At 44.3% G+C, this 71389-nt stretch overlaps 3 protein-coding genes and 1 long non-coding RNA gene across 5 annotated transcripts; 2 read left to right on the top strand and 2 right to left on the bottom strand.

The window, feature by feature from the left end:
• The first annotated feature begins 672 nt into the window (after nucleotides 1-672).
• Nucleotides 673-2109, top strand: LOC104599454 (uncharacterized). The gene is made up of 2 exons (XR_735516.3): nucleotides 673-1294; nucleotides 1741-2109. It is a non-coding gene; the product is annotated as an uncharacterized LOC104599454 (long non-coding RNA).
• A 1917-nt stretch (nucleotides 2110-4026) lies between these two features.
• On the bottom strand, nucleotides 4027-6248 carry LOC104599453 (Tetratricopeptide repeat (TPR)-like superfamily protein). The gene has a single exon (XM_010262000.3). It carries the CDS (start codon nucleotides 5934-5936, stop codon nucleotides 4293-4295), a length of 1644 nt encoding a protein of 547 aa, XP_010260302.1. The 5' UTR covers nucleotides 5937-6248; the 3' UTR covers nucleotides 4027-4292.
• A 4581-nt stretch (nucleotides 6249-10829) lies between these two features.
• On the bottom strand, nucleotides 10830-49459 carry NSL1 (MAC/Perforin domain-containing protein). 2 transcript variants are annotated; one of them, XM_088886925.1, is made up of 7 exons: nucleotides 48812-49459; nucleotides 28331-28569; nucleotides 22682-22886; nucleotides 14786-14869; nucleotides 14477-14660; nucleotides 13181-13347; nucleotides 10830-11785 (listed from the first exon to the last, which is right to left on the bottom strand). In XM_088886925.1, exons 1-7 carry the CDS (start codon nucleotides 48866-48868, stop codon nucleotides 11102-11104), a joined length of 1620 nt encoding a protein of 539 aa, XP_088743051.1. In that variant the 5' UTR covers nucleotides 48869-49459; the 3' UTR covers nucleotides 10830-11101. The 2 variants fall into 2 exon arrangements, with proteins under 2 accessions (XP_088743051.1, XP_010260300.1); XM_010261998.3 differs by lacking the exon at nucleotides 48812-49459 and adding an exon at nucleotides 29863-30845.
• Nucleotides 40720-42399, top strand: LOC104599451 (ethylene-responsive transcription factor 4-like). The gene has a single exon (XM_010261997.3). The coding sequence runs from the start codon at nucleotides 41259-41261 to the stop codon at nucleotides 41970-41972; it is 714 nt and encodes a 237-aa protein (XP_010260299.1). The 5' UTR covers nucleotides 40720-41258; the 3' UTR covers nucleotides 41973-42399.
• Nucleotides 49460-71389: the final 21930 nt, after the last annotated feature.

The raw sequence follows: 71389 nt of genomic DNA, 5'->3' as shown, positions 1-71389 counted from the left end.
TCAGTGGAGAAGAAAGAAAAAAGTGTTGTCACAGGGATGAAAATTTTGACGGTTGGTTCTGATTTTAGTGGATGGTTAATAAAGAAAATTAGATGACACTTGAAGGGCATTTGTTTCTTTTCACATGACACTTAGCAATTAGTTAACGACAGGTACTAGATTATTGCATTTTGAAAGTTTGGGTACTGGATTGTTACATTTTAAAGTTTGGAAACCAAATTGTAAATCAAGCCAAAATATAAGATAATGATCGAGAATTTTCCCTTTTTGTCAAAATAAAATAGGGGGCAATTATTAATTTACCTACTTTCATGATAATGTGGTATTCCCAAAAGCAATCAACAGCATAGGCTGTTGGCCCCTAATAGCTGAGTAAGTGTTTGACATTGATGCATTGCTTCAGAGTCCATTTTCTGAAAAAACGATGTTGTATTTGTTGCACCATTTTCTGAGAAAATAGCTTCTTTTTTTTTTTTTTTTGACATTGATGCTGCCACATAGGATATTTTTTGGGAAAGACATGTTTTATTTGGTATCAATGTTCTATAATTGTTTACAACATTTGACCATATATCTAATGATTTACCAGTCCTCATGATACTATTGGCAGCAATGGTTATAAAAATGAGAAAACGCCACATTCAACGTTTTCTCAAACTACACTTTCCCAAATTCTAAGGCGTGTCTCTTTTCTGGAACAAGAGTTCCAGACAAGATTGTGTTTGTTGGTACATCGTTTTTTTTTATGTGGCGCAGACGTAAAATCGTGCAACGGCATCAATGCCAAACACCGTCTAAAGTTTTTTCGGCTGAATTAACATAAAGAGAGCCCTGTTGACAGCCCCAATCATACGAGCATGGACATCCAACTGCACATTAATAACATCTCCTGTGAATTTAATTTGAAAAATAAACACACTGTATAATTGCTTTGTAACACCGTTCGTTCGCTTCAACGCAAAGCAGCTGGCTGCATAATGGAAAATTAATAAAGCATTACGCAACAAAAGCTTGGGAGCAAAGTTTATGGATGACGACGTCAGTACAACATCCCCCCGCACTCTCTACAAAGAGGGGCCACGGGGATGCTGTTTTACCAAGTTATCCAAACCCTTCTCTCTCTCTCTCTCTCTCTGCCTCGCAGTGTCGGTCTGCTTTTGTTGGGTTCTGTTTGAAAGAAGAAAAAGATGTTGGAGTTGTTTCTATTGGGTTGTACGGGAGTCGTCGTATTCCTTCACGGAGCCAATTTCTTCTTCCACGCTCTCTCTCAACACATGGCTGTTCGATCTCTCAGGTACTTCTCTCTTTTCTTTTTCTTTTCCTTTTTGTGTTTCTTTGCTAATTCTAACCAAATCTGCCATTACTCTCCTAAAGCTTTGATCCTTCTTTTTATCCGGGTATGGGGACAGGATTTTGTAAAGATGCGCTCTTGATAATACATATTCTTTACTAAAAACTTCTCTGTTTTTGTGCGGGCAGTGTAAAATTGAGGGACTGGATTAAAATCAAAACTGGGGGCTTTAGGTTTTGTGAATACCGAATAAAATTACAAGCTTTGATCTTCCCCGAATCCGTGATTCAAGCAAAATTTCAGAAAAAAGTCGTTTCTCTTGTGTTTTGGATGCCCCAGCTTTTTGCACTATTTGTGAAACCAAATTGGAACGATGGATTGTTGAATCATCAACAGAAGCACGGGTAATGTTTATAATTCATGTGGGTTTTTGTTTCGTTTTGTTGCAGCTTCTTGGGATTTGTTGGATGGTGAAGATGATGGGCTGCGTGGACGCGGACGGAACGCCTGTTTCCGGGCGCCGGAGATAGCTTGCTTGCACCAACGTTCACGCTTGTAAATATTCTTTTTTTATTTTTTTTTTATTTTGTTGTGTCACAACTACGTGAAAGGATTATCTATCAGAAAACAATTACGTGAAAAGGAGAGGAGACGGAATTGTACAAGATTGAAATTCTTGTTTCTCCTTAACATTAAGCTTATTTTCTGAGTGAGGATTGAATGTGATTTTGTTTTGTCTCTGAGACAATGGAGAGGTGTCGGTGGTTTAATCAATTCAAAACAACGGTCGGTCACTGATTGTTGTTTCTCTTGCGGAATTGGTGGTGCCTTTTTAATATTTCCGTTGATTAACATGTTTAGCCGGCGGTTTCTAGGGTAGAAAAGATGAGGCGTACAGGATTTGGCTGAAACCTGGAAGTGGCCACGGCAGCATTTTGGACTTTCTTGTTTGGATCCAGAAGAAAGAGGGAAGAAAAGGTTAAGCTGAAAATCATATAATACTAATAAAACCCTAATCGCCAATTCACTTACCAGGAATGGATATGTTAGTTTAATGGACCATTGTTTTAATAAACTCAATCTGGGGATTCTTCTCAGGTTTGATTATTATTATTAGATGCATCTATAGAGGATAAGATTAGAAGAAGAAATGGTGCTTTTAATTAACAAACAGACATCTGATTATGCCGTTGCATCATCATCTTTAATAAACAACTTTACAGGTAGATAGATACCCAAGGCTTTCAAAACAATCTAAATCAATACAACTCAACGGGATGCTCTCTAGTCTCTACCAGACATGCAGTGAACGATTAGCATCTTTGACAAAGTGAGAGTGCTATTATTTTTGGGAGGAATAATTTGAAGGGGAAATTCTGATCGACTCGCTTGTAAGTTGTTACAACCCACTGCCCTCTAATCTCTACCTTTCATGGAGAGGAAGAAGACTCGTATAATAACTGTAACAAAACCATACACATTGGTGGGCGGCCCATAAAGAGTGATGACATGAAGAAAAGGCAATTTCTATGGTGCAGTTGGCTACACACAGCCAAGATTGGCAGCAAACAGAAGTCTCCTCCACACCCACCGACCCAATCAATTTTTATTTTCTAGCCCTGTTTTAACCCATGTTTAAAATGTTGAGATTTTAGTTGGAAAGCTGATTTAGGAATCTTGATTGGATGATAATTCTGGATTTGTAGGATTTCAAGAGATTCCTGTTACAAATCAGTAAATATGTATTATATTGACTTGAGATTGGTAACAAGGTCCTAGGAATTAGCAAATCAGCTTGCGTAAAAATTGTACCTTGTAGTGAATCAAGTTCCAGCCCTTGCTTTTTGTAAACAGATTTTAAGACTTGAACAAAATGTTCATCTTTGAGAAAGACCAATGCAAGATTGGACAATCTAGTACTCGATTGCATCATAAGATCAACCCTGCTTCAAGAAGAAGATTCCAGAGGCTCCTTGCATCTTTGGGGGGATGAACGAACAGGGTTGCCTTCCTGATACAGTACACAACGTCCCCCCCACAAAAAAAAAAAATAAAAAAAAAATAATAATAGAATCAGGTCCATCCCAGCAGAGTATTAATTGAGAAAAGCAACTCGTTCCAATAGAAAGAGACGGAGGGATCAGACTGATCTAGTCTAGAAATAAAAGAAAGAGAAGCAATCATCCATCAGTAAGTGATTTTGCAACAACCGAGTATCTAGCTGAAAAGTTAACATAAAACCTCACGTAATTACATCCAATCAAAGTTTCTGTGTGTGTGGCGGTGGGAGTGGGGGGGGGGGGAAGCTCGTTTTACAGTGAAAAGAGGCAAAACAATCATTTGGAAAAGGAGAAGAATTTCTCTGTTTTACAGCAGATTTGGAAAAAATGAAGAAAAATAAGATAATAACATATGTTGCTTCTCTTTTTCTTTTATAAAGATGACAATTTTATTATTGATAAAAAAAAAACACTTTTGAATTTATAGAAAGTAGTTATCAGATTGTAATGTAAAAGATAAAAAAAGAAACAATATTAGTAACAAGGTTATCAGAAGCCTCATTTGACAAAGGGATTGGCTTCTTCTAGATGAAGGCACTGAGCTCCAAACACGTATTAAGGTACTGAGGAGTGATAACTTCACAATATCTTTGTACACCCACAGCTTAAAGCCTCCAAAGTAATTTCCGTTTACATTTCATAGATACTGATTCCATTGAGCTTGTAAGATACCACTTCACTGAACGCCTCACCTACCCTTGTTTCAACTCCATACCTGGACACGGAACTTCAAGATTGCAATGGTTCTTCTCAATCACTTGGTTAGGATACATAGAATGGGGATTTCAACAACAAAACCACATGCACATTCTAGTTAAGAGTTATTAATTAGAAGCCTTACTGGTCCTCAATGGCTGTCATGAAGTCTTCACCAAGTTCCCATGTCCACCTTGATTTCTCGTAAGGAGAGAAGTCATGTTGTTCAAGAAAAACTTAAGGAATCATTGCCTCGCTTTTCTATTCCTTTTAGATTTAACCGGATGAGTTAATGAACTGTCATCATTTGTCACCTTTATCCCTTGCTCACCAATCCCCTCCTTCAACTTGATGTTCATAGCCTTCACCAGTAATTTGGTCCTTGGCTCTGGTATCATTCCTTTTGATGTCATCTCGTTGAAATAGTCCAAAGCCTCTTCTATCCTTTTGTTACTATAAAGTCCATGGATCATAATGGTGTAAGATCTCTGATCAGGTCCTAAACCATTTCTCTCCATCTCAATCCAAGTTGATTGTGCTTCCTCCCATTGGTTCCAGTTTATATATAAATTCAATAGCAAATTGTAGGCATCACTTGTCATCTTGCAGCCATTTCTCTCCATCCTCTTCAAAATCTCAGGAACTTCCTCAGGTTTCTTCATGGATTTGAGCAAGTAACCGTAAGTCCTAGCATTTGGCGTGCAGCTTCCTTTCTTCTGTTCCATTTCATCCAAGAGCTCATAAATCTTTTCCATCCTCCGAATCTTGCACAGGTGCTTTATGAGCGAGTTGTAAGTTGCAACATCCGGAAGGCAACCCCGTTCGTTCATCTCCCCAAAGATGCCAAGAGCCTCTGGAATCTTCTTCTTGAAGCACAGCTGATCTATGATGCAGTTGCAGATGGCGACATCTGGATTGCAACCCTTCTCCCACATGGACTGGAACAACTGAACTGCTCTGGTCAGCTTTCCTGCTTTGGTCAGGGAGTTTATAAAGGTCCCATACGTGAAAACATCGGGCTTGCAACCAGAAGAAATAATATCATTCCAGAACCTCTTTGTGTCACGTAAACTCCCCAAAACGCACCACCCATTAAGAATTATATTCCAGGACTTTATATTGGGAGGGAACTCATTCCGCTTTGAGTGGAATAGGAACTCAGCAGCTTCTACATGTTTGTATCTACAGAGGGACATGAGCAGCGTCTGGAATGCCATCAAGTCAACTTTCAGGCCAAACTGCTTCCTTTTGTAGAAAATTTCAATCGCTTCGTCAATCTTATGGCCCCCTGCATATCTGTTCACTAGGATCGCATATGTTCTCTCGTTAACAAGACCTCCTCTCTTTGACATTTCATCGAGCACTTGCTCCAACTGTTGAAAGCGCTTCATTCTCCCGAGAATGTCAAGCATCTCATTGTAAGCACCGGACCCCGGAGTGTAACCATCAACTCCTTTGGAGGCCCAATTAAAGAAGCCCAAAGCAGGTTTCCAGTCAGAGCGATGGCGCCGGAGCACGTGTAGAACTAAGTCCTCTGTAAGCGCGGAGCTGCAGCGGTCTAGAGCTCGTTCAAGCTCCTGGACAGAGCTGCCAGCATGTTTCTTGAGGAGGTTTTGAAACGTCAGAGCATTCTTTGCCAAAGTGGACTTGTCAAGATCATCAGCATTGGCAACTGGAGGAGGAGGAGCAGAGACAGCACCGTTGACTGTAAATTTCTCGGTGAAAGTTTTACTGTTAGGGTTTATTTCAACGGACAAATCCCGGTGGTTTGCGACGTAATAAAAGATCTCGGTACTGGGTTTTAGCATAGAATGTTGCTGGAGGTAAGGGCATAAGATTTCCCGGCAAAAAATAGCTTTCAACGGTTGTAAGCTGCGAATGCGATACATCTCGGCCTTTCTATATGGTAGTTAAGCTGCAGAATGCTCCCTTCGCCTTAGCTAATTCAAAATTTCGTTAAGGCGATCTATAACGATAAAAATTACGCTTTTCAGAGCTTCAATTCAACCACGTTGTTAGACTTCAGAGTTGAGGCTAACGGCAGACAACGGCACACTACACAAAAGCGTAGGCGACAAGGCCGAGAAATAATAGGGCCCACCTAATTGAGTTCGGAAATCAAATTGATGGGATAGTAGCCGTGTGATTAGTCATCCTAGAAGTGAATCAAGTGATAGAAACGCCGGAAGGTGACTTATTAGATAGTTAATGGGAGATAGGATCTGTTCCTCACACAGGCGCCTCACACGCACATCATCCTACTATGCATTGGGAACATCTCCCATACTTGTATTTACGGGAGATGTTCTCAATGCACGGTGGATGTGCCTGTGAGGCGCAGATCCCGTAGCCCATCGTAGCATCTTTTTAGTTCTCACTTAGAAATAGAATCGGAATCGGATATATAAGTCCTAACCGAGTTCAATCAAGTGAGCAACTAGGCGGCCACGTGTTTTAGATCTTTTTCTGTTATAACCGCCTTGTTGTTGTGTGCCTTTGGCTAACACCCGCATCAAGTTGGACGTGAGAAGCAACGCCTAACTTGAATAGTAGCTGCTAAAAACGGTCTGCACCTAGAGATGTGTACAGTTTGGATCACTTGTTTTTGGGTGTATTTATATACAAAAATGACAATCAATGTCTATGTGTTCTGTACGTTCATGATAAACAAGATTGGCCACAATGTGAATGGCAACCTTACTGTCACTGTCACAATGAAGCTCCAATGGGTCTCCAAATGGTGATCGTAAGGTCAACAAGAATCCTCCTTTAAGCCATAAAAATTTGGAGGTGGCAACTGCCATATAGTGCGATACTCAGCCTCTGCAAAAGAATGTAAAACAGTATGTTGCTTCTTGGTTTTCCATAAAAGAGGTGAGTCACCTAGGAAGGTGTTGTAGCCTGTGGTTGATCTTGGGGTTGTAAATCACTCTTGGTTGGTAAACATAACCCTTGTGTGGTTGTAGCTTGAAGGTAACGTAGCACCCGAAGTGCAGCATCAAAATGTTCTTCATGGGGATCTTGCATGAATTGACTAAGGGAGTGGACTGCAAAGCTAACTTGGGCCTAGTAGTAGTGAGGTAGACCAATCGGCTTACCAAGCGCCTATAACAGGCGAGATCAGAAATAGGTGGGCTGAAAGCATTAGTGAAATGTTTTTGCTGCTCAATAGGGGTGGGACATGGTTTGCATTCAAGCATGCCCGATTCAGTGAGGATATCAAGAATGTATTTGTGTTGATGTAGAAAAATGCCATCATCAGTTCGACATACCTTGATCCCCAAGAAGTACCGTAAGGGCCCAAGATCTTTTGTCTTGAAGCAATCATAGATGTAGTCCTTAAGAAAAGCAATACGGGTAGGATCATCTCCCGTAATGATTAAATCATCGACATACACAAGGATAGCAACATATGAGTTGGGATGTTGAGAAGTGAACAGAGAATAGTCAGCTAAGAATTGTGTGAAACCAATAGTAATAAGAGCTTGTGTGAATTTGACAAACCACTATCAAGAAGCTTGCTTGAGACCATAGAGGGATTTGTTTACCTTGCAAACACGAAAATCATCATTGGCAAGAAGGCCAGGGAGAGATTTCATGTAAACTTTTTCATGAAGATCCCCATGTAAAAAGGCATTGTTAACATCTATTTGATGTAACTCCCAATGCTTCACAACACCTATTACAAGTAGGCAACACATGGTAACTAATTTTTCTATAAAAGCAAAAGTGTCATGGTAATCTAGCCATTCAACTTGATTATAACCCTTTGCTATAAGTCGGGCTTTATAACGATATATGGAGCCATCAACCTTCAACTTAAGCTTATAAACCCATTTGCAACGTATAGCCCTTTTGCTAGGGGGAAGATCCATGAGTGTCTATGTATTGTTACGATCTAGAGCTTCAAGTTCATTAACCATGGCAGCTTGCTAATGAGGAAATTGGGTAGTTTGAGAGCAAGTTGTGGGCTCAGGGGGATGGTGTGGAGTAGTAACAAGTAAAGCATGGTGGTGAACGAGTGGGACGTGAAATAATAGTTTCAGGTTGGTGTGAAGTATCATGAATAAGGTTAGGCTCATTTGATGGTTCAAGGTTGGGTCCACTATATTTAGTAGGATTGATCATGGGGCTTGTAGCCGCATGATTATAATTGTCATCAGAAGCAACACCATTATGACCATGAGACTCATTGAGAGGCTCATTACTGCATGGAACAAAATCACACCCATCATCTGGTTGGGCCAATAGGAATGACAGTTTCAGTGAGACTAGTAGTTGATACAATTGCAAACGGGAACTCAGTTTCATAAAAGGACACGTCTTGAGAAGTGAATATTTATTTGGTGTCCAAGTTGAACACCTTATACCCTTTCTAACATTTGCTCAAAAAAAAAAAGAAAAATATATACCCTTTCTAACCATATGGATAACCAATGAACATGCATCATGTAGAGTAGGATACAAATTTGTCATGAGGAGCTGGCCGTATTTGTGCATAGCAGAGACACCCAAATACTTAGAGATGGCTATAATTGGGTGGGCAAAGATGAAGCTTTTTATACGGAGACTTGCCACCCAACATTGGCATGGGCATAATGTTGATAAGATAGGTTGCTATAAGAAGACATTTACCCAAAAAAGAAACTAGGAGATTTTCTTGAAGATGAAGAACACATGCAACCTCCAATAAGTGCTGGTGCTTGTGCTCGACAATGCCATTTTGTTGTGTCATATCTACACACGACCGCTGTGGATAATACCCTTTTGTTGAAAGAAACTTTGTAAGGGCCCATATAAAATTTCAAGGTTCTTGTCAGATCAAACCTGTTGAATTGAGCACTTGTATTGTGTCTCAACCATTACACAAAAATTAGTGAGGAAATGGAAAATCTCATATTTATGTTTCATAAGAAATGCCTATGTACACCTAGTAAAATCATCTACTACAATGAGAAAAAAATGTGAATTGGTATGAGAAGGGGTTTTGTAACCTCTCCATATATCACAATGCAACAACTAGAATGGAGTACTACTACTAATATGGCGCATTGATAGGCATCACAACATACATTAAGTGGTGAGAGAGCAATCTCGGGGAGTAAGGATAAGTGAGATTTGGAGGCATGACCAAGGCGCCTATGCCACAATTCATAAGATGATGTGGAACTGGTGAGATGAACAGATATGTGAGGAGAAAAACGGATGCAGTAAAGGTCGTCTTGAATTTCACCTATTCCAACCATGGTCCTTAAGACATGGTCCTATGTGACATAGTGAGTGGCAAATAAAGACACAATACACCGAGATTGTTGAGTTAGTTTACTGGCTGAGAGAAGATTACAAGTGAAAGCATGGACATATAGTACATCACTAATAGAGAAACTAGAAGCCGGTGAGACTGTGCCATGGTGTGAGACAAAAGCAATAGCACCATTGGGTAGATGTACCAGTTTTAAATTAAACATTGGGGAGTAGTAAAAAAATAGGGATATATCTGATATAATGTGGTTGAATGCACCACTATCAAGAACCTATTCAACAGGGATGGTCTTACTGGAGAGATTAGTTGAAGTCTCTATTGAGTCTTTGTTGAGAAGAGAAATTAGTTGGTTATACTACTACGGTGAGAGTCCAATAACAAGGGAATCTTGATTGGGTTTATCAGATCCAGCAGTCACAATGTAAGATGTTGTCTTATCAGATCCAGTTGGAGGACGTGTATTTTTGTCAGAACCAGTAGTTCAATGGGTCCAATTAGGGGGATACCCAATGAGCTCATAGCACTTATCTCTTGTGTGGCCTGGATGCTTACAATGATTATAGTAGGGTCTGTTCTGACCCAATGGATGACCAGGTGGTTTGGAGGTAATGTGGAGAGCCGTGGCATCAAGATTGGATGGACTCCGCAAGGAAACAATTAATTGATGACGCTCCTCTTGTATAATAAATGCATAGACTTGATTCAGTGGTGGCATAGGATCAGATCCAAGAATATGTGAACAGATCATGTTGAAAGGATATCGGAATCCCATGAGAAATTGATGGATCCTTCTCCGTTCTCGATCAGCAAGGAAGAATTTCATCGCACTACAGGTACATTTAGGTAGATTCGTGAGAGTGTCAAGCTCATCCCATAGGATTTTCAGATGAGTAAAATAGGCAGCAATAGAGAGATCTCCTTGTCGAAGTAAGGTGAGATCTTGTTCAAGTTGATAGATATGTGGGATACCGCTTTGACCAAATCGTTCTTCAAGTTCACGCCATATTTTTTCCACAGATGCAATGAAAGTGACACTGTAATGAATCTCTTTTGTCAGTGAATTGAGAATCCAAGAGGCGACCATGGAGTTACATTTACTCCAAATCTCCTCTTCCGATCCAATGAAGACAATGGCGGTTGCATTAAAGAACCGCCAACAAACTTATTCTTTGCACGAAGTGCAATCTTCATTGCACGCTTCCAAGTGTGGAAGTTATCACTGGTGAGTGGATTTAACATGAATTAGTCATGGATTGTTATATATATATATATATATACCTTATTCCCGCAAACCAAGCAGGCTCTTAGATTCTTAGCCGTTGATTGTAGTTAGAACAGATCATAGTGATTTAATCAGAGATTTGAGTTAATTGCGGCTTCTTGAAAGCTTGAATCACACCATAGATGAATTTGCTGAAATCACAGTTCTATGGTCCGCAAAGTTGAAATCATAGTTTGCCCAAGCTCACCCTGAACCGGTTCTTGAGTCACTGAAATCACAAATAGAACCGAACAATGATTTTAGCGCCAACCGTGGTTGAAACAATACGATTATATTGTATTAACCAATGTGCAGTGTTTCTACATGTATGAAAGACACAACAGAAACTAAGTCGTTTGCTTGGCAGTTGACATCAACCAATGATCCAGAGTAATTTCTCTGGCAAATGGCATCCCCTTGAATTTGCCAAATAAATTTCTATACATCTAGCCAGATTTACAACAAATTTTATGAAGCCCTTTAAACCCCCCTCAGCCCATTCAAAATTACAAAAAAGAAAAAAAGGTTAGTTAATCTTCATCATCGGAAATTATGGTCAACAATGAGTACTTGACTTTCAGTCTGATCTTCCCACCTTCCACACATAGCTTTGCTCCAGTGACCACCCAATATCCAGGCAGGTCCTCCGGGCCTCTTACCATTTCCTTCGTGTCCACAAAGCTTGACAGCTTTGGCATCCTCTTTTGGACAGGAGGTCCCCTCGGGTACAATGCTGAATTTATCTCCACTTTGTTTGGCTTCTCAGCTGGAACCTGCGTTGCACTAAATCTTGTGCTGATCATCGCTGAGATGATGCCTGATTTCCGAGATTGATTGCTGGGGCCATCCCACTCCGACCTACGGATCCTTGCAGATGCTACCATTGAGAAGCCAAGTCTCAAGAATAGAACCTTTCTCATCCCAACTACCCTCACCTCAAACCAGGCCTTGGTTACTATGGAGGGAGATTCATCAATACAGGCCCCATTGTACTGAACTGGTGCTGTGCAGACATGTGAAAAAATGCTCCATTTGACAGGCTCAAAGTAGGCTCGATCAACAGGCTCATCATCAGGCTTATGGCTGTAATCATCAGAAATTTGGAGGATCTCCGGAAGTGTTGCAAGATGTTGGAGATGGATTGCCAGGTACTCACTCCTCCGACCTTCCAAGTATAATCGGATTCCAGTTACTGGCCGATTTCCAGAGTCAACCTGCATGTGGTGGGTTTAGGAAGCTGGATACAACTAGGGTTATGCTTTACTGGATGGTATCTACCCAAAATTTTAGAGAAACCATTACATTTAGATAATTAACTACATATGCAGTTTCTGTGAGCAGATGCTACACATATGAGATCCTAAGCATGAAAACAAAAGTTTATCAACTGTCAATATCTGATGCAACCCACTATAATAAAATCACAAAAAACGTTTTTTTGTCACATTAAGCAATGCTGTCAAAGAAAGGCATGGTTTAAAATGTCCCTAAGTTTCCTAATATTTCTACGACATATTTCCATTTCCATGAGTAGCAACATAAAATTTTAGTGTAATCAACACATTCCCCAATGAACACTACCAACACTATACGAAGTACAAGAGATAGTATTATAACATAAGTTGGTGACAATATTGTAGATATGTAGAGTACCAATGTTATTACCTGACTAACTTGCGTGATTACTACTTTGAGTCAACTTGATATTCATTTCAAACATTAAGTTAAATATTTGCTTTTTTTGTGTAATAGATTATTCGGTTGATCTATTAGAACCATTTGTTTAATGATTTGGAGCAAGATAATAATTTAAAAAGGTTTGCTATACTTCTTTCATCATTTCATAAAATATTATTCTATATTTTTGCATATTTTACAATGTTTTCATACTATATTTCCAGCATGTTTCCTTTTTTTTGGACAACTGACATTTCCACCGCCACCGACATTTTAAACCTTGAAGAGAGGTGTTCTCAAATTACATCACAAGTATTCTACTATGTCACTATACAAAGTGAATACTGCACTTCTGACGCATGTGGTAAATATTCTTTACCAAAACAAAAGCCCGACTTCTTATAATCTCTTGCAAGCTTTTAAGCTTCTTGTGTTAGTGGGGTTTCCACTTTAATAAGCCATGCAAAGCATGTGCCTCCCTGCTAGTTACCATATCAAAAATCAACTTCATCAAATGGAACCACGTTGAAGTTTCTAGACCAATAAATTGGCACAAAACTTAGTTGGACACATCAGATTCTAATTGGCCTCACAAGATTAGTGAGTAATGTGAACTTAAGCAACATTAATTAGTTAATAAGGTGCTTGCTGTATTATTGAAAACAAGGAAGCATCCATGAAGAGCCTAGTAGTTAATTGTGATTTTTTTCTGCCCTGAAGACCAAATATAAAGATCATTGTTTTACTGACCCATATATACAATTATACACTAATATATCTGTAGGCCATGTCATCAAAACAGAAGACATGAGATATTCTGTATGCTCCCCAAAACCAACGAACTTCCAGCATGTAATCTGCCAAAGCATATTTTTCAATATTCTTAATTAATGAATACACCCATCTCATGCATAGGAGAACAAAAGACTTGCCTGGTCTGTGTTGACATAAAGCTTAGGGCCCATGAAGGTGAATTGCAATGATGGAGATCCATGTTTCCTGCGTTGAGGTCCAAGTGGGAGATCACCATACACAGGAGCCCATTGCCTAGGTAACTGGAATTCTAGAAATTGACGAAGTTCTTCTATTGGTGGCTTATCTGCATTAAATATCAATCCCCAGAGCAGAAAACAGCCAGTTCTTGGTCAAAGGAACACCAATGTAGATAATCGAGAAAAATGTAAGATATTGATACAATACATAAAACAGACAGATAATATTAACCTTCAAATACACATCAAACAATTGACTGATTCTAAATAAGGCCTAATTTCTTAGTAAAAATAGCAAAATAAAAAGATTGGGAAAATCCAAAACTACAATAAAAAAACATTTCATCATATCACTTTGAAAAGTTAGTTCTTTGACTTTTTTTTTTGTTATTTATTTTCAAAAGATAGGGGCCACTACTTGGTGTAGTGGTAAAGTGGGTTGACAAGCATGAGAAGACAGGTTTGAGTCTGAGGGCAGCCTTGGGACTATATCCAGTGTACCCCTCCCAAGACCCAAGATAGCTGGGACCAACATTGGATAATGTAAGACCCCAGATGAGAGGATGTCAGTTATGTAAAATATGTAAGACCAAATAGCTGAACTCCTGCCAAGGACAGAAAAACTAGTTAAGACTTGAGCTGTCATTATACAAAAAAGGCCCCTTCATGCATCTCCCTATGTGGTCTGTCTTCTGGAGAGTTTCTCTCTGTTGGGATCTACTTAATTTGAGAAGGGATAGACACCAAGCATCCTCTAACTCTATTAAGGTAGTGAGTAAATTGCAATGGAACATCCCCAAATTATTTTACTCCATCTAATCACATTGGCCAAGTATCCTATTACTGAGAAAAGACACTTGATTAGCTATCTTAGCTACCATTAACAGAGCAAGAACCTCAGCCTTGGTTGAGTTGTGTAATGTTGGAGATGTTGCATGGACTCTTCTAAATGAACAACATGTCCATGTTGGAGTCCCATACAACACTCCATGGATTCTTGTGGGAACTTCTACATAAATGTTCCTTTTTATCTCCTATCTTATTTGATATGATAAACAACGTACAAGATGAAGGCCATTTTTCTTATAAAACACTATTGGGTAAAAAAGGAAATGTTTTATACCCCACTTGCAGGTATATAATGTTCTATTTCAGAAAAAAAAATGAAATATAACCTTATCCACAAGCATCAATGTTTCAAGGAGATTAATTTAAAGGCTCAAGATATTCACTCACAGCGGAGGTAAAGATTCATTGCATGGCATAAGAATCCACTTCCTTGAATTCCACTTAAGAGAGAAACTATAGGCACAAATGTCATTGATATGACATTAGGTGACTGTGATATAGTTGAAAGCCATTGGTTATGACCTTGACCCCCATCTATTCCTCCCTTTCGAACAGGAACAATGACTATATCCTGCATGAAGGAAAGGAAAAATACCAGCTTTGCTCAAATTGAACTTCCCAATGGATGCATTTCTACAAAGAAAGTCTGGGAAAGAGAAAAATGAAGATGATAATGTTACAAATGGAGAAGCTCACATCCTTCTTTGAGTGAGAAATAATGGGGGATCTCATTGAGTTTGCAATAGCAGCATGACATTCCCAAGGCATAAATTGTGTGTCCTGAAAAAATGTCAGTTTTGAGTGATTAGACTAACAATTTCTCCTAATCATGTTTATGTTTTTTTAACCTTTTTCATTCCTTTTGTCATTGCTAACCTTAGAATCATCAAATGCTCACCAAAGATCAAGTATATTAGAATAGATTAACAGTATTTTAACTTTTACTTTTTTATTTACATTCTTCTTTTAATATATTGCTACTATAGAAACCTCAAAATTTCATAGACATCTATTTTATCTGCAGATATCGACACAAACACATAATTTCAGTATTTCCATTTCAGCTAATCTTTCAATAAATTATGCAATTTAGAGATACAGTTATATTATAATGGTTTTAGATTTTGTCTATATTTTTTTTTTCATTTTTATTTTCATTCTATAAAAGAAGATTAATCCGTCTTGTGATTCATCAAATCAATGTGCATCTGATATTGTCTAGAGAAAATAGTATATTTTCTTGTATAAGCAATTTCGCCCTGTTTTCCTTTTAACCACAAGAAGCTATGGAAAGTAAAACATAACTTTACATGAGAATCTTGGAATATTACCAAATTCTAAGTGTTCCACTTTCCTTTGTTTCCCCATTTTTGTAACTTTTTCCCTCACTTCCTTCTGTTATTATATTAAGAAACCACACCTTCATCCAAGGCTTTTACCCATGGAGGTGCAGAATAGCATTTTTTCTTCTTTTTCTTTTTTGTTAAAAACATAAAAAACATTAATAGCAAAAGAAAATCTACAAGATCAGACAACACATAATAACATTTTTATTTGCAATATAGTATGTGTGTGCATTCCAATTAATAATTTACAATTTACAGATATAGTTATATTTTAATGGTTTTAGATTTTTTCTATATATATTTTTTATTTTTTATTTTCATTCTATATAAGAAGATTAATCAGACTTGTGATTCATCAAATCAATGTGCATCTGATATAGCTTAAAGAAAGTAGTATACTTTCTTGTATAAGCAATTTCACCCTGTTTTCCTTTTAACCACAAGTAGCTAGTAAAAGTAAAACATATCTTTACATGCATGTCTTGGAACATTATCAAATTATAAGTGCTCCATTTTCCTTTTTTCCCCCTTTTTGAAACTTTTTCCCTCACTTCCTTCTGCTATTAAATTAAGGAACCACACCTTTACCCAGAAGGCTTTTATCCAAGACATGCATGTAAAGATAACAAGGGAAAAGCATAAGTTTGACTTTTTACAAGATCAGATATGTTTGATAATGTTCAAGATAACAGAAAGTTAATAGAAAAAGTTTAAAAAGCATATCTTTACATGCATTTCTTTTCTTTCTTGTTAAAAAGCATAAGAAAGTTAATAGAAAAAGAAAATTTACAAGATCAGATAACACATAATAACATTTTTATTTGCATATAGTATGTGTGTACACTCCAATCAAAGTTTAAATGTTAAGATCACATCCTAGTGCAGTTGATATTCTATACATCACTTGACACCAAAATATACTAGAAGAAAAAGCAGCACAAGTTTGACTTTTTATGTCCTCATCTAAAGGAGGAACACCCAAACATGGTAATATTACCATCAATTGCCCCACTGCAAAGTCCATGACCCACACAATCTCAAACTCTACACATCACCAAGAATATTATGATATAGGAAGCAAACAGTTGACACTTAACTTTTGTGGTGAATTGTTTATTTATGCCTCTTGACAGTGTAGCCGGCCAGAGATAAGTGGAAGAGGAGAGAAGAGAAGAGAAGAAGAAGAGAAGAGAAGAGAGGAGAGAAGAGAGAGGGTTTGCAATGTAACAGTACTGGTGGCGCCAGTGTTTATTTTACTATATATAGGGCGACAGAAATAACAAGGGAAAAGACCCTTGTGCCCCTAAGTACAATAACAGACATAACAGAAATAAAAAAACGAAATAAAAAAACACTTTATTAGCCAAACAGGCCCTAACATCTGCAACTAAGTTATTTTAACATTATTCCAACACTCCCCCTCAAGTTGGAGCATAGATGTCAATCATGCCCAACTTGTCACACAAATCTTTGTGCCGCACATGATGAAGACCTTTGGTGAAGATATCTGCAAGTTGCTCTTCCGAGCTGACATATGGTGTGCACACTTCTCCACTTTCAAGTTTCTCTCTGATAAAATGCTTGTCCACTTCAATGTGTTTCGTCCTATCATGCAGAACTGGATTAGCAGCAATATTGATGGCAGCTTTATTGTCACAGTAGAGTGACGTAGGATTGCTTACTGCGAAACCCAATTCACCTAACAGATTTCTTATCCACATAATTTCCGCAACCTCATGAGCCATCACTCTATACTCTGCTTCAGCACTGGATCTAGTCACCACACTTTGTTTTTTGCTTCTCCATGTGACAAGGTTTCCTCCTACAAAGGCACAATAACCACTGGTAGACTTTCGGTCATTGACTGCTCCTGCCCAATCTGCATCAGTATATACTTCCACTTTTAAGTGACTGTGTTTCTAGAACAACAAACCAGCTCCAGGAAACTTCTTGAGATATCTCAAGATCCTCTCTGTAGCCTCAAAGTGAGTTGTCCTCGGGCTGTGCATGAATTGACTAAGGACACCCACTGCATAGGCAATATCAGGCCTGGTCATAAACAAATACAGAAGTCTCCCCACGAGTCTCTGGAACATCTTTACATCTTTCAAAAGCTCTCCCTGACTGTCTCCCAGATGGTGATTAGGTTCAATAGGTGAATCAGATGGTTTTACCCCCAACTTGCCTGTATCTTCTAGTAGATCTAGTACATACTTCCGTTGGGAAATAAAGATGCCCTTGTGAGAGCGGGCAACTTCAATTCCAAGAAAGTATCGTAAGGGGCCTAGATCCTTCACCTCAAATTTAGTGGCTAAGAATTTTTTTAGTCTTTGGATTTCAGCCTCCCAATCTCCTGTGATCACTATGTCATCCACATACACAATAAGAGCTGCAATTTTACCTTCACCTCTTTTTACAAACAGGGTATGATCTGACTGGCATTGTTTGAATCCCATCTGTTGGACTGCTAAATGGAACTTACTAAACCAAGCCCGAGGTGATTGTTTCAACCCACATAGGGACTTTTTTAACCTGCACACCTTTTGTTCACTGCCTTTGGCACAGAACCCTGGGGGTTGGGTCATGTACACCTCCTCTTCCAAGTCACCATTCAAGAAGGCATTCTTGATGTCCAATTGGTGAAGATCCCAATCAAGATTTTCTGCTAAGGAAAGGAGAATCCGGATGGAGTTCATCTTCGCTACTGGAGCAAAAGTCTCTGCATAGTCTACTCCATATACCTGTGTGAAGCCTCTTGCTACCAGTCTAGCCTTGTACCTTTCAACAGTTCCATCAACTTTGTGTTTCACTGTGAACACCCACTTGCACCCCACTAGTTCCTTCCCCTCAGGAAGATCTACCAACTCCCACGTACCATTTTTGTGTAAGGCATCAATTTCTTCCTGCATTGCATCCGTCCATTCAGGTTTTGACAAAGCTTCTACCACGGTCTTAGGGATGGGGACACTATCCACAGAAGAGAGAAAGGCACAGTACGAAGGTGAAACATGCTCATAGGACACAAAGTTAGAGATAGGATGATTAGTGGTACAAGATCTAACACCCTTTCTCTTAGCAATAGGAATATTAAGATCATTGGGGACAGGTGAATCAACATTTAAAGGAGCAATGGGAGCAAATGTACCTGGCTGATGAGACGGATCTGCCTCGGGTGAATCCGATGATGTTGGTTGCATAGTGTCCGGCTCCATGGCTCTTGAACTCTGCTGGCTCTTATGGCGATGATGAAAAACCCGGAACGGAGGAGGATCGGGTAAAGGAGGTAGTAGTTGAATCTGAGTCGTCGCCTGTTTCTCCTCAACCCTACTCTCCCCCTGAGGAGAAACCGAGAAGAACGGTTGACTCTCAAAGAATGAGACATCAATGGAAATATAGTATTTGCGGGCAATGGGATCATAGCAACGATACCCCTTTTGAGATGAAGGGTAACCAAGAAAAACACAAGGAATAGCCCGAGGGTCAAGTTTACCACAAGTAGGTGATAGGTTGTGGACAAAACAACGACACCCAAAAACATGCATCGGAATGGTGGACAGCGGGGCTGTAGGGAACAAGAGCTGATGTGGGGCCTTATACTCTAGTAGCCGAGAGGGTATGCGATTGATGATATATGTCGCACACAATACTACATCCATCCAGAACTGTTTTGGCACATTCATATGAATCAGCAAGCCACGAGCAACTTCGAGAAGGTGACGGTTTTTTCGTTCAGCCACACCATTTTGTTGGGGTGTCCTGGCACAAGAGCTTCGCTGAAGTGACCCACTCGAAACAAAGAACTTCGTGAGATCACTATGGAAATATTCCTTTGCATTGTCCGACTGGAAAATATGAATTTCCGTTTGGAACTGAGTGAACACCATGCGTTGAAAATCTTTCACAATTTGTGGCACTTCATCTCAAGATCGCATAGGGTAAACCCAAGTGTATCGAGAATAATCATCAATCAAAGTAACAAAATACTTATAACCAGCCGCAATAGGTAGAGTAACAGGGCCCCAAACATCAGAATAAACAATATGAAATGGAAATTCAGATCTTTTATTTCTTAAAGGTAAAGAACTTCTACAATGCTTACTCAACTGACAAGTTTGATACTATAACTGACTCACTGACAAGGACTCAAACAACTTTGGGAACATAACTTTTAACGACTCAAAAGAAAGATGACCTAAACGACTATGCCATAAATAGGCTTGACTCTCACTCGACGAACTTGTGGACTCAGTCGCCACTAGACCAGCATTATTCTCCAACACGTAGAGACCATCCACCATGCTTCCTCTACCAATCGTCTTCCCCGAGGTCAAATCCTAAAACACACATGAAGACGGAAAAAAGGTGACTGAGCAGTTCAAAGAGTGAGTAATACTACTAATGGACAGCAAATTAATAGGTAATTTCGAAACATGCAGGACATTAGGAAGAGTAAGGCCAAGTGGGAGAGATATGGTGCCTCGGCCAGCTATGGTAGATAAAGAACCATCAGCCAGTCTTACCTTATCTCTCCCAGAGAGAAGGTTATATGTCTGGAACAAATTTGACTTACCGGTCATGTGGTTTGAGGCTCCGGAGTCAATAATCCAAGGTGAATCAGTAGTATGAGATGACACATGGAAGGCTGTGGCATTACCTGATGTAGACGTAAATGAGGTAGGAGTAGGCCCAGAATCCACCTGGCGGAGAGTCCTACCATACAATTCCAAATGTTCACGGAAGGATTTGATAATATCTTCCTTAGGGTCAGAACCGGGATGTCTCTCCTGAGTTATGGAAGGACTAGTCTCTGTCGATGCCATATTAGCTGAGTTATACCTTTTTTGATTCTGCTGGCCTGGTTTCTTGCCCTGATCCGGTGCTGACTTCTTACCCAAATCCTGTGCCCATTTAGGTTTTCCATGGAGGTCCCAGCATGTATCTTTAGTGTGTCGTGTCTTCTGGCAGTGAGTGCATCAAAGCTTGCTTTTATCTTCTGATTTTTTTTGAGTGTCACCCTTTTTAAAGCCACCTCCGACATTTGTATCTGAATTTCCCCGGACCGCTAGGGCAACTGACTCCCCTTCTACACCATTCATCACACTTCTTCTGCTTTCTTCTGACTGTACCAAGGCATACACCTCCTGGACTGATGGCAAGTCCTTACTACCCAAGATCTGTACCCTGATGGACTCATATGACGAATTCAGCCCTAGGAGGAAGGCAAACACGCGTTGCTGTGATACAAGTGACTTATAGGCCTTTGCATCTTCATCACACTTCCAATTCACATTCTGATAGTGATCAAGTTCTTTCCATATTGATGTCAAATCAGAATAGTACATCGAGAGACTCCTCTCCCCCTGCTTGCAAGTAGAAGATTCAACTTGTAGTTGATATATCTTGGCATAGTGTCTCTGTTCTGAATAAGTGGACTTCGCTTGTTCCCATATCTCACAAGCAGTTTCAGCTCACATAAAAGTCTTCCTTACACGTGGCAGCATTGAAACCAAGAGCCAAGACATCACCATACTGTTCTCTTGGTTCCACCTATCATGCTCAGCACTTCCATACTTCGGTTCCTTTACTCTCCCATTGATGTATCCTATTCGCCCCCTAGCAGTGATGTAGAGTTTTATCCCCCTAGACCACTCAAGGTAATTCAGACCATCAAAGGGAATGACAGCCATGGGAAAGCTCATATCCATTCCCCCACTCACTCCATTGTGGCTCCCTGAGATCTCTGAAGTAGCAGAATTCTCAGTCGACATGGTCAAGCAGTTAATCAGTCCCAAACACCAGACTTAGGACCCCTCCTTACTCCACAAAACAATGCTCCACTCAGTTCACACACACACTCGGGTTTACCAACCAGATTGAGCACAAACAGTACCAAATTCCGGACAAAAACTGAGGTAATATTCGGCAGATTTCAGACCTGTATAGTTTTATCAGTCCCCACCTACCAGAATTCCAGAATGTCTAACAGCCACTAATCAGCAGGAGAGATCCTTCTTACTTATAGTCAACTCAAACCATTGAGAAGACAGGTCACCATTGACCTACAGTTGTCTTAACACATGAACAGGATCACACGATCCAAGAAAACTAGGGTTACACAGGTTCGACAGCATTCAGCCGCCCCAGATTCATAGGGTTTTCACTCGGCACATGACCAAGGAGAGTAAAGAAGAGAATAAATAGGGAGAACTGTACCAGTTGTAGCTATTCTGTAGTCCAGAATCAGATTTCTTTTCTGCTAGTCTGTTCGATCTGTTCTTTGGGTTGATCGATCTTCTCTTGACGGTAGGGTTGATCGATCTGCTCTCTTTTAATCAGCATTCCCGCTCTGATACCATCTTGACAGTGTAGCCGGCCAGAGATAAGTGGAAGAGGAGAGAAGAGAAGAGAAGAAGAAGAGAAGAGAAGAGAGGAGAGAAGAGAGAGGGTTTGCAATGTAACAGTACTGGTGGCGCCAGTGTTTATTTTACTATATATAGGGCGACAGAAATAACAAGGGAAAAGACCCTTGTGCCCCTGAGTACAATAACAGAAATAAAAAAACGAAATAAAAAAAATACTTTAATTAGCCAAACAGGCCCTAACATTTGCAACTAAGTTATTTTAACATTATTCCACCAATGCCTAAATCTGAAGCTAGAAGAGTAACTGTCTCAGCTCCATCACTCTACATGTGGTCCAAGCTTTGAGGGGGCAAAATTTTGCCCATTTGGCTTGATTTTAATACCATTAGATACATAGTTAAACCATACATAGGACATGCCCAATATTATGCAACTGGAATATTAATTAAGTGGACTTATGAACAACTAATAATAAATAAGATTCTTAATTATTACGTTAAAGTTTATTTTAGGATTATTTGGACACATATTGGTTTTAGAAGTTCTTTTATTTTGAAAAAATTTATGTCAACTTTGTAATGGGTCAAAAGAATCAATCTTTAGAAGTATTTAGGAGTTTCTTTGGAATTTCAAAGTAAGACAAACTTAAAGTTAGTTTTAATTTTTTTCCCAGAGATTAAGAATCTTCAGTTTATTAAGTATGGCAATGACCTATTTTTATTGATGAGATTGATACTCAAGAATTTGTAATAGTATTTACTAGGATAATACTCAAGAATTTTTGTTCTTTGTGCCAACTCAATTAAAGGCCTCATATGACACATCTTTGATTCCCTAAGGAAAACCATTATTATTAACACAAAAAAAATTGGAATTCCAAGTACCTTCAATTTTCTTGATAGTTCATCAGCATTGAGGATCAAGCCTCCATTGACATCTTCATGAAATCTCTCATCAGCTAACTGCTTTAAAAGCTTCTGCACTTCATTTGGCTGGAGATTTGAGTTCTGTAGCTGCTTAATATGAATTACATCCTTACCTCCCATCTTCACTCCAACAATAATATGAGTACCATATTTTTCAATAAACCTGAAGAATCATGTTACGGAAAGGAAAATTCAGAAGCAGGCACTATGTAGAACAAACATGCATACTTTGAAATTGAAATACAATGATTTAACTGAAATTTATTTGCAATTAAACATGAAAAAGTAACTTATTGACAAGTTGTGCTGCACCTAGTCAATAAAATTTCATTTTCCTTTAAAATAAATGGTCTATTCTCCAATCAATTCAAAGCAAGAACCCATTCCATGTTCAAGAGTTCCGCCATTCACATTTGTTAGTCACAAAAAGAAGGCCATTACCCAATGTTGGTCCCAGCCATCTGGGGTCTTGAGAGGGACAGACTGGATACAGACCTAATCTTTGGCATTTTTGCACAGTGGCTGCCCTTAGACCCAAAAATGCATTCTCATGCTTGTCAACCCAAGATTTTACCATTACACCAACCAATGGTCCTTATTTGCTAGAATCCCACATCTAAAAAATAATAATAATATAAAGAAATAAAAGGAAAAGAAGAAAAACTGCATACAACCATATTTTCCCTTGAGAAGCTCCAATGTGATATTTTGTGGGAAGGGGGTGGTGAGAGAAAGAAACATCTAGTTGGTTGGGATCAGGTTTGCAAACCCAAGGAAATTGGGGGTCTTGGCCTAGGACATATCAAGGAAAGGAACCAAGCTCTTTTAGGGAAGTGGCTATGGAGATTCCCAATTGAGATAGATGCTATGTGGGCTTCTATCATCAGCATTAAGTATGGAAGGCATGCCAACGGTTGGGATCACAAAGTGCAGTTGAATCGAGTAAAAGCTTCTAACCCTAGGAAAGGTATTTCTTTGACTTTCGCCTCTTTCATTTCTTTCACCAGATATAAAGTGGGTAATAGGCTGAAAATCAAGTTTTGGACTGATCTTTGGTGTGGGGGGGGGGGGGGGGGGGGAGGGGGCAAATACCTTGGCAAACGCTTTTCCACTGTTAATTCCTGTATTCAACCCTCACCCTCTGGTTTTAACTGGAACCTTTAAGAAACTTAGAGATTGATGAGATAGCAAACCTTTTAAGTTCTCCAAGTGAGGTTTACATTTCCTCAACAAACCCAGACCAACGCATTTGGAAACTTCAACCTGATGGCAGATTCTCAACTAAGTCCTTCTTTAGAGCCTTGGTTATGGAATCCTCCAACTCTAATTTTCACCACAAGAGGGTTTGGTGCTCCAATATTCCCCCTGTTTGGGAGGCCTGCCTTCACAAAATCAACACTTACGACTTGGTTTAGAAGAAGAATAAAGGCAATTGTTTATCTCCCCCATGCTTGTCCTTTACATCTGAAAGAAGGTGAATCCACTGATCACCTTTTTCTTCACTGCCCAGAAACAAGGAAATTCTAGTTTTACTTCCTTAATCTGGTAGGGTAAATCTGGGTCTTTCCTAGAAGTTTAATTGATTTCATATGGCAATGGAGGCATAGTGGTCCTGGAAGCAGGGGGAAAATTTATTGGTGCACAATTGCCCAAGCAGTGTTATGGTGTGTTTGGGAAGAAAGAAGCAATCGCCTCTTTGAAAAGAAAACCAGATCCTTATCTTTGAATGGCTTATCTTTGAAAAGAAAACCAGAAAGAAGCAATCGCCTTTACTCTCCCACATTACTTTCTTGGGCAATCAATGGGCCTCTATATCTACAGAGTTCAATGGCTTATCTTTGAATGATTTGCAAAGAAATTTGGGGAAAATCCTGTTCTCCTCACTAGGACCTTCTAGGTCTAGCAGGTCAATTGCTATTCCTGCAAGGTTGGTATCAAGCTAACTTTAAATTTTGATGGCAGTGCTTTGGGAAACCCTAGAGCTGCTGGGATTGGTGGAGTTTTTAGAGGAAGGGAGGAAAGCATTATGTGGGCATTTAGTGGTTGTGAACGTTGGAAAAACCCGTCTATTCACTTCATGGCTGAGTAGATGGAGTCGCCACCCATCAGAATAGATAACTGGGAGTGATGGGCCTCCCGGAATTGCATTTTTCAAAATTAATCAAATGCTAGTGACTCCGCACTTCTCGGCCTAAACAAGGATAGTCTAGGCAAGTTGAAAGAAAGAGAGAAGGAAGGGGTTAGGCACCCCTCTTTCCGGTCAGTGTAAATGAAGATGGGTGGTGACTGTGAAATCCTCTCTGATTTTTAAAACAATGAAAACTCTTGGAGATTGAGAGCCTGCATTCCCCAACGACTTGAAGATGGGTGGTGACTGTGAAATCCTCTCTCTCTCTTCCTCTAGGCCAGATCCCTTTTGGATGTAGGGACCTGAGCAAAAGGGTTAGATAATACCTCCCACCCCTTTTCTATCAGAACCCCCACCTTCGGACTCAGCTATCTAGCCAGAGGAATTAAGAGAGCGAAATCGTCACCCCTAAAAGCAGAAGAGAACGCAGGTGCCCCGAAACTCACAAGAACACAGCAAAAGAATATAAAAAGAAGAAAGACAAATATGATAAAAACTTTCTAAAACTAAAGATTAAAATGCCTACAGAAATCGGCCTATGAACCTAATACAATTGCGAGGTAAGAAGTTACCTCTATGTACCTTCCCGTTGATGGGGTGATGTTGCTGCAAAATCTTTCAGAGAGTATTTGGCTATGGAATAAGGTTTTGGAGTGAGAATATTTGGTTGAACCCACTGATGAAATTCACAATAGCAAGGAAGACTATCGATTAGTGTTGTAGGCACATAGTTTTCAAGGCACCAAGGCGAGGCTAGGCAACAGGGGGGTGCCTTGTCGCCTAGGCGATGGATTTTTTTATGTTAAAAACATAGATCCTAGGGTAGTTCCCTAGGTACCATAACCATATTTCCTTAATAATTATTCATAATTTTCAAAAGAAAGTATAAAGTTCATATCAAAGTATAGAAAATCAACATATTTATGAGAAGAAAAAGAAGGAAAATAAAACTCAAAAAATACAGGGGCTGAACCCTTATTTTTGTTATAGGAAAAGAAGAAAAGAAAAAGTATTGGTAGTAGTAGTAGTAGTAGAAGAAGAAGAATATATGGAAGAAGAAAATGTGCTGATTACATAAAATTTTAAGTTCTTCCTTACTTATTGGTTCAGATTTTGAAGTCTTTGAGGGTTCAATACAGCATTTAGCAATGTTTGTGTTGATTAAACCCTAATAAATAAGAAAATAATAAAAAGAAATTAGAATATAAACTAACAAAATGATTATTTTAGTTTAATAATGTCTATTTTATAATTATGATCTCAAAAAAGAATGAACAATAAAGTATTGTAGAGAACACTAATGTGGACCCCACTAAGGTGGTCCCCATTGTTCGTATGTCAGCAATAAGTTATGATTAGGATTAGTTCTTTATGATAAGATTAGGACTAGTCTTTTATAAGATTAGGATTAGTCTTTTTTCAGCTTTATCTTATCTTGCCATGTAAGCAATTTAGGGCGGCTGTTTAAACACATCAACCCAACTCTCTTTTATCAAAATCTCTCTCTCTCTCTCTCTCTCTCTCTCTTTTCTTATTTTTTCCTTCTCCTTTTTAAGTGTTTGTTCAATCTTGAGCAACTACTAGTATTTTATAGTAGAGAGTAAATAAGTGCTTGGCGATTAGGCGAGGCGAGCCTCAAAGGGTGCCTTGTTGCCTAGGCATCGCCTAGGCGTTGCCTTGACAACTATGTGTAGGCATTCTTTGTACATCGATGACTAGGAGTGATGGCTCTTCTTGTCAGTCTCTGCTCAATTCCCCTCTGAAATCGCTTTTTCCCTCTTCTTTTGGCTCGAAAAACCCCTCTACAGACTACCCTTCTCCCTCAGTCTCTCTTCCTCTTCTTCACTTAGCCCGAAATATCCTCTATCTTCTCTTCATTCTCTCTCTCTTTCTTTCCTCCCTTGGTCTCTCCCTCAAGAACTCTCTCTGCCACTCTCTCTTTGTTCGCTCTCCACAGAAACCTTTCCCCTACCCGAGAGAACCCCTCTCTCTCCTCTTCAAATCAAAACTCCCCTCTCTGTACTCTCTTTGGGCCTTTCAAGACCCCTCTCACCGATTCAATACAGGGGGCTCCTCACATATTCCACTCCACTTTGACATCCCTCTTTTCTTGGGAATGGAGACTCTATTTATAATGAAGGAGAGGTTCTGTCATTCTCAAAGTGGAAGGGGGGTTTTGGTAAGTCATGATTTAAAGGGATTAGAGGGTTTGATAAAGGGTAATTTCATAATTTGGAATGAGAAGGGCAGTTCAATGATTTGGGTCCAAAGGACAATTTGGTAATTTGGGGCTTGAAGGGGTAGTTTTAGAGGGATAATTAGGTAATTTGAGGAATGAAGGGCATTTTGGTAAATTTAGCTTTGAAGGATATTTTGGTAAATTTAGCTTTGAAAGGTATTTTGGTAATTTTGTAAATGGATATTTTAGGGAATTTGGGGGATAAAGGGTGTTGTGAAAATTGGAATGAGGGGGGTGCTAAGGGTAACTTGGAAGAAGGGTATTTTGGTAATTTGGTCAAGGAGTATCTTGGGAATTTAGAATGGAGGGAATTTTGATAATTTGACAAGAGGAGTATTTTGAGGCTTTAGGGGTATCAGGTGAGATTAACGGTGGATTTTAAGTTTTTAGGGCCTAGGGTTTGGGTTCTTTGGGTCTCGAAGAGATCGGAACAGCCTGGTTGGGTGTTCGGGCATGAGTTGGGGGTTCGGACGGAGGATTGAGCAAAAATCAGGTGCTGACAGTGGCCCAATCGGGGTGGCTGATTCTTCAAAAGCAGAAATCCTGGCTGCATTCACAAGTCCTTGAATTGCTAAAGAAAAGGGCCTGGGAGAAGGAGGGAGGCCCTTGGAAACTAGCTCATTACTTGGCCAAGGCCAAAGACATTTTGAACATCATGACTGTAAACATAATCTGGATTCTCAGAGAATTAAATAGTACAGCTGATGGTTTAGCTAAATTGGGTACCTTTAGGGAAATTCTGTACAGTGAAAGAAATCTGCCTCTGTAATTTCTTTTTGCTGGTTTAGCTGTAGTATGTACATCTCCTCATGTACCTTTCTTCTTATTAATACAATCAGTTATCTCCTTTTCAAAAAAAAAAAAAAAACTCCCTTTATTTTTCCATAACCTATGCAAAGTACATGGAAAAGAACATTCCTTTTGTTTTTAATTTATAAGGTGCAAATAGAAAAAAGTTATGTTGATCAGGTAATATGAAGTACAAGTAATCTGTATAAAACCATACAAACAACTATCCATACTGACCATACAACAAGAGCCTTCTGTCAAAGAAATGTCAATTTGGGCATAGATGTGTATATTTACTTCTGGAGAATTCCTGGATTTATATTCTTATTTCAGCTACATGATGTAAACAATGAATCTATTTCCTTTTAATGTATGAGTACATAAAAAAGACTTGGATGGAAAACAGATAGAGGGAAGCATATAATACAATCTTATTGTTGGGAAATATTACCCAGCAAGAGCAGTAGGATCCCATGAAGAAGGAACTTCTTGTTTCACATGTTCGCAAAGTACTATCTGAGATCTTACTAACTCAATATTGTATAGTGTAATGAACCATCCATCAAAAGCAAGATTCTTTGTTGAAGCTGCATCCTTGTGCCAACAGCCTTGGAATTTAAACATTGCATTGAACAGGCCAGAGGGTATTTTACCAGATAAAGAGAGTTCCTGGTTTAACTGTTCTGACATCTGGAACAAATAAAACAGAAATGAGAATGAGAAGAAAATTCTCTGAGAAACAGTTCCCTACACGTTAGTGAGCACATCATTTCCAACCACATTGTTCACAAATATAAACCTCCATGTCAAATGTAAAAAAGAATTAAAAAAACAGGAATAAGCAAGCACATAAAAAAAGTAGTACAAAGATGAAAATAGAATATAGTTCAAAAAACATTATCATTCCAAAGACAATAAATTCCTTTTGACTAACAAATCCTCGGTATCTGACAAAGCAAGAAAAAAGATAAATGCTAGTATTATGACAATGAGTTTTAAGCTGAGAGAGTCATGTAATGGAGAGCATTTGTACCACGAGGAGAAAAACAAGACACTGGAAACAGATAAAAATGGGCAGAGAAAAAAAAAAAGGAAGGAGCAAAAGGAATATCAAAAGAAGCTGCTGGTAGTGAGGACAGCTATAAGCATATGATGAAGTATATGGTTAGGTTGACTGCCGCATATAGAGAACTGGGGAAGCTAATGGAAAATACAAGTATACCAAGGCATATATCTGGGAGGACAAATTGTATTACCTATGGATTATGGAATGATAGAGAAAATTTGTTTACAAGCTGTAGAAAAATATGAAAATGTAAGGTGCAAAAGTCTACAAGTTTATCTTTGGCATAGTTGCATTGGTTATTAGCATGAAGAGGTAAGCTGTTAATTTTAAGGGTAATTTGATTTTGGACTAAATCCAATAAGAAAGCCTAAATTCGAAGCTTGAATGGACTGGAACTGGATTACCCATTTACTCTTCTCTTTTTGTTTGCCTCACAGCTTGAATTGGCATGTACACAATACCTTCAATTGCTTCTTTTTCAGTATGTTTTCAATACATTACAGGCGTATAAAAGAATTATTAGAACCTCATTCAATATTTGTCTGAAACACTCTAGTTGATGCCTAGTAATTTGTACTGTGAGAATAACATTTGAAAAACTCTCTGTTTTCTTGAATTCCAACCATCTTCCATGTCAATAAGTTGAGATTCTACGAACCCACAAACATACTGCATATACACTGACCGCGTGCTCTTCGATCATAGACAATTTCTTAGCATTATTAATAAAAAATCATGATGTATGCACATCACTGTCAAAGTCACATTTACACGGTTAGTACGGGAACCGCTAGTCTTCTCCCTTTCATAAAGGGCTATAAGAAACTTGGATAGGTGAATCAGGAAGACAGAAGATTCAAATGTTTCACAGCGATATCTGAATCTGATCAAGTCAATATTATAAGAAAAAAAATCACCTGATGAAAGGAAAGAACATCGGACCGGAACCGCGTTCGCTCTCCCTTGTCGCATCTGATTGATTTGGGAACATTGGGCACAACGATGCCACCTGGCAATATAAGGTCGCGTGCTAGAGATTGGTCGAGTTCGATTAGACGCGAACCAGAGGGGCCAGGCTTGCAGCTGGAGAGGCGTAGGTCGCAACACAGATCATAACCATAACCGATGACAGAAACCGCCTTCTCTGCGGCAGATTGTGGGTTCATCCGATTCGCGTCAAATGCCATCGCTTCTCGTTTCTGGTTCTCCAACGCAGCCGCTCTACAATTTCTTTCGGGTCTCAGGGATAGCGAAGAAGTAGAAGAGAAAGGATAAGAAGATGATGATTGGTCCAGAGAAGAGGAATTTGTTCATTCTTTTCATATCGGAAGAATTGAAGTCTGAAGTTGAAAGGAAGTGGGGATGGGCTGGATTTCGTGTGGAAGACCAGACCAACAAGATACGACCAAAAGCAGGCAAGCAGTTGAGGAGCAGCAGCCGGCTTTGGTAGAAGAGTTTAAGATCCAGCCAATCAGCTGCTGCCACGTTTCCAGTAAGACTTGAGAATTCAAAGTCAAAGTAAGGCGTGAAGTACAGAAAGGTCAATTAGTCAATGGGAATATACGAAAGATTGCAGCATGTGAAGAAGGCTACAATCCGTCTGATTAGGATCTTTCATTTGGTCAGAATCCTAGATATCCAATGTTCAGCCGTATAGATGATGGATTCCATGCAATCAAAGCAGAAGTCACTAGTTGAGGCTCAAGTGCTCTAACTGTAAACAAATTCAGAAAAGTATAGACAGGTCCAATGCAAATTTTTTATTTCAATTGCAGATAACTATAAATATTCAAAATGGCAATAATCCACACTATGCCATTTTGAAAAAGTACTTCTTGTAGCTCACTGCAGAATTTTTACTTCTTGGAGAATCACGAGGCTGCTATCAATGCTAATGCGATGGCTGATTATTATTTGAATCTATTTGGTACTGATTCTCAATGCCCAATTATTTTTTGAAAAAGTAATTCTTGTAGCTCACTGCAGAATTCTGACTTCTGCTGTAGATCTATAAAAGTTTAAAATGTTAAATACCCCTTTTCTTATACATCAACACCGGACTTTGAATTGGCATCAATTCTGAGCTAACACCTATCTTAATTGTACTTTAGACATAAGAATTCTAACGCTGAACTGAACCGATATTATATTTAATGTCATGTTAGATTCTAGATCATCCTAAAAATTCAAAATAAGATAAAAATTAAGAAATCATCAAAAAAGATGATCCCTGAAAAAGGTTAATTTCAAGAATTAATTTTTGGTTGATTTCTTGAAAGTCACTAAAATCGATCAACCAAACAGAAAGTGCAACGCTGATCCCCATAACACTAACGTGACTCCAGCATGACAGTAATTTTCAAAAAATCGGCATCGATCCCAAACATCACCTTACCCCCTCTTTCAACAATAACGTTTAGACATCCTTCACATCCCCTTTGGGAAAAATATCAGAGTTCTCCATCAAAATGCAAACTCTCAATGGCGTAACTCTCACATATGGATATGATGTGACTCATCACCCCAGGTGTTTGAAATATGGCGTAAACCAATCAAAGTCCGACGGCCTGAGTAAGTGAGTATGCCTAAGTCTTCACTGACTGTTTCTTATCAAGATTAATTTTATTCACATCGATTATTGAATGCAGGTAGGCCCATGTTTGTCAATGATCTTTTCTTATCGGGTTGAGATTGGGTCTACCCTGCTCTGGCCCTGTCTGATTATAAAGTATGGGCCTCACCCATCTCATAGCTCCAACTCATTAGATAGAGACCTATGTAGATATGGTAAACAAAAATTACACCGACTTCGCTACCTTGATCTTCAATCAATAATGAAGTTTTTTCTTACCCGCTTTCTTGTGATTTAAACCCATCTGATATATTTATTAGATAGAAGCTTCCTATATATGTTGTAATAATAAAGCAAAATTAACAAGGTAGAATTTCCATGTTAACTATTATATATCATTATCATCATGTAAACTGATGTTGCATGATCTGGGCATTCCTAGCTGGTTGTGACTTGGCTTCTGGTTGTGATGGACGACACCTGAGAGGAACAGGAAGGTGAAGGGTTCCCGAGGAGCTCTCCTAGTGGGAACACTCCGATGGCTAAGTTAGAATTCTGGAAAAATCTCAGAGGAAAAACAGAGAGTAAGAGTGCTGAAAGTGCTAGGTTCAATACCTTTGCTTCGTGAGGGTCGGGGTCCTTTTATACCGGAGCTCGGTCACATCAGGCATAACCGCCACTGCCCTAGCCGTTACTGCCAGGGCAGGGGTGGTAGGTGCAGGCTGCTGCTGCAAGGTACGGACCCGACAGGCATGCCATGCTCTTCAGAGACGGCGGGCAGAACGCCGCCTGGTAAGGGATCCGAGCACTGCCGCCGGATCCGATAGGTACGGATGTCAGGCAGGCACGGATGTCAGGCAGATCTCCCTGTAGTCTGCCGAGCTATCGTACACCGAACCACCTGGGGCAGGTTTGCCTTGCACCGAGGTGCCGAGGTACACCGAGGTGCCCGCACTGGGGGCGAGCCTTAAGCAAGTTCGAACAGGAGTCTCAACGGTCCTGCCCTGAGGTGTTTCTCCCTCGGGACACTTAGCCAAAAGCCGGGGTGTTCCCTTCTTAGGAAGGGAGAGCTCGGGGCCCCTTAGGAGGAGTTCGGGTCGCAAGGGGAGCTCAGGTCCCCTTGCACGGGGGAGCTCCGCCTTCAGGCTTGGGGCGAACTGGGCCTTGCTTCTCGGCGGGTCGTCACACCCGCCTTCACGAGGTGGAGTTCCTCAAGGCGGACATCGAAGAGAAGACCGAGATCTTCACTCAAGCGATAGAGGAGACAAAGGCCAAGGCAATCGTAGAGTACATCCAATCTGATAAATTTGATGCCGTTCTGGGGGAGGCCTACTGCAAGGGGTTCAAGCTCAGTAGGTGGCTGATAAGGCACATGTACCCCGAGCTTGACACAAGCGCCATCACCACCTCGCGGATCACGGATGAGATAGCTCGGCAAGCCACAGATGATAGGGACTCAGAAGAGTATGGTGACGAGGAAGCAGACGCCCCTGACCAGTCTGAAGCTCCTAAAGAGGTCTCGCGCAGAGATGAAGATCCCCCGAAGTGATTGCCTTCATATTCCGAGACTACGAGCTCGGTCTTTGTAGTTCTTTTTTTTTGTGAAGCTCGTTGTACAAAACTTACTTGTTAATGAAATTGATCTTTTTTCCAAGTGTTGTTTTATCTGAGCTATCATGGTTGAGTGTGCGAAGTGATTGACACAGTAGGGCATAGTAAGGCATGTGCCCGAACTATTTTCTGGCGTGCACCGAGGTGACTGACAGTAAGGCATAGTAAAGCATGTGCCCGAACTGTCTTCTGGCGTACACCGAGGTGACTGACAGTAAGGCATGTGCCCGAACTGTCTGCTTGTACCCTCGACACATTGTGTATTGTGGTGTCGAGCTCTTTGGTGAGCTCGGTGTTTTAACCCCTTAGAATTCATCCACATCATAGAGGTGGCTAGGTTACTATGCCGGAGTCTGTTAGCTCGGCATTTTGGCCCTTGAGCCCTGAGAGACTCGAGGTCCGCTCTTGGAGTTCGCCCATGGCACAGAAGCGACTGGATTTTATTGCGTCGAGGCCTTTGTTAGCTCGGCATTTTGGCCCTTAAGCCCTGAGAATGACTCATAGTCTACTCGGTTATTTATAGGTAATATTGCCTTAGGTTGACAATATTCCATGCCCGAGGTACTTGTTTCCCTTCCAGAGTTTCGAGCTCGTATGTTCCTTCCCCGAGTACTCGCTTTACTTGGTAGGGTCCTTCCCAGTTTGGACCGAGCTTGCCAACGCCGGGCTTAGGCACCATAACCTTACGGAGAACCAGGTCGCCCACGTGGAGAGTCCACTTTTTGACCCTGGTGTTATAGTACCGAGCTACCCTTTGCTGGTAGGTCGCGGTCCTGATGTATGCGAGGTCCCGTACTTCGTCAAGCAGGTCGAAGTTGGTATGTAGCTCATCTTCATTTTCCCTATCATCATATGCTTCTAATCTCAGCGAAGGAACTTCAATCTCAGTTGGAATGACTGCTTCGGTGCCGTATGTGAGGTTAAAGGGGGTTTCTCCTGTGGCAGTCTTTTCCGTGGTACGGTAGGCCCATAACACACTGGACAGCTCGTCCGTCCACAGTCCCTTAGCTCGGTTCAGGCGCACTTTTAGTCCTCGAAGGATTGCCCTGTTCGTGACTTCTGTTTGACCATTTGCCTGAGGGTGCGTCATTGAGGTGAAGTTCTGCTAAATTCCCATGTCTCGGCACCGGTTTTGGAATTTGATGTCTTCGAACTACTTACCATTGTCGAAGATCAGTACCCGAGGTAATCCGAAATGACACACTATGTTCTTCCAAAAGAAGTTCTGCACATTCTGGGTCATGATTGTTGCGAGAGGTTCAACTTCGACCCACTTTGTGAAATAGTCAATTGCCACCACTAGGAACCTCCTTTGTCCTATTGCTGGTGGGAATGGCCCGAGTAGGTCAATCCCCCATTGTGCAAATGGCCATGGGCTAGTGAGGTATTTTAGGTCGGCAGCAGGCTGGTGGTGGATGTTGGCGTGCTTCTAACACTTGTCGCATTTTTTGACGAGCTCGGTCGCATCTACCTTCATCGTTGGCCAGTAATACCCCTGTCGTAGTGCTTTCTCAGCGAGGGCCCTGCCCCCCAAGTGTCCACCGCACAGGCCCTCATGAGTATCGTGGAGGATGAGCTCGGCTTCAGAGGGTCGCAAGCAGCGCAGGTAGGGGAGCGTGTAGGATATTCGGTATAACCGTCCGTCTATCATGACGTATTTGGCTGCCTGACGCTCTACCCTCCTGGCGGCATTACGATCTGCGGGGAGGGTCCCGTGTAGCAGGAAGCTCATGAGCGGATCAATCCAGCTCGGCTCTACTTGAACGACGGGAGCGACCTTCTCTGCCCCCCTGAGAATGCTAGGCCGAGGCAAGTTCTCTATATACACGATTCTCATGGTGTTATCGCCAGTGCTGGACAAACGGGATAGGGCATCGGCCTCGGCATTCTCTGATCTCGGGATTTGCTGGATGAAGTATGACCGGAAGTTGAGCAGAGCCCCTCTTACTTTGGCTAAGTATGCTACCATGGTTGGCTCGCGGGCTTTGTATTCACCCATAACCTGATTTACCACGAGCTGGGAATCGCTGCAGACGACGACGTGCTTGGCTTTCACTTCCTTTGCCAGATCCAGCCCGAATAGCAACGCCTCGTACTCTGCTTCGTTCTTGGATGCTGCAAACTCAAAATCTTTATGACGAGCACGTTATCGTGGGGATAATGGACCCCTTGCGCATTGTCTTCAGTGAAGAAGATCGGTTCCTCCATCCTTGGCCGCTTTGGGGGGTTTAGTTCTTCTCTAGCGGCCTCGCGAGCTGATGACCGAGCTACTGCCGAAGTGCAGCCCGCGACAATCGATCCTCCGACGATTACATGGATGGTCCCCAAGACTGGTCTCTCGTCGGGAGGCTGCCTCTGCGGCTGCTTTGCCTGTCTGCTGGACTCAGGAGCCTCTTTATTCTGCTCTCCGTGTCGACCTACTTTATTATTATTATTATGCTGTACAAAATTTCTCAGATACCCATGACGGATGAGTTCTTCTATCTCATCGCGGAGGTTCTTACAATTTTTGGTACTATGACCGTGATCTCTATGAAAACTACAATACAAGTTTTTATTCCTAACATTATGATCGGCCTTGAGCCGAGGTGACCACTTTACATATGGGGCGTTCTTGATCGCCATGAAGATTCGACCCGTTTTGTGTTGAGGGGCGTAAACTCCCTTTCTACTGCCGGAGCTCGGAAAGGTTGGACTGGCTTTTCCCCCCGAGCTTGGTCCTTCTTCTTCTTCTTGTCACTTGGAGCCGGGGGTTCCGGTTCCCTTTTTCTTTTTTCGAGGGTGTGCTCGCCTTTCTGGTTGATCTCCTCCTCTGTTCCTATGAATCGATCTGCGAGCTTGAGGAACTCGGTCACGGTCTTGGGTTGGTTGACAACCACGTGCCATTTAAACTTCTTGTGGGTGATGCCCCGTTTGACCACAGTGAGCCGAATTGCAGGGTCCAAGCCGGGTATGCTGAGGAGTGGTGGAGAAGGCCACGCACATGCAAGACTCGCTCACCCTAGCCAGATGCATTTGGGACTGAAAGGCGTCCACATGGTCGTTGGGATCAAAGGACCCATCATACTTGTTCAACGGGGGGAGCTTGAAGTCCCTTGGCATGGGGACAACAAGGAGCTTTGGTGACAGGGGGGAGGGAACTGAAAGGAGCGGTGTAGCTTTTACCTCGCCCGAACTCACCTCTACCTTGCCTCTGAGCTCGGGCAGGTCGCGGGTGACAGCTCGGTGAGCCCGGCGATGCCTTCGCTGCTTCTTAGCCGGCTCAGCATTGGTGTTGTTGGCCTCAGTATTACTGAGCTCGATGGGCCCAGCGAAATGCTTGGATGACTTTCGGTAGCTGCGAACAGAGGGACCTGGTTCCAGGTCGTCGGCCAGCACTTCGAACCAATTTTTGGCAAGCGAGGATTCGAACTGTGAGCGCTGAGGTGATACTGGCCTTACCGGCCGGGAGGCCCCCGACCTAACTACAGGCCGCGAGGTGGGGGTAGGGGGTCTTTCCTTCCTTCCATGGGATGACACCGAGGTCTCTCCTCGGTGGGAATGAAGTTCACTTAGGCGGTGAGGCTTGGTTGGCTGCACAGCTGGATGCCGAGGAGGGAGTGAAGGAAACTGTTGTTGATACTGGTATTGGGACATTTGGTGCAACACTTGCTGCTAGTGGGACTGGAGTTGCTGGAATTGTTGCATCTGAGCCTGCATGGCTCGCATGCACTGCATCAGATCCTCAAGCTGACCTTGGTTGGCCATTGGAGGGAGGATGGTGGGTTCAGCGAAGGTTGTTCCGACTATAGAGGGCAGTGGAACAGTCACGGGTGCCACCATCTGGGGCACAGTCAGACTAGGAACCCCGTCCACAGAGAGAGGGACGGTGAACTGGCCGATGCAGACAGTGGGTAACTGGAGTTGTTCCTCAGAGGTGTTCCGGCGTCCGGTGTTGCTGGAGGAAGCCATAGGTGTTGATGATACTGATGAGTTCTTTGAAGATAGTTGAACAGAAGTTACAGGAAGACCTTTTGAAGCGTTTCCCACAGACGGCGCCAAATGATGCTGCACGATCTGAGCACTCCTAACTGGCTGTGACTTGGCTTCTGGCTGTGATGGGCGATACCTGAGAGGAAGAAGAAGGTGAAGGGTTCCCAGGGAGCTCTCCTGGTGGGAACACTCCGATGGCTAAGTTAGAACTCTAGAGAAATCTTGGAGGAAAACAGAGAGTAAGAGTGCTGAAAGTGCTAGCTTCAATACCTTTGCTTCGTGAGGGTTGGGGTCCTTTTATACCGGAGCTCGGCCACATCAGGCATAACCGCCACTGCCCTAGCTATTACTGCCAGGGTAGGGGTGGCAGGTGCAGGCTACTGCTGCAAGGTACGAACCCGACAGGCATGCCATGCTCTTCAGAGACGGCGGGCAGAACGCCGCCTGGTAAGGGATCCGAGCACTGCCACCGGATTCGGTCGGTACGGATGTTAGGCAGGCATGGATGTCAGGCAGATCTCCCTGTAGTCTGCTGAGCTACCGTACACCGAACCACCTGGGGTAGGTTTGCCTTGCACCGAGGTGCCCGCATTGGGGGCGAGCCTTAAGCAAGTTCGAACAGGAGTCTCGGCGGTGCTGCCCCGAGGTGTTTCTCCCTCGGGACACTTAGCCAAAAGCAGGGGTGTTCCCTTCTTAGGAAGGGAGAGCTCGGGGCCCCTTAGGAGGAGCTCGGGTCCCCTTGCACGGGGGAGCTCTGCCTTCAGGCTTGGGGCGAACTGGGCCTTGCTTCTCGGTGGGTCGTCACACCCATCGAGTCGCTTGGTTGGGCCTTGATGAGCTTGTTACGCCGAGTTGCGGCCAGGCTGCCACGCTGACTTGTCGCTTATGCCAGGTCATATACACGTGTCCCCGTGCTACGAGGTCGGGCCAAATCACCCTACATAATAAACTTTGATAGTGTTTGGAATCAATGCCATTTCTTGAGAGGTGTCTTTCTCAAAAAGCGGTGTTGCATCATGCTGTTTTCTTAGAAAACATTTTATTTTCTTTTTTATTTTCGGGTTTTCTATTTGGTACCATTGTTGTTGCCCCCGCATAGGCATTTCCCAATGCCATGTCAGCATATTGTTGTTAGAAACAGTAAAAAAACGGAAAAATACCCAAAAAGATGTTTTCTCGTATCACACGTTTCCGGATTTTCAAGACATGATCTGAGAAAATATTTTTTGGAAAAAATGACTGTTATACATGCTTTCTAAAACTGAGAATATATCAATGACTAAACACGGACATTTAAGAGGTATTTAGTATGCAGCGATCTATTTGATAGCAGCTAAAACGACTGAAGTGATTTGCTTATTGATTTGTCTTTTACTACATAAAATAATTATATAATCAAATATTTAAAGCTATAGTAAACAACTCAACTTTAGCTTCGGCCATTTACCAGTTTGCAACCTCCTGGATAATTTGGTTTTCCTGCCTTTCCCTTATGTTTTCCTTTAAACCTAGAATAGCAATGTCATTCAGTTCAATCCATGACCCTAGGCTTTTGTCTGGTTGATAGGGCAAGGTATTGGTTGTATTTTCTTTTCTTTTTTTTGTGAGAGGGAAACGCCTATGTAAGGCTTTTGTTTGGTTAATGGGCATCACCATGTTGTAGGGTTGGGTTATGACTCATGACTGTCATGGTAGCAGAGATGTCCCTCAAATCAACCCATGAGCCTAAGCCCAATCAAGTATCAAATCAACCCATGTTGTAAGTAGACATGTTCATGGGCTAAGTTGGGTTTCGTCTTTTTATTAACAAAATACATTTAGGATCGAGACCTAGCCTGGTTTGACCATCAGCCTTAAATCTTGAGCTTGAGCCCAGCCCTACTATAAAGTCCGAAGTCTAACTTATAAATTGGGAAAAAGATATTTTCTTTTTTTTTATGTTTTTTTGCATAATAAAAAACTGATTTATTTATATTAAATGACCTTAAAACCCAAAAATATTGAAAGATCTCACTATGATTGAGAAGAAAAAGAAGAGGAACAAAAAATATATATTATTATATAAAATATACCATTGAATTTAGACTTGGGCTTGGACCAGACATTTTAGAAAAAGCCCAAGCCCAGCTAAAAAAAGTCTGGTTTAGTGTTTTGGACCTGAGCCCAAACCCATGGGCCATGGGCCTAAAATAATATTCACGCCTGACAAGAAACAGTATACTGGGCCGACCCGTCGGACTACCCAACCCATATAAACAGGTCTAGTTGTAAGGCTGTTCGGAGTTGGGGTTTTGAAAACAAAAATTTTCCAAACCCACTTCCGGGGCCCAGCCCAATTTCAAGAACCCCGTCCCTGAATTAATGGGATGGGATCCAACTTGGAGACATTCTTCACCGAACAACTCGGCCTGGGTAATAAAGATAATCTGTGTCCCGGTTTGGCGTTTGGGAACCCGATTTTTCATAGCACCGCCCAAATGAAATGGGCCAGAACCAGAATAAATGACTAATGGCTGTAAACAGCGAACGTATTCACAGATCACAGCCTCGCGGTCTACGTCTCCCGATGTTGGACTCATTAAATGATTTGGTCCCCACATCTCAATCTCCACCCACGTGTCCTTACATCGTGCCTAATATAAACTCTTCTGAACCTTCTTAATAATATCCATTTTCTTTTCTCCTTACTGGACCCTCTCTCTATGTCCTTTTTGCTTGTTTTCTACTCTTAACCACTGCAGTTTGGACTCCAGTGGGTGGGTGGGTGGTGCCGCTGCCGCTGCCGCTGCATTTATCAAACCTCAAACGGCCATTCACTGAAAGCCATGGAAAACCAAAAAAAAAATATATATATATATATATATATATATATATATATATATGAATACAATAATTGTACCTGATGTCCAGACCAAACGGTTCCTAAAGGTACAATTCAAGGACTCCGGATCTACATCTACTACAAACAAGGCGTGAACAATGGGCTAGTAACGGTCCACCTCCACCTCATTTCCGCTGCTCTACGTGGGCCCAGGGGGAGGGAGGGGCTTCCTGCCTTTTCCTCTTTGAAACCGTGGGTCCCGCATAAAAGCTCTCTCATTTTTATCAACGTAGGTCCCACAGGCCACAGCTTTCTGTCCGGTTTCTACTTGGCACCTTCCTCCATTGCAACTCCAATTATTTCCCGCTTACTGTGCTGCTTTTTCTGCGCGAAATCTGGATGCATCAGACAGAGTCATAGGCCTCCCGCCTCCCCTCCTCCTCTGGCCTCTTACATCGTCCATGGACCACACACCCCCACCCACACACAGACCCAGAGTCCAGCGTCCAGACTATTTTATTCGATAATTAATTATCATAGTAACGTGTAAAGATGCAGACAAAATCCTCCGAATACACAAACGAATCTCATCTCGCGTAAGGACAATATCGTAATTTCAGGGAGGACACTAAAATAATTAAAACACGGCTGTCAGAAAGGACGCCTGTTGATTTACACAAAGAGAGAGAGAGAGTCTTGAGGTTCGTCGTGTTTCCTATTTGCCTCCGTCACGCGGAAGGCACTGTGACGCGTGTCATCATCACAGTGGTTAAATTCACTAACTGTCGGTCCAAGGGAGCGGTTCAATGGGGGTGGGGGGGGGGTGCTGAGGGTGAAGTAGTAAGGCAAGGATCGTAGTGATCCAAGTCACACGGCGGGAAAGCGGAGAGATGCCGACAAACTGTTTAGAACCGGCCGTCATTGATTCCGTCCAAATCTCTCCCCCTCTCAGCTCTCTACAACCCCCCGAACACACCATTAACCGTCATAACGGCTGTTAAGCAACGCCGCCCGGTCTTCCGGTTGACGCGTGTCTGGACAACTCGGATGCCACGTAACCCAGACAACGATAATAATATGCCACCACGCTCGGGGCGGGGGCGGCGGCCAAGGACAGTCAAACCTTTCGTTGACTGCGCCGAATATTTTCAATTTTCCTCGCCGATCTCTCCCTCCTCCCCTATAAAGCCCCCATCGCTGCCCTCTCCTTTATCTATCCTGCCCTACATTGTCTCGTCTCATTTCGTTACGTTTCATCTCTTCTCTTCTCTCTGTTCTTTCTCTGCTGCTCAAACCGGAAAATTTTCTCGAGGTGGCCCCGCCTCGCATTCGTAGATATGGCACCCAGAGATAAAACTAACGGCGTCAAAGGAGGGAACAGTGCTGGTAACGGCAACGGCAACGGCAAGGAGGTACATTTCAGGGGTGTGAGGAAGAGGCCCTGGGGTCGGTACGCTGCCGAGATCAGAGACCCCGGGAAGAAGAGCCGTGTCTGGTTAGGAACGTTTGATACGGCCGAGGAGGCCGCAAGGGCTTACGACGCCGCTGCTAGAGAATTCCGTGGATCTAAGGCTAAAACTAACTTTCCTTTGCCTTCTGAGAGTAATAATAACCAGAGCCCCAGCCAAAGCAGCACTGTCGAGTCCTCAAGCCGGGAGGGGTTCTCTCCGGCACCGATCACTACTCCCTCGACGTTGGATCGAGACCTCTTGCACCGCGGCGCCGGCGCTGGTGCTGTCGGAGGTGCTGCTGCTGGCTTCGCGGTCAGATTCCCGTTTCAACACCACGCGCCGTCTGCTGTTGCCGGGGTTTTACCGACCGCGCATCCGCTTTTCTTTTTTGACGCGATTGTTCGGTCGGAGAATATGACCCACCACCGTCTGAGGTTCGACCCCGCGGCTGCTGATTACCAAGCCGCTTTTGCTGGTGGTGGGGTCCAGAGTGACTCCGACTCATCATCCGTCGTTGATTTCCACCATCACGACGAACAGAGCCCACGGAGGAGAGTCCTTGATCTTGATCTCAACCTCCCTCCACCTGAAGTTGCCTGATCTTGCCGGATTTTTGAGATCGTTAGGTCGTAGCCGACGGCGTTAGATCGGGGCCTTCTGTTTTTCAAAATTCTCTTTTTTATTTTCATTATCTTGCAATTTTAATCTTTTTTCAAGAAAAAATTTAAACAACAAAAAAAACATAGAGACGGGGAGATAGCCGAAGAGCGCAGCCTGTTGAGGAAATGTTGAGAGCTGTTCATCGCACTAGATGCCAATATTCAATGTAAATACGTGACGGGAACTTTTTTTTTTCCTTCTCTCTTGTTTTCGCAACTGAGATCTCAAGAGTTACTCAAATGTTGTTGTCGACCGCTGAAACTGAGACTACTACCGTGTAACTATGCATCCTCCATTAGAATTTCGTTGAAAAAATGACTGATTATTTTTGTTCTTTCTGTGTAAACAAAGTTCTAATGACTGAAAACACAAGCATATACTCAGAAACCAGTTAATTTGAGCTTTGACAATTATGGAATGCGAACTCCGGTTGTATGTCCGGCCGCCGGTATTATCGACGGAATTGTTATTTTTCCTTGTTTACAATATTGGAAACCTCTGGCTCTGGATATGGTGACGCGTCGACGTGGTACGGGCACCGCACTATCTGTTAAGAGTTTTTTATTTAGTAGAAAAAATAAAAATATTTTTGTAAATAATTTTTTACTACAAAGCGGCAGCAACGGCGAAACCGCATACCCACGCGACTGGATCACGAGCGCGTCTTTTGGGGTGGGGTCCGATAACACTAATTCCGTGTTGACGACGTATAAGGCTTTGAGGTTTGGCAGGGCGGCACGAGTACGTCTTCCGCTGTGGCAGCTGCCGCTGTCCCGAGTCTTCAGTGTTTTGATTTTGCATTCTCTTTTCTCGGGGCCTAAGTTACGTTGGGGGAAACTGGGAGTTGAAGGGGAGACATGGTGGGGTCCACATTGACGCGAGATCTGGAAGTGGAGGCGCGGCGGCCGCTTTTGGTGGACCCCGCTTTTCGTCGTCGGAATCTTTGGAGAAGATCTCGCTTCTGTTTTGTTTTTTCTTCTCTCCCTTCTACTTTTGTGGTGGGTGGTGTCATGTGGTGGACCATTCTTGGTTCATGCATGCATGCATAGCATGGCATGGCATGGCATGGGATACCGTATCATTGTATGGCATGGATGCATGCCATGCAGGGATAAAATGGTAATTAGGGAGAGGCGACACGAGGTATCATAGCACGTGGCTTCGTACGGAGTTCTGATAAAGGGATGACGTGTTGGGTTGAGGTGGTAGTGGGGTCCACATGGCCACCTCCTTATCTGCCACGCAGATGGGGTTGGGGAGCGAGCAACGAAAGCAACCGCCAAAAAGGGGGGTAGGGTTTATGGTGGGCGGCTGCTGGCTGCTGCCGCACCGCCTCTAAAAGTGGAATTTGTTGGCCGATGAGGTGACCATCCCTTGAACACCGCTACTCGGTACTGTAGCGCCGCGTCTCGGCGCGTGTATTTCCAGGATGGTTTTTCGATTAATCAAGGGATTCTTTCTTTTAATTAATTAAAGCACATCTGACACGTCACACGTGACAAGAAGATTCCCCCACACGCGTCCGCATGTGGTGATGGGGTGGGGGAGGAGCTTGCCGATCTAGCCATCTAAGGCCTATTATCAAATTGTAGCTCCTCGCTTTGTTTATTCTACACGTGTAATCCAGATGATGGGCGACTGATTCCAGCCATCCCATACGTGATACGTCGTCGTCACTCGTCACTTGTAGAAAAGGAGAAGAAAAAAAATACGAAGAATCTGATATGGATGAGATAATGGAATCACAAAACTTTGACTTTGGAAGATTTTGGTCGGACTCGGACGGATCGGATTCACGGGTAAGATGTAAGATGGAGGATGATATCGTATTGCGAAGCGTAACTCTGGTACAAGGGACTATGAGCATGTGAAAACAGCCATCTGGATCTGGCCCATAACTCATTGGCTTAGGAGATCCAACCGTGCTCCATGTGCCAACATGCAAAACTTGTCAATATCAAATACACCACAGAACTTGCGTATGAGGCATGGCATTGCCTCCATGATGTGTCAACATCAAGTTCCAAATCAGACGATTCTAACCAATACCAAGCAATGTTTTGTTAGGTTACTTGTCCCAGATGGGTGTGAACTGTGAAGTGAAGCTTATTTGACATGTGGACCACAAAAACTCTAGATGAATGGATGAGATAACACGTGTACCGGTGTTTAATTGGACAGGGTCCCAGTTAATTATAAAACAACTATCTCGACGAAGTGGGTTTTTCTGTATTGATTTGGACGAATAACTAAAACTAAACTAAAGCCTTATGAATTATGATATGGTCTCACATGATTTATATATAGCACGTGCTCTAAAAGGCGTGGACATTCACGTATTCAGAAATAAGACCTGTTCATGGGCCGGGTAGCCCGATGGCTAGCCCGGCCTGACCCGCACCCTGGCCAGGTTTGGTCATATAATTAGGCCCGCGGGTCTGATCTCCGGTCTAATACAGTAAGTCTGATTGTGTTTCGGATCGGACTTGGGATTTATTAGAAAAGTCCGGCCTGAGCTTGGTCTGGCCCGACTCAGCATTATATATTTTATAAAATATATAATATATATTTTTTATATTATATAAAATATATAAATAATATAATATTTATTGAAATATATATTTATAATTTAATATATATATTTTTTATAATTTTTCTTTCTCTCTCTATATTCAACCATTTCAGCACTAGTAACAGTATGAGCTAAATTTCGGATTCGGGCTCAGGCTCGAGCTTTGGGCTTTTTATAAGAGTTGGGCTCGGACTCAGGCTTTAGAAAAATCTGTTAATACAAGAGGGAAAATAAAAAAAGTCCGGTTCATGAGTTTTTGCTATATGGGATATTTTATGGGCACAACCATTAAAGTTGCGTGATACAAAACAAAATTTTACAAAAGTCCTTTGAATCAAAAGCTCTCTGATCCTATTCAGAAGCCAGAGGTAGGTCCAGGGAATTTCTGATTGTCATTGAAGGGCATCCATCACTTGTTTTGCATCTAATACAACATAAACTTTTTGACAGCTCTAAGAAGAAAGGTTTTCCAGTACCTGCATAATGACAAACGTTTCAGCTTGTAATATAGAAAGGTTTCACTTGTTCGGCCACCTATTACTTTCAGGCAGGTTAAGTTTGGCGATAAAACTATACATCCAAAGCTGTATAAGGAGTTTTCTAATTTTCCTGCAATAAGCTCTATATCATGTGCCATTGTGAGAGTGTGTTTATTGAGATTTGATGCAGGATTAATAACAGAAGCTGGTGCTTTGGGGGATGAGGGGCAATTGTAAATTTGGTTTATATGCTGTAAGAGAATTGGACGTTGAATTAGTTTTCCTCTGGAACACTTTTCGTTTCTAGCAAACCAAATAAAGTACAAAGTGATTGTCACCCAGGTTAAGATCTTTTTTGCTAAATGATTGTCCTGAACCTGTTGAAAAAGATTATGAATGCTTGTTATCCAAGAATCTTGAAACCTATTTATGAAATTGATATTCTAAGGATTACCGAAAAGTACTACTTAGGTACAAGAGCAGTTCAGAAAAATGTGTGTAAGTGATTCTTGGTGAGATTCACATAAGAACAGTTTGAATCTTGAAGCAGTATCTAATTTCCAGATGTGATTTAAGACAGAACTTGAGCTCTTGAGAATGATTGGATTGAAGCACAGATATTTTGATCCGATAATCTCTTTTAGATGTAAATTTACCTGATGAGTAAGGGAACCAAATCCAGGGGACTATGTTTGAGTCTGTATAAATGGGGATTGCCTGAATGCATCGACTTCTCTGGAGGAAAACAGGGAGTTAATGAGGGCAGAGTTCCATTGGCCTTGATGGAGAAGGTGGGAAATATTCATGTGTCTGATATTCGGGGTCAAGGGGAGAGAGATCCAGAAGGACTGGTTAATTTGAATCCAGGGTCGATGGGAGAGAGGGAAATCTGAATAGTATTAACTAGGGCACCACATTCAGAGGCTAACTCCCATATTTCTCGATTGATGAATTTCCAGTAGATGGAGACTTTTGTAGGGGTGGATAAAGGAAACATGCTTTTATTCCTAAGGTATTTTGACTTCTAGATTTGAGCCCAGAATTTATGTTGTTCATTAATGTATTTCCAAACTACTTTCTTTAACAAACTTCGGTTAAATAAGGTCAAGTTTTTAAAACCTAATCCTCCTGCATTTTTTGGGAGAGTTAGTTTATGCCAAGCACACCAACGATAAGGATGGGAAGATTGGTTATTGGAACCCCACCAGAAATGATGAAAAGTTTTTTCAATATGATCTATGGACTTCTTAGGTAGTTTGATAAGTGACATGGCATGGATAGGGGTTGCCTAGAGGACTGATTGGATAAAGACTTGCTTTCTGGCCGGGCTTTTTGTTGAGGCTCTCTGTCTATTTAACTTTGCTCCAATATTTTCTAGAATGAAAGTTAATTGAGCATGTTTGTTCTTGGACCAAAAAAGAGGAAGTCCAAGATGTCCGGTATTTTCTGATAAAGGCTTCATTTTAAGTTGTCATCTGATCAATCTTTGAAGCCGGGGGTGAATGTTTTTGCTACAATAAATACCAGATTTCTCATAATTTATTAACTGTCTAGAGATATTTTGGAAAATGTTTAGGATTTGGTTGAGATTATCAATTTCATTTCTATGGGCTCTAATGAAGAGCATAATGTCATTAGCAAAAAGATAGTGTGAAATCTTTAGAGACAAAGAGGCAGGGGATAGACCTTGAATTTTGTTTTCTTCTTCAGCTTTGTATAGGAGTCTAGAGAGGCCCTCCATAGCTAAAATGAAAAAGGTAGGGAGAAAGAGGGTCCCCTTGTCTTAAACCCCTAGAAGGATAGAAGTGACCTTCAGAAGTACCATTGATGTGGATGAAATAGGAGACTGAGGAGATACATTCCTTGATCAAGTGACAAAAGTCTTTGGAGAATCCGAAGAGGGACAAAATTTTTAACAGATAACTCCATTCTAGCCTATCATAGGCCTTCGACATATCTAATTTTAGGCCTATATAACCCGGACCTTTATTTTTGTGCTTTAAATAGTGAAAAAGTTCTTGAGTGATAATGGAGTTTTCTTCCATTTGACGATTAGGAACAAAAGCCATCTGGTTTGGGGAATGCATTTGCCTAGGATAGGACACAAACTGTTTGCAATGACTTCTTCTATAACTTTGTACGTGACATTGCAAAGACTGATTGGTCAGAAATCCTGAACTTTGGTACAGTCTACTTTCTTTGGAGTTAGGCAAATCAAAGTATGGTTCATTCTTCTGAGAAGCCATTTATTAGTAAAAAATTCCTGCACCATAAGTATTAAGTTTGGACTCATCAAATCCCAAAAATCCCTATAAACCAAGGCAAGCATGCCATCTAGCCCTGGGGATTTTAGACTTCCTATAGAAAAGAGGGGTGATTTGACTTCGTCTTCTGTAGGAGTGACTAACAATAAACCATTTTTAGTTTCTGTGGCAATTGGCCTAATTACCTCATCTAAGAATTCTAAATTAGTGGGGTCTTGACTCGAATATAATTCAGAGAAATAATCCACAAAGATTCAAGAAATATCCTTATGATCTGTCTTCCAAGCATTCTGAGGGTCCTTAATTCCTTAAATGTAGTTTCTCTTTCTTCAAAATAGGGTACTTCTATGAAAAAAACTTTGTATTTTAGTCTCCCAAATGTAATCAGGTTTGATGGGAAGTTTGTCTCCAAAACCTCTCTATTTGCTTATTTACAAGTTCATACTCTCTGTACAGGCAAATGAGATTGGAATAGTCTTCCTGTTGTTCTGCCTGTAAGATCTGATCTTCCAATTGATTGAGCTTTAGTTTGGGATTAGTAAAGTGGGTTGATTTCCAAGTGATAAGATTCTTTTTTATAGAATCTAATTTTTTTGTTATCCTGTAAGCTACATATCCTTTGATAGGAATATTCCGGTCATCTTCTATGGCTTGCTTACAGGAATGGACTGTGAGCCACAATTCTAGAAATCAGAAAGGTTTAGGATGGTTGGTTCTAGGTGGGACAAATTAAAGATTAAAGGGTGATGATCCGATCCCCATTTAGAGCCTAGAGTAAGGCTAGCATTTGGGTAGACCCCTAACCAGTCATCAGAAACTAGAACCCTATCTAGAGTTCTCTGAATATGACCACTTTGCTGTTTATTGGACCACGAAAGGCCTCCGCCTTGAATATTCACTTCTAACAGGTTATGATCCATAACAAATTTACGATATTGCCTAAAAGAAAGAGAAGAGTGATTAGAAGTAGAAGGTTCTAAAGAATTTAAAGTAGCTGCTTCATTGAAATAGTCATTAAGGTGTAGCTAGAATTGATTTCTTTGATGTTTTATCGATGGTCCATGAATAAAACCTAGTATCCAAGAAAAGTGAGAGTCCTGAATTTGAAACAACACATACTTGGTAGAAGAAGACAAAAAAGTAACCTGAAAGGTTGAAACCCTGCTTTCCAGAGGACTACTAGTCCTCCTACTCTACCTTCAGGATTGACAATGATGCAGTTAGGATAATATAAAATATTAGTTAGTCTATTAATTTTATCTTCAGGGATCTTTGTCTCACATAAGAAGATAAAGTCGGGATTGATATGGTTGACAAAGTCCTTGATTCCCTGAACTGCCTTGGGGCGCCCAGCCCCTTGGCAATTCCAGCTAAAGACAACCATTAATAAGGGTGGGGTTGTATTGGGCTAGCCACCTCCACCCATAGAGAAAAGAAAAGTAAGGTAGGAGGGAGAGAACTTACTGGATGTTGATCCTCTGAGTTCTGATTTTCCTTAGTATCTCCCACCATATCTATCATAAGTATTCAATCTGTGTGAGTTTCCTCAGAGGGGTGATCCGACCTATCATACGTAGGCAGGTTTGGGGATTCAGGATCTTAGCACAGGTGAGATGTTCGGTCGAGCCTAGGTCGTTTGCCTCATGCACGGGAAGAAGGGCCAGGAGTATCTTCAAAAAGTTCATTCACTAAATCTTGGGTTGTCTCCATGAGATGATAAGTTGCTACAGACACTGATAGAGTCGGTAGGTAAGAGGTTACTGGAGCCACCGGGTTTGAAGGAGTTTGTGGGGAGGAGGTAGAAACAACTGGTTGATATTGGTTAACAGGGGAAGAGGTTCCTTTAGCAAAAGGGTTTCCTAGTTCTAGAGGGACAGGCAGGGGAATATCCACGAAGTCCGTAAATTGAGGACATTTCCAAGTCCACCGTAGGGTAAGTTCAGCCCTCGGCCATGGTCTTAGAAGGTTAATAACTCTCCGACTAAAGAACTGATCATAAGGGCGACCTTGAGGGTCAGACAAAGGTTGAGAGCACTGACGGAATTGGTGTCCTATTTTGCCGCAGATATAGCACACCCAGGGAAGATCCTAATAACTATAAGTGCTCCAGTTGGTTACAATGACGAAACAACCTAGTCGAAGAAGACGATCCACAAATATAGTAACTTTAGCTCTAATGTAATTTTGGACGACAGTAACATTGCGAGTGGGGCCTAGGCGTTCAAATAAAGGATGTCCCACATCTACAGTCAAAGGAGAGTCCAAGCATATTGAGGGAGCCTCAGGATCCAAGGTGACATAAGGATCCATTGACCATTTAACGTCCAAGGTCCATTTAGACGAACACTATCATAATACTGAGCATAATGGAAGTTTAGCTGAAAGTGACCTCTATGGAAGGGGCCATTAAGAGAGTACTAGGGTCCAAGCTCCAGAAGTCATAAGCTGGGAAAAAGACGGCAGATACGAGAGAGTTGCCAGTTATGAGCAACATGTAGAGGGATTAGAGGATGAATATTGGCGACCTTAATGCCATTATTCCCGTTTCCCTGAAGTATATGATGAAAGGTGACGATGCACAATCCGGCTGGTCTTAGCTGTCAACGACCTTGCCTCTGAATTGAGTAGCAGAAAACCTAAAACGGAGAAGACGATGATGCTCCGGGGGGAACCCGGTGTAAAGGCTCCAAAGCTTAAGTTAGAATCCTTTAAAGGCAAGGTAAAACCAGATAGCGCAAAGTTTGCATACCTCCTCTTTGGGGGTGGAGAGCCTTTTATAACCACCTCGTGCACTCACTCGTAGACTCCTGTCAGGTCGGGAACGAGTATTTCCATGCTTCTGCCAGTTTGGGCGTCATAGCCTCTGCTGGGGCAGAACCATCACTGCTCATTTTGTCGGAGTCGTCTCTGTAACTGGAGGTAGCGGTTGACAGGTGACGGTGGCAGGTGGCCGTTTGAAATGCGGCCGTCAGGCATCAGATCCCAACTCAGTCAGGTGCGCCGCCCCCAGATACGGACTCCTTCGGTGTTAGGTACGGTGTAGTTCGTCCAGTTCAATGCTCCGGAAGCGAAGTGCTCGGAGCGGTGCGTGAGGCTAAGTCTTGAGTTCGGATAAGGGGGGCCCCGGACTGTCATAGGACGGGCCAGTTCGGGTCTCTGCTTTGTGCGACTCGGGGCCAAAGGGAGAGTTCGGGCTCCTCGCAGGGAGTTGAGCACTAAGTAGGGAGTTCGGGCACCTTGCAGGGAGTTCGGGCTCCTCGCAGGGAGTCTGAGCTCTAAGCAGGGAGTTTGGGCACTTTGTAGGGGGTTCGGACCGCATGTCTCTTCCCTTTGGTGTTTGTTCCCTCGGTAAGTGCCGAGCTACTTGTTTTTTGCCATGTGGCGTGATTTGCGAGGTCGAGCCAAATCCTCCTTCATCAATTGCCCCCCACTCCTCGTGCTAAGGGTCTTGCCCTGGTGCAGGGAGTTCGTGAGGTGTCAGGTAGGTTTGTTCTGCACTTTGAATCTTGGTTCTGCTAGCACGAGGTGCGTTGTCAGGGTTTCATGGGCTTTCTTCGAGCGTTCATTTAGGCGGGAAGCGCGCCGGCCTGTCTAAATGCTGATGGAGGTGGCGGCGCGCGCGTTACTTCAAAATTTCAAAAAAAGCGCGTCACTTGGGCGCGCGATAGCGGGCATTTTTTCAAATTTAAAAAAGGCGTGCCACTGCCGTTTTTCTGAGAAGACGTGCGTTGGTGTTCCGTCAGTTTCAGAAAGACGTGCGCCAATCACGTCTCGGCCTCGGGGGACGTGTGGTCAGTGCGGTTGTAGGTCATCGGATTGGCTTTGATCTAAGCCGTTGCCTTTCGGTCACTTTGAGCATAAATAGCGGGGGGGGGGGGGACCCCAGTTGTCACTTCTGTATCTCTCGAGCTTGCGTCTGAGTTTCAGCTCGCATCTAGTTCGCGTCCAGGTTTCTTCAGTTCGCGCTCAAGGTCTTCCCCTCGTCCGAGCTCCTGTGGTCTACAGCTTTTGTCCGGGTGAGTACTTTCCTGGATCTCATCATTCTCGATGTCTAGCTCAGATGGCTCAGATAGTCCTTTCAGCGGGCCTGATGCAGGTTCTACGAACCAAGTTGCATCCCCCGATAGCCCTAGCGAGCCGGAGGTAGAGATCAAGGAAGAGTTCGAGCTCGTAGGCCGTGGCACTTTGGGTAGCTTGGCGTCCACCTCTCGTCGGGGTCGGATTTTAGACAAGTTCGGCCCTTCGACCATGACGCCCGAGGAGCTTCAATCCCTCATTACTTATTATAACTTGCCCGGGGAGTGTGCTTATTTCATACCTTCGGGTAGCTTTCCTTGGGAACACGGTCCTGATGAGATCGTGATATTTCGGGAGCAGCTTGCTGCGGGGCTGCGATTGCCTTTCCATCCCCTCTTTGTCGAAGTCTTGAACCACTTCGGCGTGACGGTTGGCCAGCTTCACCCGAATTCCATTCGAAACTTGGTGGGGACAATCTCCTTATTCTGTGACGAGAGCTTTCCGTTGGACTTGGAGATTTTTTCTTCAATATTGATGCTTGAGAAGCAAGCGGGTCCCCTCCCCGGGCGCAGGCGGGCTTACTACCTGTCTCCTCACCCGGGCTTTAAGCTTGTACACGAGCTCTCCAACAAGGTCCCAGTATGGAAGCGGGACTATTTCGGGGTGCGAAGTGTGCTGGGGTGGCCTTTTCAGACCGGGTGGGGGATGGCCGCTCCTGACTTCGGGGTCACGCTTGACAAGGAGACGGCGAAGGGCCTCCGGCAATGGGCGTGGATTGGGCTGAAGTGTCAACAGTATCTGACAGAGGCCAAGCTCATTGCGGCCGGCCTGAGCTCGGGTAGGTTCTTCACTTAGAGACTCATCTTGCTGTCTTTCTTGCTTTTTACTGATGGCAAACTTCTTTTCGCAGGTGTGATGGATTCGCAAGGGACCCGGGGTGGGCACTTGTTTCAAGGTATGAAGAGGAGAAAGCGAGTTGCCAAGCGAACTCGCACCGAGATGCCCTAGGATGCGGAGCCCGAGGTGCCGGGCTATCAGCCAGAAGATCCGCCCAAGGAGCTCGAGATGGTCCCTCCGATGCAGGAGCCGGTAGGGGGCCCTTATGCTGAGACTACATACACAGGGGCTCCTACATACTCCGGTGCTCCTGCTTACTCCGGGTCTGCTCATACGCGAGCTGGGCCCTCGGGCTCGGGGGCCCCGGGGGATTTCAGGAGTGTGTTGACTTCGACCCATGCTCTCTAAAAGAGTAAAGAGGATCTTCCTCGAGGAGGTCGTGGCGTGAACTAATCTCCCTCTACATCAAGCGGCCTGCCGTGCCGTTACCCATGCCATGGTGGTAAGTGTTTTCCTTTTTTAGAGCTCTTTGGCTTTTGTTTTGTTGGTTCTTTTGATCATTCGGTCTCTTTTGGTAGGTGAATTCTTCTATTCACGCTTTGGCGGCTCAGGTGGAGAGGAGCTCGAGGCAAGCGCGAGCTGCCGAAGAGGCTCGTCGCGCTGCCGAGGGGGCTGCTCGTGCTGCCGAAGAGACTGCTCGTTTTTCACGGATCAGGCATGCGAGGTCTCAGAGAGATGCCGAGGCCATGGGAGTGGTGGTGAAGCACATGGCAGACTTGAGGCTGGATCTGCAGCATCAAGTCGAGTATTTTCAGGAGGATATTAGGGAGAGGACGTAGATCTTTTCTCAAGGTATTGAAGATGCCAAGAAGAAGGCCGCCGATGAGTACATTGCTTCGCCGGGCTTTGATGATCTGATGGTGGATTCATATAGGAGGGGTTTTAAACTAAGCCGGTGGATGATCCGGAATACGTACCCTGAGCTTGATGTTAGCGCCATATCCACTTCGCGCATAACTCAGGAGATGGCTAATGTTGCTGACGCTGAGCCAGACTCTGAGGGCGAGGCGGGGCCTTCGGGTTTTGTTGAAGTGCCTTCTGATGATGAAGAAATAGCTCCGGGCTTGTAATTTTTTTTTATGTACTACCTTACTTTTGGAATGGAATGACTGTTTAAGTGCTGGTTATTCTTTCTCCCGAACTGAGCATATTTTCCAAACTGAACGTATTTGCCGAACTGACTATATATCCGTTTCTATTAGTTCGTTGTCTCCGTTTCGCCTTTAGCTCTTTTCTTTGCTTGCCTGTGCTGAGGTTCCTTCGTTAGTTCGGCATCCTAGCCCGTAGGTATTGGTGGTGATTTTATCCACTTTGCTTGGCGGTTACAGGTAGTATCGCCTTAGTTTGACAATGTTCCATGCTCGGGGTACTTGTTTTGCCTCTAGGGTTTCGAGCTCGTATGCCCCCCCGAGTGCTTTCTTTACTCTGTAGGGTCCTTCCCAATTTGGTCCGAGTTTTCCTACGCCGGGTTCGGGTACCATGACCTTACGGAGAACCAGGTCACCGACGTGGAAGTTCCACTTCTTTACTCTGGCGTTATAGTACTAAGCTACCTTTTGTTGGTAGGTTGCAGTTTGGATGTGCGTGAGGTCTCTCACCTCGTCCAGTAGGTCGAGGTTGGTGTGTAACTCATCTTCGTTTGTCTGCTCGCCGTATGCTTCTAGTCGCAGTGTGGGTACTTCGATTTCTACCGGGATTACCGCTTCGGTGCCGTAGGTGGGGTTAAAGGGGGTCTCCCTTGTGGCGGTTTTTTCCGTGGTTCGGTGAGCCCATAGAACACTTGGTAGCTCGTCTGCCCACAACCCTTTAGCTTAGTCTAGTCGTGCTTTCAGTCCGCGGAGGATGGCTCTGTTCATTACTTCTGTTTGGCCATTTGCCTGCGGGTGTGCGATCGACGTGAAGTTCTGACTAATTCCCATACTTTGGCACCATTCTTGGAACTTTATATCCTCGAACTGTTTGCCGTTGTCGGAGATCAGTACTCGAGGTAGCCCGAAGCGACATACTATGTTTTTCCAAAAGAAGTTCTGTATGTTTCGGGCTGTAACTGTCGCCAGAGGTTCAGCTTCTATCCACTTTGTGAAGTAATCTACTGCTACCACTAGGAATTTTCTCCCGCCTGTCGTTGGTGGGAATGGCCCCAGAAGGTCGATGCCCCATTGGGCGAAGGGCCATGGACTAGTGAGGTACTTGAGGTCGGCAGCAGGCTGATGGTGGATATTGGCATGCTTCTGACACTTGTCGCATTTTCTGACAAACTCGACGACCTCTGTCTTCATCGTTGGCCAGTAGTATCCTTGTCGAAGTGCCTTTTGAGCGACGGCTCTGCCCCCCAGGTGTCCGCCGCACAAGCCTTCGTGAGTGTCGCGGAGTATGAGCTCGACTTCGGTAGGGCGCAAGCATCGCAGGTAGGGGAGCGTGTAGGATCGTCAGTACAACCGTTCGTCTATTATGACGTATTTGGCTACCTGGCGCTGCACCCTCTTGGCTACATTGCGGTCCGCAGGGAGGGTTCCGTCTAGCAGGAAGCTCGCAAGTGGGTCGATCCAGCTCGGCTTTGCTTTAGAGACGGGAGCGACCTCTTCTGCCCCACCGAGAATGCTGGGCCGAGGTAAGTCTTCTATGTACACGGTTCTCCTGGCATTGTGGCTCGTGCTGGCTAGTCGGGACAGGGCGTTGGCCTCAGTGTTCTCTGACCTCGGGATTTGCTTGATGAAGTGTGACTGGAAGTTGAGCAGGGTCTCCTTTACTTTTGCCAAGTATGCAATCGTAGTGAGCTCGCATGCTTCATACTCTCCTTTAACTTGGTTGACCACGAACTGGGAATCGCTGCAAATAACTACGTGCTTTGCTCCGACCTTGTGTGCTAGGTTCAGCCCGTCTATCAGTGCCTCGTACTCCGCCTCATTGTTGGATGCCACGAACTCAAAGCGTAGTGCGTATTCCAACTTTGTTCCGCTCGGGCCGCGTAGCACTATTCCAGCCCCGCTGCCCTGCTGGTTTGAGGAGCCATCTACGTGAAGGATCCAGGGCTCCTCATCCCAGTTCGCGTTTGGTCTAACCAGGAGAGATGCTACACTGGCTGCTACTTCACGGGGTTCAGACTCTATCGGCTCGGGAGCTCCGAGCTCGCCCGAGCTGGGGATCTCGGGCTCGACCGGCTCAGGGGCTTCGAGGCTAAACGTGCACTCGACGATAAAATCTGCCAAGGCTTGGGCCTTAATAGCAGTTCTTGGCTTGTACTGGAGGTCGTACTCATTGAGTTCGACGGCCCATTTCGTCAGTCGACCGGAAACCTTGGGTTTGAGTAAAACTTGTCTCAGAGGTTTGTCGGTCAGGACGATGACGGTGTGAGCTTGGAAGTACGGGCGGAGTTTGCGAGCTGCTATCACCAGTGCGTACGCTAGATTTTCTATCTGCGGGTACCTTATCTCTGCTCCCTGCAAAATTTTACTAACATAGTATATGGGTTGCTGGACCCGGTCTGTTTCTTTTATTAGTACCGAACTGACCACCTCGTCGCTTGCCGAGAGGTACAGTTCTAAGACCTCGCCCTCCTCGGGCCGGGCTAAGGTTGGCACACTAGCGAGGTAAACTTTTAGCTCGTCAAACGTGAGCTGGCAATCTTGGGTCCACTCGAACCCTTTGCCTTTGATTGCTTTGAAGAAAGGTAGGCAGCAGTCTGCTGATTTGGACATGAAGCGGCTCGGAGCGGCTATGCGGCCGTTTAGCCTCTGAACTTCTTTTACTTTCCGAGGTGGTCTCATATCTAGGATGGTTTTTATCTTCTCTGGGTTGGCCTCAATACCGTGCCGATTGACAATGTAGCCTAGGAATTTGCCCGAGGTGACGCCAAAGACACATTTGTTGGGGTTCAATTTCATGCTGAACTGACGCAGGATTTGGAAGACTGAATCTAAGTCTTGTATTAATTCTTGTGAGAACTATGTCTTGACGACCATGTCGTCTACATAACACTCTATCTTCGTGCCAATCAGGGGCTGAAATAGCCTATTTACAAGTCTTTGGAAGGTCGCCCTGGCATTTTTTAATCCGAAGGGCATGACCTTGTAACAGTACAGGCCGAACTCGGTTATGAACCTGGTTTTTTCCTCATCGGACTGGTCCATCCTGATTTGGTTGTAGCCTGAGTAGGCGTCCAGGAAGCTTAGCAACTCATGTCCCGAGGTCGTGTCTACTAGGCGATCAATTCTGGGGAGTGGGAAGCAATCTTTCGGGCAAGCTCGGTTCAGGTTGGTGTAATCAACGCACATGCGCCACTTGTCGTTCGCCTTTTTTACCAGCACAGGGTTGGCCACCCAGCTCGGGTAATGGACTTCCCTTATGAAGTCTGCTGCGAGGAGCTTCTCGACCTCCTTGTTGACCGCCCTCCAGCGTTTTGGGGCTAAGTTGCGTTTCTTCTGTCTAACGGGTCTGACTACAGGGTCAGTGTTAAGTTTGTGAGTTATAAGGTCAGGGTTAATACCGGGCATATCGGCCGCGGACCATTTAAAAATATCTAAATTTTGAAGTAAAAAACTCACTAGTTCGGTTTGTAGGGGCTCCTCGATGGAAGCACCGATCTGGAGTGTGCGAGCTGGGTCCGTAGCCGAAGTCGGGATTGCGACTGTTTCCTCTGTGGGCGAAGCTCATTCCTCGCCTTGCTCCGCAGGCCGCTCCAGTTCGAGGTCGTCGGCTGCCTTGGTTTTTCCCTTCAGGGCGGCAACATAACACTTGCGGGACTCGAGCTGGTCGCCCCGCGCTACCCCCACACCGAAGTCCGTAGGGAACTTCATGGCCAAATAGTAGGTGGAGACCACCACCCGTAGGATATGCGTGATCGGCCGCCTTATTATGGCGTTGCATGGGGAGGGGGTCGCGACCACCAGGAAATCATGGTTGAGTCTGACTGCACAAGGCCATGTGCCGACTTCCACAGGTACTGTTATTTTTCCAAGGGGCCTGACTTCCTCTCCGATGAAACCCACCAGGGGAGTGTTTGCGGGTTTTAGTTCGCTCCTCTGTAACTGTAGCTGGTCAAATGCTGATTTAAAGAGGATGTCCGCCAAGCTGGCCGAATCTACGAGTACGCATCTGACCTCGAAGTCGCTGATCCTTAGTTTAATGACAAGCGCGTCATCGTGGGGGTAGCAGACCCCCCGTGCGTCGTCCTCCGTGAAGAAGATTGGTTCTTCGGTCTTTGGTCTCTTTGGGGGATTCCGCTCCTCGAGGGCCGCTTCGCGAACTGAAGTCCGGGCTGCTACCGAGGTACACCCTGCTACCACCGAACCTCCCACAATTACATGGATGGTTCCCCGAACTGGCCTCTCCTCCGGAGGCTGTCGCTGCAACGGTTCGGCAGGTCTACTGCTAGATTCGGGGGCATCCTTTTCGTGCTCCCCTTGCTGATCTGCCTTATTGTTATTATTGTTGTGCTGTACAAAGTTTCTCAAGTATCCGCGACGGATGAGCCCCTCTATCTCGTCCCGGAGATTATTACACTGCTCGGTACTATGACCATGGTCTCTATGGAAACTACAATACAAATTCTTGTTTCTTTCGTTCGGATTTCCCTTTAGGCGAGGTGGCCACTTCACGTCTGGGGCGTCCTTGATCGTCATTAAGATCTCGGTCCGCCTTGTGTTCAACGGCGTGTAATCCGTCCGAATTGCTAGGGGAGCTCGGAACGACTGGTTCGGCTTTGGCTCTCGGGCCGGGTTTTTCCGGTTGACTGGGTTGGAGGGCTTGCCTTCCCTCTTTCTTTTCTCGTTCCCGCCCTCGGTTCGTTGGTTGATTTCTTCCTCTGTCCTCATGAACTTGTCCGCGAGCTTGAGGAATTCGGCCACGGTTGCGGGCTGGTTAGCTACCATGTGCCATTTGAATTTTTCGTGCGTTACCCCTCTTTTTGCCGCCGCGAGCTGCACCGCATGGTCCAACCGCGGTATCTACTAATATGCTTCATTGAATCGCTTGATGTAGCCCCGTATGGATTCTCCTTCCCTTTGGACTACTCCGAAGATGTTTCCTCTGTTCTGGGACACCGTTTGCTGGTGACAAAGTGTGCGGTGAAGACCTGCACGAACTGAGCCCAACACTTTATCGACCCAGGAGCAAGGTTCCTGTACCAAGTGCGGGCTACCCCCCTGAGGGTGGTGGTGAAGGCCACGCACATGCACGATTCGCTGGCCCTAGCGATGTGCATTTGGGACTGGAAAGCGTCAATGTGGTCGTTGGGGTCGAAGGACCCGTCGTACTTGTCTAGAGGTGGAAGCTTGAAATCTCTGGGCAAGGGGACCGCCAGGAGTTCTGATGCGAGGGGGGAAGGAACTGAAAGAATCGGGGAAACTCCTACCTCGTCCGAGGTCGTCTCTTCTTTGCCTTTGAGCTCTGACAGGACTCGGGTGGCGGTTCGGCGACTTCGCCGGCGCCTTCGTTGTTGAGTGGGCCTTGTACTGGCGCTGCTGGCCTCCGTGTTGCCGAGCTCGATGGGCCTGGAATGCTGGTAGTCTGCTGCTGCCAGGGCGCCGAATCGGTTTTCCGTGAGTGGGAACTCGGGCTTGGAGTGCCGAGGTGCCGATCTCGCGGGCGAGGTTCCCGACCCGCCTGCGAGCTGCGAGGCAGGGATGGTTTTTTTCTCTCTTCGGCCTGGGGACGAGGCCTGGCTGTTATGGGGGTTCTGGGCCCTAGAGGCCTTTCCTTGGTGGGGGTGTCCATCTTGTGGGGAGGCCTTGACCGGCCTCGGAGTAGGGTGGCGAGGTGGAAGTAGTGGTTGGTTCAGTGGCAGTTGGGGGAACTGCTGTTGATAGTGATACTGGGAGATGTTGTGCAGCACTTGGTGCTGGTGAAGCTGGTGTTGCTGGAACTGTTGCATTTGGGCTTGCATTGCCCGCATGCACTGCATCAGGTCGTCCAACCGGTTTTGGCTGGCTGCCAGGGGGACGACAGTCGGTTCAGTAAAGGTTGTCTCAATAGGGGGAGGAAAGAGGATGCTTGTGGCAGGAAGGTTTACGGGCGCCACTGCTTGTGGCGCATTCAAGCTGGGGATTCCATCCACCGAAAGGGGGATGGTGAACTGTCCAACGCACACCACGGGAACTTGAAGTTGTTCCCCGGTGGTTTTTGTCTCCGTGCCACGTCCGGCGTTGCTAGAAGAGGCCATGAGTGTTGGGCTTTTTGAAGAAGAAAAGGGGGTATGAGAGTTTGGAGGGAGGCTTTTTTGAAGCGTTCCCACAGACGGCGCCAATTGATGATGCGCAATCCGGCCGGTCTTAGCTGTCAACGACCTTGCCTCTGAACTGAGTAGCAGAGAACCTGAAACGGAGAAGATGAGGAAGCTTCGGGGGGAACCCGGTGTAAAGGCTCCGAAGCTTAAGTTAGAATCCTTCAAAGGCAAGGTAAAACTAGATAGCGCAAAGTTTGCATACCTCCTCTTTGGGGGTGGAGAGCCTTTTATAACCACCTCGCACACTCACTCCTAGACTCCTGTCAGGTCGGGAACGAGTATTTCCGTGCTTCTGCCAGTTCGAGCGTCATAGCCTCTACTGGGGCAGAACCGTCACTGCTCATTTTGTCGGAGCCGTCTCTGTAACTGGAGGTAGCGGTTGACAGGTGACGGTGGCAGGTGGTCGTTTGAAATGCGGCCGTCAGGCATCAGATCCCAAGTTAGTCAGGTGCGCCGCCCCTGGATACGGACTCCTTTGGTGTCAGGTACGGTGTAGTTCGTCCAGTTCAATGCTCCGGAAGCGAAGTGGCCGGAGCGGTGCGTGAGGCGAAGCCTTGATTTCGGATAAGGGGGGCTCCGGACTGTCATAGGACGGGCCAGTTCGAGTCTCTGCTTTGTGCGACTCGGGGCCAAAGGGAGAGTTCGGGCTCTTCGCAGGGAGTCCGAGCTCTAAGCAGGGAGTTCGGGCACTTTGTAGGGAGTTCGGACCGCTAGTCTCTTCCCTTTGGTGTTTGTTCCCTCGGTAAGTGCCGAACTACTTGTTTTTTGTCACGTAGCGTAATTTACGAGATCGGGCCAAATCTTCCTTCATCAAAAGGCTTCTTTCAGAGCTTCTAAGTTATCGATGACCGGAAAGGACGGAGTGAAAGGAAGGTAGGAGAGAGCGGAAGACACTGAGAGGAGAAAAGACTTTGTCAAGAAAGAAGAAAATAGAAAAAAGAGAGCCTAAGAAACTTAATTGACTTGACAGCCAAACCCTCAAGCTAACTACTGATTAAGGAAACTGAACCGGAAGCCTACTCTTAAACAAATAGAACGAGAAGAGCAAACCAGTGTAAGACTAAGTAAGGAGAAATTACAAGAATACTAACAATAAAATTAAGCGCAAACTAGATTCAACAAGTGTCTTAAGTGCGCCATAAATGCAATCCAGGCAAATAAATGTACAGGTGTTAGGGATACTCCCTGTTCCGTAGGTATTCAGAGCGGTGAAACGTGTTTGTTGATGGTGGACTCTTCCACTGCATGCAAGGACCGACGAGTAGGTTGTCAAACCTTCTTTGATTCTCGGTAGGATTACATATTCATCGTATCCGATTTACAGACAACTGGACTCCAATACAGCACGTCCGCTTATAGAATAGGCTCCTTCACTGCATGAACGGCGAGAGCAATTTCCCTCCTCAAGGAGTGAAGCTTCAATCGGCAGTTGGAGTTGTTAGCTTGGGCTTAACTTACCCTCCTCTACACCTCTACCTCACTTTGCGGGTTAGGGTCCGGTTAGGGTTTCGACTCTTTGGCCCGAGTTGGGTTGACCTGCCCCATGATACCTTGCATATATATTAAATATTCTTGCAATTTTTTTTGACTTCTAATTTTATAGATTTAAAGTTTATGATTTATTTACATGTTCATTTTGGTTTTATTCCTTTTTTAAATGAAAAAATTAACACCTTAAAATCTATAAAACAATTTTCTAACTTAAATTAATATACTTTAGGGTCAGGTTAGGACTCGTGCCGAATTCGACCTGACCCATTGACATCTTTAGACTTAGTCTAAACCAAGCTTCAGGTCGAGCACGAGCCTAATATATAGGCTCGTTTCTTAATTAAGCCGAACTCTAGCCCAATAAAGCTAAACTTGTGAAGCTTACAAGCCTAATTGAAATTTTACATATATAAAATAAAAAATGTTATATATAATATTTTTATTATATATATAATAATGATAACTAGTTTTTATAATTCTTAATTTTTATGTCAAATAAAAAATAAATTTCTTATATGTATATTTTTTTTATTTTTATAAAACATTTGGGTCACAATTGAGCTTAAGCCTAGCTGAGCTTGAGCTTGTGAGGTTTTGACTCGAGTCGAACTTGAGTTCAAGTCTCTAGCTCAAATTAAGTTTGAGCTCAAGCTTCATACTTTATTGGTGAGTTGAACTTGAATAACTAGATATTCAGATCGACTCAACTTGAATACACCCATATCAGAAAGGTTTTGACGAATCACAACTCGTAAATTTTGATGAAAACTCATGTTATTGGTTACTATTTTTATGGTGTTGATTGATTGGATGTAAGTTATGTCTTCTTAGCATCACAGTCGAACTTTTGCTAATATGAAACGATTTGATTCATGATTAACGATAGGGCTTTCTAATAAAATATGTACTTTTTGATGAGACAGATGGCTTTAATATCAATGGTGAAATGAAGGGCTTCCTAAGGGTATCTTATTTGCCCAATCACTTAGTATATGTTTGGCATCAATGTTGTAGACACAACACCATTTTCTCAGAAAATGATACTGCTGATGTGTGGGTTGGAAGTACCGTTTTCTGAGAAAATTGTCTTTTTTTCTGTTTGGAAATATTGTTGCTAGGTAGGACGTTTCCTGGAGCAACAATAACACTTTCTGTTTGGTACCGGTGCTCCATGTTTGTTTTCAGCACAGGTACCTGATGCAGCACAATCCGGGCACTCCTACCTGGTGACGGACGGTACCTGAGAAGAGGAAGGTGAAGGATTCCCGGGGGACTTGCCCAGTGGGAATACTCCGATGCTTAAGTTAGAACACTTGAGAGAGCTGTAAGGAATGCAAAGAGAGCTGAGAGTGCTGATAGCGCTAGATCAGTTAAATTTCAAGATTAATTCAAGATTTCTTTGCCCCTTCGACACTGGGGCCTTTAAATACATATGACCTTGTCAAATTGGGCATAACCGCCACTGGCCTTTTGTCGTAGCCGTTATTTGCCAGAGCTGCGCAGGTAACCGTTGTAGAGTACTGCCCAATCGGATGAGAGACACGACCTGGAAAGGACAGACACACCACCACCTGTCAAGAGACGTGGGTGCAGTTTGCTGGGCTAGCAGGGACTGCGCCGTCAGTCAGGAGATGTGGTGCAGTCTGACAGGTACAGTCTCATCAGGCAAGAAGCTTCTTGAAAACACCGTGTCACTTAGTAGTGAGCTGCCTTGTAGCGAGCTGCCTTGTAGCGAGCTCCTGGAGGTACTCCGAGGTGATTCCGCCTGAGGTTGCCTTTGGGGCAGTCCTCTTGCCTAAGTATTGGAGCGAGCTGGTTATCCGAGCTCGCGAGCTGGGGTAGACTTGACTTGGAGTATTCCCTTTCAACATATCGGGGTCCTTGAGCTTGCGTTGTAGCGAGCTCGTTCCGTGGCGAGCTGTCTTGCGAGGATCTTAACGAGCTCGTTACTTAGTCGCAGCCAGGCTGTCATGCTGAGCTGTTGCTTATGTTGAGTCACGTCCACGTGTCGCCTTCTTAGGAAGTCGAGTCAAATCACCCTCCATCAATTGCCCCCCACTCCTCGAGCTAAGGATTCTACTCTAGCGCAAGGAGTTCATGGAGTGTGACGGGTGGACTTGACTCGAAATTCAAACTTGATTGACTGATCGCATTAAATACACACGCGGATGTCAGGCAATTTGTGGACTTTTTGAATGCCAAAAAATGCGCCAAAATGGCTCTCAGTTCCGGAATACGTGCAACTGGCATTACCTTGATCATGGAGGACGTGCAGCCAGTCACATTTCAGTTTCAGAAGACGTGCGGTCAACTTGACTATGAACCGTCAGATTCGCCTTAATCTGAATCGTTGATTTGTGGGCACAATGGCTATAAATAGAAGGTTCCCAGGCCTCATTTCCTTTACGCCAACTTGCCTAGCTTTTCGATTTGAGGTTGGGCCTTCACCTAGCTACTCGAGCTCTTCTCCTGTTCACACTGTTTTTTCGGTTCACCTTTTTCCTGGTGAGTCTTATCGCTTTGTTAGCAATGTCTGGGTACCCGTACAATCTCTTTCCCTGGGGCGGTAACCAAGATGACGCCCCTTCAAGCTCAGGGGGAGCTTGGGGGTAGGTTCCAGAGGCTAGGGAGGCCTCCGGCAAGACGACTTCCACCTCTCGGGGCAGGGAGCCGGACAACTTTGGTCCTTCCTCCATGTCGATGGAGAGACTTAGGACCTTGGTTCTTCAATTCAACCTTCACAGAAACCTCATCTACAGTCTACCATCTAGTGACTACCCTTGGGAACACGGTCACGATGAGATCGTGATCTTCCAGGAACAGCTCATCGTTGGCCTTCGTCTTCCTCTGCATCCTTTGATAGTGGAGGTTTTAAACCATTTTAACGTTACCATAGACCAGCTTCACCCCAACTCAATCCGAAATGTAGTTGGGACAAATTCTTTGCTTTATGAATATTGTCTTCCTCTTGACCTTGACATCTTCTCCACCATTCTTTCTATCAAGAATGCTTCTCCCAGAGCGCCTCTAGAAAGGCGTTCCTATTACTTCTCTCCCCGTCCCAGCTTCAAGCTCTTACACGAGTTGTCGAACAGGATCCCGGCTTGGAAGCGGGATTATTTTGTAGTTCGCAACCCCGATGGGTGGCCCTTCCCAACCCATTGGAGGGCCGCCATCCAGGATTCAGGGGTTGACTTGGATCCAAAAGTTCGGGAAACACTGCAATCCTAGGCAGCGGTTGGCTTCCATTGGTCGGACTACTTGACCGAGGACAAGCTCGCACAGGCCGGCCTGAGCCCCAGTAGGTTGCCTTTTCGGTCACGCAATGCCTTGTGATTTTTTTTTGCTAGACTAATGCCTTGTGCTTTTTGGCAGCCAACATGTCTGGTGTAGATGCGTGCCGCCTTCTATCGAGCAACCAAAAGCACAGGGCAAAGTGTCCGTGCCCTAGTCGAGCTTCCACTTTCGGGAGTGCTGAGTTTGAGGCTGCTGATCCAGCCTTCGTTCCACCACCGCCTGAGGTCCCACAGGTCCCGTTTGAGGGAGTAGCCATGGAGGGTGGCGCGGAAGAGCGCGAGGTCCCGGTGCAAGGACAGTACCCTCCGTCTGAGCAGTCCCACCCCTTCGCCTTCCCGTAGTTCTCTATTGGAGGGTGGGAAAGCATCACCAACTTCACCGTGGCTTCGCGAAGGAGTCGGAAGGTGGTCATCCATGAGGAGGTCGCCAGCTGGGGAGGGATGGACCCTAAGCAGCTTGCTAGGCTGGCCTCAGCCCACTACATGGTGGTAAGTGGTTGTTTTTTCTTCTTTTCCCTTCTTCTCCTTCTTTTTTCTTTTTTGGCCTCGGCCTTTTGTCAGCAGGTGAACTCCGCCATTCACGCCATGGCCCTCTAGATCAACACTCACTCCGGCGATGCTCTCGCTCAGAGGTCAACCGTGCAGAAGCTCCAGGGTGACCTCGACCAGGCCCGAGGTGAAGTCCTTTAGGCTTGAAAGGGGAGCGAGGCCCAAGAACTACTCGTCTAGGACCAAGAGGCACAGATCGCCCAACTGTCTGAGGAGAGCGCTCGCTATCGGGAGGAGTCGTCGAGGGTGGTAGCGGAGAGGTAGCTACTTCGCCAGCAGGTCCAGGACTTGGAGTCCACACTTCAGGATCGGACTCGGAACTTTGACGCCATGGTGGAGGCTGAGCGAGCTAAGGTGGTGTGGGACTTCAAGGACTCCCAGGAGTACCACAACCTTCAGGTGGAATACGGCTCGAGCTCCTACCGTTCTGGATTCAAACTCTGCCGCTGGCTGGTCTGGAAGAAGTTCTCCGGGTTCAACCTTGAGAGCATAACGATGAAGGGTCTGGATCCAGAGACGACGGACTTGGCGAAGGAGGAGGAGCCTGACTCTCCAGAGGATGACGAGGACGTGGAGGCGGCGGATCCTTGAGGCTGGTTGCTCTTGTTTTTCTTTTCTTTGAATGACTTTCTGAAGTGGTGGTTCCCGGGTGTCTGAACCCGATTTTAAATATTTCTTCTTTTGATGAACTCTCCCGGGCAGTTGGGCCCGGTTTTTTCTTTCTTTGATGAACTTATCTCGGGCTGTTAAGCCCAGTTCTTTTTTTTTTTTTTTTTTTTTTTTAAGAACTGGTAATGAGATGTTTTTTCTTTTTGCTAAGTGTTGTATGTTCTTTACTTTTTATTGAAGCGATTTTACCACTCGAGTTGTTAGAGCTACGTACCCGAAGTAGGGCCTTTCGGTAGTTGTTACCTCGAACTGTTCCCTGGTACTTGGGGTAGTTTTATAGTATACCCCGAAGTGTTTATCATATATGCCCGAACTATTCCTCCCTTATTGGGTTCAACTAGTATACCGAGGCGAGCTATGCTCCATAGGGTCCATACTCGAGCTGCCTGTGCCTTCGGTATTAATACTTAGACTACCGATGAAACAATTAAGTCTTACACAGTGCCGAGGTCTTAGTTAGCTCGGCATTTTAGCCCTTAGGCTGAGGGAGTGACTTATAGTCCACTCTTGGAGTTCGCCCATGCCATGGAGGCGACTGGGTCTTATCGCACCGAGGTCTACGTTAGCTCGGCATTTTGGCCCTTAGGCTCTGGAGTGACTCGTGGTTTACTCAGTAATTTATAGGTAATATTGCCTTAAGTTGACAATATTCCATGCCCGAGGTACTTGCTTACCATTGTCGGAGATCAGTATCCGAAGTAACCCGAAGCGGCACACTATACTTTTCCAAAAGAAGTTCAGCACGTTCCGAGCTGTGATTGTTACGAGAGGTTCAACTTCTACCCACTTAGTGAAATAATCGATTGCTACCACTAAGAACCTCCTCTGGCCTGTTGCTGGCGGAAACGGTCCGAGTATATCGATCCCCCACTGTGCAAAAGGCCACGGGCTGGTGAGATATTTCAGGTCGGCGGCAGGTTGATGGTGGATATTGGCATGCTTTTGAAACTTGTCACACTTTCTGACGAGCTCGATCGCATCTGCTTTCATTGTTGGTCAGTAGTACCCCTGTCGTAGCGCTTTTTGGGCGAGAGCCCTGCCCCCCAAGTGTCCGCCGCACAGGCCCTCATGAGTGTTGCAAAGCACGAGCTCGGCTTTGGAAGGTCGCAAGCAGTGCATGTAGGGGAGCATGTAAGATCTTTAGTACAGTCATTCGTCTATCATGACGTATTTGGCCGCTTGACGCTCTACCCTTCTAGCGGCATTGCGGTCTACAGGGAAGGTCCCGTGTAGCAGGAAGCTCGCGAGCGGATCAATCTAGCTCGGCTTTGCTTGAATGACAGGAGCGACCTCCTCTGCCCCCCCGAGAATGATAGGCCGAGGTAGGTTCTCTATGTACACAGTTCTCATGGTATTATCGCTAGTGCTAGCTAACCGGGACAGGGCGTCGGCCTCAGTGTTCTCTGACCTCAGGATTTGCTTGATGAAGTGTGACTGGAAGTTGAGCAGAGCCTCTCTTACTTTGGCTAAGTAGGCGATCATAGTTGGTTTGTGAGCTTCATATTCACCTATGACTTGATTGACCACGAACTGTGAATCGCTGCAGATGACGATATGCTTGGCTTTCACCTCTTTGGCTAGAGCCAGCCCGGCTATTAACGCCTTGTACTCCACTTCATTGTTGGATGCTACGAACTCGAAGCATAGTGCGTACTCCAGTTTTGTGTCGCTTGGGCCGTACAGAATGATTCCGGCTCCACTGCCCTGCTGGCTTGACGAGTCATCTACATGAAGGATCCAGGGCTCCTCATCCCAGTTCGCGCTTGGCCTAACTAGGAGAGGTGCCGCATTGGTTACTACCTCACGGTGCTCGAGCTTAACCGGCTTGGGAGCTTCGGGCTCACCCGAGCTAGGGGCCTCGTGCTCGACTGGCCTGGGGACTTCAGAGCTGAAGGTGCATTCCGCGATGAAGTCTACTAAGGCTTGGGCCTTGATAGCAGTTCGCGGCTTGTATTGGAGGTCGTACTCGCTAAGCTCAACGGCCCACTTCGTCAGTCTACTAGGGACCTTGGGCTTGAGCAAAACTTGCCTCAGAGGTTTGTTGGTGAGGATGATGACAGTATGAGCTTGAAAGTACGGACAAAGCTTCCGGGCTGCAATAACTAGTTTATAGGCCAACTTTTCTATCTTTGGATATCTTGTCTATGCTCCCTGCAACACTTTACTAACATAGTAGATAGGTCGTTGGACACGGTCTACCTCTTTTATCAGTACCGATTTGACCATCTCGTCACTTGCCGAGAGGTACAACTCTAAAACATTGCCCTCCTCGGGCCGGGTTAAGACCGGTATACTAGCGAGGTACTTTTTGAGCTCGTCAAATGTGAGCTGGCTCTCTTTGGTCCACTCAAAACCTTTGCTTTTAATTGCTTTAAAGAAAGGTAGGCAGCGGTCCGCCGACTTGGACATGAAGCAGCTCAGAGCAGCTATTCGACCATTCAGCCTCAGAACCTCCTTCAGTTTTTGGGGTAGTTTCATGTCTAGGATGGCCTTTATTTTGTCCAGGTTGGCCTCAATGCCGCGCTGGTTAACGATGTACCCCAGGAATTTACCCGAGGTGACACCAAAGACACACTTATTAGGGTTCAAATTCATGTTAAATCTACGCAAAATTTTCAAAAACTGAATGCAGGTCTTGTATTAAATGATACGAAAATTGGGTTTTGATGACCATGTCGTCTACATAACATTCTATTTTTCCGCCAATTAGTGGCTCAAACAATTTATTTACAAGTCTCTGGAAGGTTGCCTCGACATTCTTTAGCCCAAAGGGCAGTCTTTTCTTCATCAGCTGGGTCCATCCTGATCTGGTTGTAACTCGAATAGGCGTCTAGAAAACTCAGCAACTCATGCCCTAAGGTCGCATCCACCAGACGGTCGATCCTGGGGAGTGGGAAGCAGTCCTTTTGGCAAGCTCGATTCAGGTGGGTGTAATTGACGCACATGCGCCATTTACCGTTAGCCTTTTTTACCTGAACAGTGTTGGCCACCCAGCTCGGGTAATGGACTTCTCTGATAAAACCGGCTGCCAGGAGCTTCTCGACCTCCTCGTCGACTGCCCTCCACCGTTCTGGGGCTAAGTTGCGTTTCTTCTATCTAACGGGCCTAACTACAAGATTAGTATTAAGCTTATGAGTTATGATGCTAGGGTCTATGTCGGGCATCTCTATCGCAGATCATGTGAAAACATCTAAATTTTCAAGTAGGAAGTGTACCGGTTGAGATCGTAGAGGCTCCTCAATGGAAGCACCGATCTGAAGTGTCCGAGTTGGGTCCTCCGTCGATGTTGGGTCCTCGGCGAGCTCGTCGGCGCCTCCGCTGTTGCTTCGTCGGCTCCGCATGGGTGCTGCTTGCTTCAGCATTACCGAGCTCAATGGGCTCGAATTGCTGATGATAGCTGTGAATCGTAGGGCCCTGCCTGTAGTCTGCGGCTAGGACCTCAAACTGGTTTTCTGTGAGCGGGAGCTCGAACTGAGAGTGCTGGGGTGATGCGGGTTTGACCGGATGGGATGCCCCCGACCTGCCTGCAGGCTGCGAGGCGGGGGTGGCCGGACTCTCCTTCCTGCTGTGGGATGAGGCTTGGCTCTTGGAAGGATTTTGGGCTTGAGAGGCCTCTCCCCGGTGAGGACGTTCGCTCCGACGAGAGGGCTTGGTCTGCTTCGTGGCCGGGTGCCGAGGAGGAAGCGACTGCTGGGCCTGAGGTAGTGAAGGGAACTGTTGTTGGTACTGGTACTGAGAAACTTGATGCAGCACTTGTTGTTGGTAGAGTTGAAACTGCTGGAACTGTTGCATTAGAGCTTGCATAGCTCGCATGCACTGCACTAGGTCTTCCAACTGGTTTTGGTTGGTTACTGGGGGAACAACGGAAGGTTCAATGAAGGTTGCTCCAACCGTGGAAGGGAGTGGAGCATTCACAGGTGCCACTGTGTGAGGCACGTTCAAGCTGGGAACTTCGTCCATAAAGAGGGGGACGGTGAACTATCCAATGCAGACAGTGGGGAGCTGAGGTTATTCCCCAGAAGCGATCTGGTCGGCACCACGTCCGGCACTACTAGAGGAAGCCATGAATGCTGAGTTCTTAGAGAAAGTTGCAGAGATTAGAGGAAGGCTTTTTGAAGCGTTCCCACAGACGACGCCAAATGATGCAGTGCAATCCGGGCACTCCTAGCTGGCGAACGTCTGGCTCCTAGCTGGTGATGGACGGTACCTGAGAAGAGGAAGGTAAAGGATTCCTGGGGGACTTACCCGGTGGGAATACTCCGATGCTTAAGTTAGAACACTTGAGAGAGCTGTAAGGAATGCAAAGAGAGCTGAGAGTGCTGATAGCGCTAGATTAGTTAAAGTTCAAGATTAATTCAAGATTTCTTTGCCCCTTCGACACTGGGGCCTTTAAATATAGATGTCCTTGTCAAATCGGGCATAACCGCCACTGGCCTTCTGTCGCAGCCATTATTTGCCAGAGCTGCGCAGGTAACCGTTGCAGAGTACTGCCCAATTGGATGAGAGACACGACACGAAAAGGACAGACACGCCACCACCTGTCAAGAGACGTGGGTGCAGTCTGTTGGGCTGGCAGGGACTACGCCGTCAGTCAGGAGACGTGGTGCAGTCTGACGGGTACGGTCTCGTCAGGCAAGAAGCTTCCTGAAAATGCCACGTCGCTTAGTAGCGAGTTATCCCATAGCGAGCTGCCTTGTAGCAAGCTTCTGGAGGTACTCCGAGGTGATTCCGCCTGAGGTTGCCTTTGGGGCAGTCCTCTTGCCTAAGTATTAGAGCGAGCTGGTTATCCAAGCTCGCGAGCTGGGGTAGACTTGACTTGGAGTATTCCCTTTCAACATACCGGGGTCTTTGAGCTTGCGTTGTAGCAAGCTCGTTCCTTGGCGAGTTGTCTTGCGAGGATCTTAACGAGCTTGTTAGTTAGTCGCAGTCAGGCTGTCATGCTGAGCTATTGCTTATGTTGAGTCACGTCCATGTGTCGCCTTCTTAAGAGGTCGGGTCAAATCACCCTCCTTCAGTACCCATTATAGGAAGTCCACATCACGTCCTCATTGGTGGCAACAAGCTACAATATAAGGAAATGCCAAATTCGGCGTTTCTCCAAAGCATTCCTTCTAAATTTCCAAGGCGTGGCTTGGAGCACCGTTTTTATGAAAAAAATGATTCCAAACAAACAAGCGTTTCTTGGAACCATTTTTTTTGACGTGGCGCTGATGTGTCAACGTTTTCTGGAGCAACAACATCGATGCCAAACAGACGCTTAATTTTAGTTCAATTCATCTTCAGGGAGATGCCTTTGCTCTATATTCATGGGTCGGGCCGGGTTATGCATCTACATTTACAGAATATGTTCAGACCCAAGCTTGAGCCCGACCCAACCATCGGGCCTAGGTTTTGAGCCCAAGCCTGGCCCTTATATAAAGCGCAAAGCCTGAGCCCATCTAGAAATTTGGAAAAAAAAGTTTTTTTTTAACTTTTTAATTAAAAATTATTTTATTTATATTAAAAGACCTCAAAACCTAAAAAAAAATATTGAAAGATCTCATTATTACTTGCAAAAAGAGAAGAAAAATAAAGAAAAAAATATATTATATGTACTTTTCAATGAGATGGCGTTAATATCAACAGTGAAACGAAGGGCTTCCTAAGAGTATCCGATTTGCCCAATCACTGAATTTTAGTTCGACTCATCTTGAGAGAGACCTTCATCTTGAGGGAGATGTATTGGAGATTATGCAGTTCTTGTTAGAGACCAATTCCACTCCACCTTGATATGTTAAAATTGAAGGAAGCTTCTCCTCTTGTTCAATGCCTTTGGTTTTTCATGTTCAACGATCTAGTATTCGAGTGGCAACATTCACTTATAGGGATGGCAATTTCTACCCTATCTGATGGGTACCTACC

Source organism: Nelumbo nucifera, chromosome 1 (genome assembly GCF_055504915.1).
Source record: "Nelumbo nucifera cultivar China Antique chromosome 1, China Antique-T2T, whole genome shotgun sequence".
In the NCBI taxonomy this organism is placed as follows: Eukaryota; Viridiplantae; Streptophyta; class Magnoliopsida; order Proteales; family Nelumbonaceae; genus Nelumbo; species Nelumbo nucifera.
This window is presented reverse-complemented; position numbering and strand designations above follow the sequence as displayed.

What these genes read in the sequence shown, in the direction of transcription:
- LOC104599453 (XM_010262000.3), bottom strand. Translation starts at nt 5,936, where the DNA reads ATGTATCGCATTCGCAGCTTACAACCGTTGAAAGCTATTTTTTGCCGG.
- NSL1 (XM_010261998.3), bottom strand. Translation starts at nt 30,132, where the DNA reads ATGGCATTTGACGCGAATCGGATGAACCCACAATCTGCCGCAGAGAAG. An exon ending in AACTATCAAGAAAATTGAAG is followed by an intron (nt 14,870 to 22,681) that starts GTACTTGGAATT and finishes ACATTTTTTCAG; the next exon opens with GACACACAATTTATGCCTTG. An exon ending in TTTATGTCAACACAGACCAG is followed by an intron (nt 11,786 to 13,180) that starts GCAAGTCTTTTG and finishes CACCACATGCAG; the next exon opens with GTTGACTCTGGAAATCGGCC.
- LOC104599451 (XM_010261997.3), top strand. Translation starts at nt 41,259, where the DNA reads ATGGCACCCAGAGATAAAACTAACGGCGTCAAAGGAGGGAACAGTGCT.